This window comes from Calypte anna, chromosome 2 (assembly GCF_003957555.1).
Source record: "Calypte anna isolate BGI_N300 chromosome 2, bCalAnn1_v1.p, whole genome shotgun sequence".
In the NCBI taxonomy this organism is placed as follows: Eukaryota; Metazoa; Chordata; class Aves; order Apodiformes; family Trochilidae; genus Calypte; species Calypte anna.
In genome coordinates this window covers 95,430,401-95,502,489 of record NC_044245.1, presented here as the reverse complement: position 1 = coordinate 95,502,489, position 72,089 = coordinate 95,430,401, and the positions used below count along the sequence as shown (strand labels likewise).

The 72,089-nt window shown below is 36.7% G+C and overlaps 2 protein-coding genes across 2 annotated transcripts in view; both read right to left on the bottom strand.

Annotated features, from left to right (window-relative positions):
- LOC103539089 (protein-glutamine gamma-glutamyltransferase 5) overlaps positions 1–8,361 on the bottom strand; it is a 14,541-nt gene extending 6,180 nt beyond the window's left edge. Inside the window, exons 1-9 of the mRNA XM_030444672.1 lie at positions 8,355–8,361; positions 5,912–6,091; positions 5,387–5,629; positions 3,376–3,494; positions 2,769–2,897; positions 2,376–2,553; positions 1,354–1,486; positions 313–416; positions 1–208 (exon numbers count right to left, since the gene is read on the bottom strand). The exon at positions 1–208 is cut by the window's left edge and continues 35 nt beyond it. Coding sequence (XP_030300532.1) covers positions 1–208; positions 313–416; positions 1,354–1,486; positions 2,376–2,553; positions 2,769–2,897; positions 3,376–3,494; positions 5,387–5,629; positions 5,912–6,091; positions 8,355–8,361 — 1,301 coding nt within the window. The remainder of the gene's footprint in view (positions 209–312; positions 417–1,353; positions 1,487–2,375; positions 2,554–2,768; positions 2,898–3,375; positions 3,495–5,386; positions 5,630–5,911; positions 6,092–8,354) is intronic.
- A 21,812-nt stretch (positions 8,362–30,173) lies between these two features.
- On the bottom strand, positions 30,174–60,472 carry TMX3 (thioredoxin related transmembrane protein 3). The gene is made up of 17 exons (XM_030444671.1): positions 60,429–60,472; positions 59,372–59,562; positions 59,009–59,063; positions 53,528–53,567; positions 52,483–52,606; positions 49,298–49,343; positions 48,564–48,644; positions 47,263–47,362; positions 46,902–46,979; positions 44,701–44,767; positions 42,738–42,836; positions 41,406–41,463; positions 40,580–40,633; positions 39,055–39,111; positions 36,532–36,661; positions 34,293–34,361; positions 30,174–33,189 (listed from the first exon to the last, which is right to left on the bottom strand). Exons 1-17 carry the CDS (start codon positions 60,470–60,472, stop codon positions 32,923–32,925), a joined length of 1,560 nt encoding a protein of 519 aa, XP_030300531.1. The 3' UTR covers positions 30,174–32,922.
- Positions 60,473–72,089: the final 11,617 nt, after the last annotated feature.

The following is a 72,089-nucleotide window of genomic DNA, read 5'->3' as shown; positions in this document are numbered from 1 at the left end:
AATTGCTCACTGCCAACACTCTTGGTGATTAGATGTTGTCCACATGGCCAAGCATCACAGAAAAATTTTGTTTTCTTGGCATTGTTTTGGGAAAGCCAGCCAACATAGTTTGAATTAACTCGAGAAAACATATGATGACCATCATAGTCCAAGTCCAGTTCCCCCTCTCTGATGCTTCGAACCCATGTAGGACCGCTGCAAGCTGAACCTAAGACAGATAACAAAAATGTTACAATATGTAGCAGCATCATTAATAAAGAAACTCAGCAACATATACTGAGGAAAAAAATCATGGTTATAGTAAATATTTACCTCTGCCTGTTTCCAAAGGTGTCGGATCCAGACACTGCCAATCACCACAGCATTGGTTTAGGTCTCTGCGAGCCATCCAAGATTCATTCCAGCAGTGATATCGCCTGTGGTATGCAGGAATATAGGATTAAAGACACCTCTTGGATCAAGTTCAATGCTTCAACTGAAGACCTGTCTTAAAACTGTTAACAATGTTTGCAGACAGTTCTGCTTCATAGCATTCAGACTCGAAGTTCATTCCAGGACTCTGCAGATGTGATTATAAAACATTCTTATAACCTCTTTTGTTTGTTTGTTTGTTTAAATAGTTTCTTTTCCTCCTGGTTCTTTGGAGGAAAAATCATATACTGGTTTATTCTTCTTTTTAATGGCTTATAAAGAATAGACCCTTAAGTCTTCTGTGCTAAATTACGACCCTCATTCCCTTAGTATTTCAGTTTGACCTCGTCTTTCTGATATGTGTAAAGGGCAGAAAATTCATTAAAAGCTCTCACAGATGAGACTTGGATACAAACAAAATTCTGGTTCAGTGGAACTATGAATATACAAGACAAGGGTGAAAACATAAAATTCTGTAGTGATGAGTGATAATGTCGTATTTATATGAACGTGAATGAAAAGGCTTACAAGAATAAAGCAATCCATGATAAGGAACCTCAAGACGACAACATAATAGTCAGCCAGTTGATTATGACTGAAGATAGTAGCCCTAACTCATAACAAGTATTTCCTTGCATTTTATGATCTACTTAATATTTTTACAGCTACAAAGACTGATGCCCTTATTCTCTCAACTGAGAAGGATAAGCAGGTAGCATCAATTCTCATGACAGTGTGTTTTAGTTGTTTGGTTTTTTTCTCTTTGGAAAATGTATTTTGAGCTGATTGCCTCTTTACCTACTAAATTTTGGAAATTCACTGTTAGGAAACTAAACAGCTTTGCCACAGCAGTGAAAGACATACAGTGATCTGCTAGATTTACACTAGTCTTTCTACAATCTAATTTTTGACAGAACCAAAAGAGCTTATTTATTTATTTACCATAGCTTGTCTTTACCACACAGGTTTTTTCCAGTACAGTCAAAAATCTCATTGACACCAAGAGGATTCTCAGTTGAGCATGGAAAACAGAAATTTGTGACAACACGGCTTGGAATTCCCAAACACCTCATCACTGTAAGGAAAAAACATTCATAAGTCATTACAAATGGCAATTAATCAAGCAAATCCTACACTTAGTTTATATATAATTATTCTATACTCTAATTTGCAATTATATAAATGCAATGACCAGGAGACAACATTTGGGATGCAGTGATTCTGTCTTCTAAACTATTTAGGTGTTGAAAAGAAGTCAGAAAAGAGCCTATTGCAGCTTAAAAAAAAAAAAAAAAAACCAACAGAAAATACCCATTGTAACTTCAGAAATAATCACAAAATCACAGAGTGGTAGGGCTGGAAAAGATCTCTGAATATCACCTAGTTCTACTTCCCTGTCAGAGCAGGATCATTTAGAGTAGATTATCACAGAGGAACAAGTCAAGAAAGGTTTTGAATGTCTCTAGAGAAAGAGACTCCACAGCCTCTCTGGGCATCCTGAATGATGATAATGATCCTGATGCTACTTTAATGAAATAGCATAATTTTTTTCCAAACAGGGTATACCACATACAGATTAATATATGGAATATCAATTTAATTTTGTTCAATGTAGAAGCAGGTTCAGTAAAACTTCACCCAAAGGATAAATTTTGGCTCAGAGATGCTGCACTTGCTCGGTGTTTAAATTAAAGATGCAGAATTGATGGCTACATGGTATAAAGATCACAGAAAAGACAGAACTGCTTTTTTTCTTGTTCTTCATATTGTATAGGGAAGCAACAGGTTGGTAGTAAACACTATGTTAGGAGTCATGCCATATCATAACAAAAGAAAAATACTCCATTTATTTTCTAGTAAAGTTCATGTAATATTCTTCCTGTAGTTTTTAGAGATAGAGATTTTTGGTCTGTTTTTTCTCTCTTTTTTGAATAACTAGGTAAGGACAGACTGAAATATCATACCTGTGCACATGACTGAAGCAAGAGACCCACAGTAACCATATCTGACCGGCCTGCATCTGCCATTGTACCACTGCTGAAGAATAGGGACGCTTCCATTCCAGGAAAATGGTTTTGTTCCTTTCAGGTAATCGTTGTTTTCTGGAATCTTCATTATACTGTTAGTTGTATGGCTGCTTATCTAGAAAAAGAAAAGTCTTTTCAAACAGTTGGCCATGTCCTCACGCCCTAAGCATGCCACAAAATCATCAGATACCAGTTTTTCCTGTGAACCTAAACACAGAAAGGATTTCACCTGCTAATCATACTCTTCGATTACTGCACAGTTAGTCCTGCTGTAATACTATGAAGTGTGATCCAATCTGTTCAGAGGTCACACACCTTTAGAGGTCTTACCATGTGATTTACAACCATGCTGACATGCACAGGATCATTGCGCCAACAATGGTCACGATCAGAGCCATGATGGTAACTTGCACCCATGTCTAGGATCTTCAAGCAGATATCCAGAATCCCATCTTCAAACTGAGGAAAGAGAAGTTAACACAGGCATCATAGTATTTAGACACTGATAAAGTTCCTTCTTTGTCAATTGTCTTTTTATTTGCCCGCTCTAGTCCTCTGCAATTTTATGACTTTTTTTTTATTTTTAATCAAGTACAGCTCCTAATCATCTACACAGTCTATCTGTCTGAAGGAAAATAAAAGATAAAAACATGTCATTTGTGCTTATGTTTGACTAATGGTGGAATAATTTTCTCCAGAAGCACAATATACTGTTCCACCCTTTCCAAGAACATTATGCAGTTTCCTTAATTTTTCTACATTAAATTTCTTTCCAGTTATTCAGGCTACTGTGAGATTCTCAGACATTTTGGGTTGTTCATGCATAGTCTGGTCTTGTTCTAAGACTGTCACACTCTGTAACACAGCATGTATTTCTGAAAAATTATGGATAATGTTTTATTTATCTGTATATGGATGAGAAATCTTGAAAAAATACCTGTCCAAAGTGCCATGGTCGAGAGGTAATATGCTTGTGAACTCCTTCATACAGTATCCCATGTTCATTCAGAACATATTCTTCTCTATGGGCCTGATTGTCCATATAGACAGGGTCATCTGGAAAAGATGCAGAGCTATCAGTCAGACAGTATGTACATTTCTAGCACTTCTTTAACTTTTACTTCACTGGACCCTTCTTTCTCTTAGTACCTATTTTTGGTTTATACCTTTAAACATACTCAAGAGTGTGGGCTCTTTAAACAGTCACAGATTATTCATTTCTACTTACATCTAGATATTATTTTATTAAGTCTCTCCCTGCTGCAGCATACATGAAATACAGAACTTGCAATTTATCTTCATTCTAAGCTGTTCTAGGAGTCAAATACTGCACACTTAAAGTTGGGTATCTAATTTTGACCATAACCAAAGTACAGGCAATGTTAATATTTGCCATGTAATGATTTTGGCAAGATAAATTTAGATTGGATGTTAGGAAAATACTCTTTGTCATGAGGGTTGTGGAAAAATGGAACAGGCTGCCCAGGGAGATAGCTGAGGCCTCATCACTGCAGATATTCAAGGTGAAGCTTGATGAAGCTCTGAGCAACCTGATGTAGTTGAGGGTGTCCTTGCTTACTGCATGGGGGTTGTACTAGATGAGCTCTAGAGGTCTGTTCTAACCCAAATTACTCTATCATTCTATGATCCTACAGACTGCAGAATTGCTTGCTAACAGAACCAGATCTGCAAAATTTCCTATGTATTTGTACTACATTATTTCATGTCAATACCCAAGGAGTCACAGAATCACAGAACAACGGCTTTGTCCTTGCTTTCCCCTTTGCACAGGGAAAAAAACCTGTGCAACAGCAATTGCAACTGGGAGAGAGCTGAAAATTTAGGAGAGGAAAAACTCTACGGACAATGAGGCCAGTGAAGAAGGAGGAGGTGCTACAGGCTACAGGCACCAGAGCAGAGATTCTCTGACAGCCAATAATGAAGACCATGCTGAAACAGGCTGTCCCCCTGCAGCCCATGGAGGATACCAGTAGAGCAGATATCCACCTGCAGCCTGTGAAGGACCCTGTGACAGAGCAGGTGATGCACTCAGAGGAGGTTGTGACCCCACCATGAAAAGTCAACACAAGAACAGGTTCCTGCCAGGACCCATGGAAAGGGTAGCCCACAGGGGAGAAAGCTTGCTGGCAAAACCTGTGATCCCATGGGGGATGCACAGTCTTTTTCTGAAGGGCTACGCCCCATGGAGCAGTTGATGAAGAACTGTAGCCTGTGAGAAGGACTCACAATGGAGAAGTTCATGGAGGTCTGTCTCCTATGGGAGGGACCACACACACTGGGTCAGAGGAAGAGTGTGTGGAGTCCACCCTCTGAGGAAGAAGGAGAAGTAGAGCTTTGCCCATGACAGTAACTGATGCGTGATATCTCCCTATCCTTCATTCAAACCAAGAGCCTTTCATTGTATTTTCTCCCCCATGTCCATCTGAGAAGGGATATGAATAGAGTGGATTTGGTGGGTACCTGGTATCCAGCCAGGGTTAACCCAGCACAAGAAGGGACATCTTGAGCTGGTTGCCCCGGACCATGTCTAGATGGCTTTTTAATATCTCCAAGGATGTGCCAGTGCTCAGTCACCCTCAAAGTACGAAAGTGTTTCCTGATGTTCAGAGGAAATCTCCTGTATTTCAGCTTGCACCCATTGCTTCTTGTCTTGTCAAGTCATCATAAAAGTAGGTGAAAAAAGTTACAACACATCCCTGCTACCATTAAGAATTCAAATCAAAACACTGGCTTGAGACAGTCTCAAACTGGCAGAGAAAAACAACCAAATAAACAAACAAAAAAACCCCAAACCCGATACCAAAATCCCTCCTTTCTCATTATTTCTTCAATTCGAGCCGTTACCTACAGGATAAGTAATATGTTCAACATTTTATTCAACATTAGCATTTTTCTTTAAATTATCTGATTATTGTTAGAGTCCTTACCTGCACACCAAGGGTTAAAAAGAACATAAAAATCTCCAAGACACCGCTGATATGTGTGACCACAAGATGTGATTTGCATATTGAGAATGTAACGGCCAATGCAGGCATTGGAGGGTGGAAACACGCTGATACTGATGCATTTTGGCTGATGAATTTTGTACGAAGCACTCCAGCAGGTTTGATCTAGACATCTGCCCATTGGGAAGCTACATTTTGTCTCATTTGATTCACAGGGTCTGAGGCCTTTTCAGGAAAATAAATATAACTTCAATCAGACATTAGACAAAGCACATGTAAAAAGCAAGTCATTTGTTTAGCCATCATTTGCAATGCAAAGCTCTCAAGGGTGGATTTCTTTTTCATTTGTCACTTGAGCAGCAGGGTGAGAAAACTTCACATGCTAGCAGGACTGCCCGAGTTAGGGGAAAATGAATGAGTAGATACCAATTATCACTGAAGACTATGGGAAATGCAACTTAGCAGCAAAGGCCTGGGAAAGACTACACAGAGTTTGGGAGTGACTACCTGTCTCCACACTGAAAACAGCCTGGTCCGCCGAGTCATCCCATTCCCGATTTTGGAAGGAGGCATAAAAGCTGAAGGCTTGCCCTCTCCTTATTATCTGTCTGTCGGTTCCGAAGAAATGGGTATTATGAATTTGGCAGTTGGAAGGACAGTTCAAGTCGACTTCTCCCAGTTCAATGACTGCAGAATGGAGAACAGAACACAAAGGAAAAAAACAAATATTTGAGTCCCCATCAGTGGCCAAGGTCAAGATTTTATAAAAAAGGAGAATTGTTTCCAAAAATTTATTCAAGACTACATATAAAATTCAGCAACACCAAGATTGAGACATACATCCATAAAAATACACTTAAAAGTTCACCATTTTTCTAGTTTGCAGGTGAAAACTTGTGTAAAGTTATGCTACAAGTTTTTTATCTTTTCTATCTTGCCTTTTTGCTTTATAAATACCTGATGATGAAAATTGATTTTATATCGTAATATTCTCTCCACATTACAACACACTATCTAGGGTTACTTTTCAACCACAGACAGGCAGCTAACATTTTGCACATACTTTTGCTATCAGTTTAGAGCTTGTTTTCATACAAGCAATAAAATAGTAAAGCAAATTGAAGAAATAAAACATCTGATTTTAAAATGTAGGTATTTTAAAGCTTAACTGATATAAAAAATGAGTTCTGGAAAAAAAATATTCCTGCAAAATTGTATATACTCTTAAATATGCATGCAAATTTCTCGGTCTGCATTTCCTAAAGTCCTGAAGTCAAGGTTTGCAGACATCATTTGAGGAACTTAGTGGAGAAGGAAATAATCACTAAATTGTGACATTTAAAAAATTGCTGACAATCTATCCTAGGAGCTATGACGAGTTTGATAACAATCTTGACTGCTTATCCCTTAAGCATCCTGCTTGGATATCAGCCATTTCATAGGAGTAATCATGATCCCGGTGCCAGAAGGATGGGTGGCAACACTAATTTTTACTTATTTGCATACAACTTTTTATTTTCAAAAGTGCTTCTCTCTAATTGAAGAAAATGGAAGCCACAGATTCTCAGCAATTTTGGAACTGGGTTTGCTGAACTACAAAGTCTTGCATATTATTTTAATTCTAAAGGGTTAAGATTGGTCCTGCTAAGCCTGCAGAACAACCAAACAATACAACTTCTCAAACTACATTGGCACTAAGATGAATACAAAGTTAGTGTTTATGGGGAAAAAAAAATTCCCATCCAGAAACAAGGGTTTATCCACATAAAAGGAGACTCATAGGTAGCGCCATGGGATCAGCACAGGATCACATCCTGAAGTAAATAAGAACTGAAATTAATTAGGAGGGCGGGTAGGCAAAGAAGCCAAACCCAGCTGTTTCTGATTTGTTTCCTTGAGCCAAAATAATTACCCTTTTCATCAAACCATTTAAACTGGGTAATGAAATGGTCTGGTCATCCAACTCTTCAGCAAAGATCAGCAGATAAATGTAGACCTGGGTGTTACCCATGTTTAATAAAAGCATGCTACCAACAATAACCAAAAAAGAGAACAATGCATTACATCATTATTGTCCATGAATACATCATACCTGCTAACAAGAAATTGAACTAAAAACCCCATATCTTAATAAGAGTCATCAACCAAAAGTGTTCTGTTTAAACAGAAAGGATTAGAAGCACTTATAGCACACATGGTGAATTTCTGTGGTCTAGAACACTGAAAAAACCTGAGAGATCCTCGTCCATCTTCTGGAGGCATTTATAAACCAAGATAAGCACACTGCATCAACTCATTCATCCAGATAAACAGGAACATCAGGCAGTTGAGACATTACATGTTTCCCATGTTTCCCTAAAGTCAGCCCACAGTTTGCTTATCAGACTTAATTATCGTAACTGGATCACAAAGAAGTTAACAACTGCCTTTTTAAGTAAAGACAGCTCAGAGAAAATACTAAAGGCTAATCAATTTCATATCTCCTACAGGTTTTCTCTCTCTGGTAGAAACCTGACCTCCAATACCAGTCACTGGTTTTCTCTATCAATTGACATTTTATCTTCATGCCAGAGAGTATACTCCAGGTATCAGTTTTGAAATGATTGCTTCTAGAAGGAGACCACAGAAAACTGTGTAGCTTATGCTTGAAATAAAAAGTACTCTTTTCCAATCTCTTTCTTATCCTCAGAATTGGTTATTGTTTCACCAATTATTTTCTGTAACTCTCTTTTTCCTTTTATAAAAAGGCAAGAGCTTTTTAAAAGTTGTTTGTTTCTTTGTTTTTTCCTTCTCACTAAGTCCACAAATGAAACCTAAGCCATAGAAGTAATCCCTAGACTTGATTCCACACAGCAATATGAACTAACTTGTTTTGACCTTGCACCTGACTACTTCAACATTTCTGCTTTCAGTAGTCAATTAAGTGATAGTAAAGTTCCAAGACACTTACCTTCCATTTTTCTTGAACATGTACTAGTATCTGAAGCACAATCCTGGGGGAGATACCTCCTCAGCAAGATGCACTGCAAGGTCTGACTGAACTCCTCCACGAACCAACCTAATTTCCTCTCAAGTAAGATTTATATTCAGAACTAAAAGGCTGTCACACATATTGCGTCAACAAAATACCAGTTTACAAAGAGGCCCCACCCATGTGTCTACTGATGCTCATAAATGATTCATTTTAACTTCCAGCATTATTAGGGAGAGTCCTGTGGGTGAAGGGAGGGAGAGATCATGGGACCTCACCTTTCAATGTCCCACAACTTACAGTGTCTCAAAAATATTTTAAGACCTGAATGAATCCTAACACGTTTCAGATAATCCAGAATTTTTAGCCATTTAAAGTTCCCCAAAATCCCAGCACCTTCTGTTCACTTCTGGCTAGACATCTTCAAACACCTTCAGGAAAACAATAACGAACACTAGACTGAAAATGAATTTAGGCTCTCTAGATATGATCACCAGTGAACATTTTTATTACAACAGAACAAGAAATCCCAGGTTTCAGAAAGTCTGCATAGCCCTCCCTCCAGATGGAGGTCAGAGTGAAATGAGCAGCTGTAAATGTTCCTACCTAAACTGTGAAATAAACAAAGAGATGCATTCACCATTTTTGAAGCTGACAGTAAAATTGAATGTAAAAATTACAGAATATCTTTATCCTTTGTGTGTATTTATGTTCTAGCACACAACCTGTTTTGCAGCTTCTTAACTTACTCCACCTCTCCCCAACATTATGAAAACCGTTTGAGATTTTTCCAATAATTTATGTGAACAGAAAATACTTAACTATTTTGACACATAAATGTATTATTTTATTTCAGTTTAAGGAATATTTAATAAAACAATAAAAAATTACAGCAGTGTTTTCTTTGTGCATTCACTGATGAGGACACCAGCCTGCAAACGGAAACATGAGCTGAAATTTTCTCTGCCAAAACCAAACTGAACACTTGTTAGTTGCCTCCTATCGTTCTTATACCTACCTATGCCAAGCTTCACTCTATAAGATATGCTCTGAATCCCTCCAAATTATTCTACTTTGGATTTAAAAAAAAAAAATACGAAAACTAAAAAAAAACCCCAAATCACGTGAAGCCCAAAACCAAAAAATCATTCACTAATAGAAAAAGAGCCACAATGACTGAAGCTCAGTGATTTGCATAACTGTCTGGATTCTAGACAGTGCTTTCAGAAATCATAAAATGAAACAGCTTAACTAACAGTGAAATAACTTAGTAAGCATAACGTAACAATGCAGGTATTGCGAAATAACTTCACGGAAATTAAAGCAAAGAAAAAAATCAGCACATCAACAGCGGGGTTGGAAGAGAGTGGTTAAAACAGTTGTATGACTGATGCATATGTGAAAGTGAATATGAAGTGGTCATATTTGAAATTTGTAAGTATTCAGCTAGTTGCTAGGCAAACACCAAGAAATACATGAATCCTAAATATTTTGTTTCCATCTTGCTTATCTGAAAACTTTCTTATTTTTAATATTTATCATTTGGCTTAAACTTCAACTCATAGAATGAAAAATTAAAATCAACACTGATCCATAAGAAATATTTTAGCAGCCATAAAAATATAGTCAACTGCAAATCTACCTGTAAAATTAGATCGGGAGTGTTTTAGTCCCCTATCAGAGACCTGCTTCCAAATGTATGCCCATAGAAGTGTACAGAAAACCAAATAGAAAAGTACCAAAGTTGGTCACGGTTCCCAAGAATAGATGAAAATCCCCTCAAATACCTCTGGCTCAATCATGTGACTAAAATATTTTGGTAAATGGAAGCCTGTGACAAACAAAACAAATAAGCATCAGTGGCTGCACCTGTAGGTTCAAAGAGACTTAATTAGGAGTTTAAAATACTAAAGGCCTGATTCAGGAGGGGTACACTTTCTGTATGGATGTGAGTCACTGACTTCAGTAAGTATGCTTGCTTAGATCCTTGAAGCTGCTTCGGTGCCTATCTGTCTCTGCAGGATCACTGCCTATCTAGCCAGACCAAAGCAAAGCCTCCCAGATGCCTCCCAGAAGACAAACTTCTGCCTATCAGTGCTAGCAAAGCCTATCAGTGTTTGCCAGCTCACAGCTATCAAACTGGTTGGTCCTCTCACTCAAGCCCAAGCCCTGAGAGCCTCAAGTAAGAATCTTTAACAAGCTAGACAATCACAGCATAGTAGCTCTCTAGGAGCAGTCATTCTACACTTACCCCTTTTGCCTTCCAATCCCTGCATCATATGAGTTGGACTTAGGTAGTACCTGCAAGAGGGCTACCACCCTAAAGGAAGGGGTATGGGAGACTGAGCACAGAGACAGATTAGAGATATGGTTCAAAGAAAGGTTTTGCCTCTCTGGTTATGGCCTGTCTAAACAAATGATACATCCTGTTTGCTGCCTTCCAAGGCAGGTTTCTGCTCTCTGTCCAGGGAATGTTCTCCTGGGTATAAACAGTTCCCTTCCATGCCTGATAGAGAGGTTCACCAAACTAAGGTTGACAGTCCCTTGGGCTCAGATGCTACTGCTTTTGCCCTCCACTTCCATCTTTTCTCCTAACACTTCACTGAATCTGTCCTCTCCACATTAATATGGAATCTTACACACACAAATATACAAAGAAGCTGCTATGCCTGATGCAGGCTTGAAAATTCTGCAAAATAGCACTTCCAGGATTTAAGCCATTTAGGTAATTATGTTTCCTTAAAGACCTCGACCTTGGCCCTTACTGCACAAGCATTTATGTCATAATAATTTAGAGATGACTTTTTAATTTTTGGAACATTGGTACTTAAAATAGCACAGACTACATTTACCTTTTACAGCAGCTTCTTTTTTAAAAAATATTACTTGCATTACAATAGTCTGACATGATGAGCATTGATAAAGTCAAGTGGCTGCCTGCTAAGGCTTTGAAACATTCATTGCTTTCAACTGTCCATTATGCCACTAGGAAAGGGTGAGGTTTGAAGAACATTGCATCTCAATCACAGAGAGAGCACCTGTGAATGGCACTGATGCAGTTCTAAAGCATCACTAATATATTCAGGAACAACAGAGAAGTTGCAGTAATCAAGCATTCAGGGAAACCTTTCAAGAAAAAGGAACACAAAATGACAGCTCAACAGGGAATAAAGAGAAGAACCAGAAAATACCAATTGTGAATTAAGTGTTTTGTTGAAAGTGTCATCTAGTGGAAAGGTAGGGTAACTACAATGCTTAAAAAACATGTTCCATAAGTGGTGTGTGTAAATAGGTAGCCCCAAAATTCATTTTTTGCACTTGGTTGTATAATAGTGTTCCTCTGACTACTGGATCTGGAGTTCACTCTATTAATGAACTTACAATTTTGTAGAAATATCAATGACTGGTGGAGTAAACGTTACCTGTCAAGACATTAACTGGCATAACTGTCTGATCCTAAGAGTTCAGGTACTTTTATGTGTCATGAGGAAAGGGGCAAAGGGGAAAAAATAGGATGCCATAGGTTAGCTCCAAAATAACCACACATTTGTTGTGAATCCACATCTGACATTTAGAAGTTTCATTTTACAAGGTCAAAAGGCGGGCAAACTAACATGAACTCTCACAGAACACACCCAAAAGTTTCTAAAAATTCATAAATCATCTTGCAATGAGGGTTCCTTTCATTAAAGAACCTGAAAGCACTGGCAGTTACTCAGTTGAGTGTGAGCAAGTATTACAACACCCTGTTTACAGATTAATTAAAACGAAGAAATGCTTCAAATGAAATCTTAAACAAGAAGAAGTACACGGCAGTCTTGTCTTTCTAGAAGCTGGAGGAAATTAGTAGCATTAAATAATTGTAGGTGGTTTCTGACACAACAAAACCACCAGTCCTCATACAAAGAAACTACAAGCTCCTTCAAAGCATTTCCCACCCAAGATGGTGCATAGGACTCGTTTTATGTCCTGGTACTTGCTTTCTTGTCTCTTAGCCTTTTACTGAGTTTACACTAACTCTGTACATTAACTCATTTAACTCAAAGACACTTCTTTGGTCTGCTTAATACGATGTTTTTTTCCCCCAATATCCACAGTGTCAATGAGAAAGACACACACCTATAATGTTGCAGCACATGCAGAATGCAGTAAGGTCAAACAATTATCGGATGTGCACCTCGTAAGAGCAAGCAACAACATCTTATGTGCTTAAGGCATATTGTCATCATACTTAGAACATAACCCAGGCAAAATGCTAACCTGAGTCATACTGTAGGCCCTATTTCTATACTTCACCCTTACTCTATAGTACTTCCATAATATTTTTTTTTAATTGGCTCTTTTTTATGTTCCTTAATAACAGTAGCAATGGTGACTGGGTTAACTTAATAGAATAAAACTTTAAACGTTGCATAAATTGCAATTAGTAAGTCGGAATGAAAATAAAAATATATTTATCAACAAAAAAACCCAAAACAAAACCCAACAACCCCTCTTCACAAACTGAAGCTTGACTTCATAGCTAATTAATTGGTCAGGTAACTACCCTGAATAATATAAGTTCACTTTCAAATGGACTTGTTCACAACTGTATTTAAAAATGGAAGTGAAATAATCTAGCAGTACTGTAAATTCAAACCTCAGCTCAATGAGCAGTGACTTTCCCATGCAGAGAAACCCATAAACCACCGGCCTGTGATTATAACCCACCAGTCTAACTGCCCAACCAACAGAGCAGATGCCATGGATCTTTTCCCTGGACTAGCAATGCTAATTGGAAAAGATTCCACCCGAGCAGCTTGAGTTGAAAGGACAAAACAAGCAGGGACACTTACTTGGTTCAATCACGGGAGGTTTGAGGCTTTCTGAAAGAATCCAAGTTGGTTCCTCTTCTGTTTCTTAATTTAATGCTTCACCTTTTCATGAAACCTGCTTAAAATATTAAAAAAAAAAAATCCAGTTTCTCCTCTAATGCATTTTTGTAGATGTTCATGTAAAATTTCTTTATATAAGAAATTTTATCAGTATCTTGAGGCACAGGTTTAAAAGACAGAACCCCATCCCAACAAAAAAATCGGAGAACTATTTAGTATTAAAAACAGAGAAAAGGAAATATTTTGATTCTAACTAAGTGATATAACTTTTTTTCAAGATTTCTAAAATTTTCTATGAAGTGCTTAGTGTGAGGTTAAAAATATGTAGTTCTTTTATTTTAAGCAGTTAGCAGAAGAATAAAAAGAATTCAACATAGGATTCTTAAAATTCTTAAGTGTTTTAGATTTCTATAGAGGATTTCTTACACATATACACAATATATTGATAGATACAGATAGTACAGATATATTGATATATCATACAGATAGTACTGTTTATGGAGAGTAGACCTTGCATAAGAGATGCAAAACCTCCCATTTTCACTGTTTTAAATATATATATATATAAAAACTATTTCTTCAATGAGAAATAGCATTGTAACTCACTTGCAGGCTCCAATGTCAGAAAGATTTTTGCACTGGGAAAGAACCAAAACACTTTTCAATTTGCAATTTTATTTTTTTTTTTCTTTTAGATTTTAAAAACTGACAGCTGGTGATTGATATGCTCATTCCAGAATGATTAGGCAGCAGGCTTGGGAAGCAAAACTAACATATTTGCTGGAATATCAGGCAATGACATTATTTTGAAGACATTTGCCTCAGCTTTCAGAGCCTTCCTGATGGCAGAGAACTCACAATGTATTTTAGTGAAACATGGAGCTGTTTTCAGCAGTATAAGACAGATTTAAAGGTCTCAAAGAGAGACAGGGAGCTGGAAGCACTTGTTTTAGATGAAGGTAGAGTCATAGAAAGACAGAATGGTTTGGTTTAGAAGGAACCCTAAAGATCACCTAGCTCCAAACACCACTGCAGGGGCAGGGACACCTCCCACTACATCAAGTTGCTAAAAACCTTGCCCATCCTGGCCTCCAACACTCCCAGGAAGGGGATATCCACAAATTCCCTGGGCAGCCTGTTACAACATCTCACCATGCTCACAGCAAAAAATTTCTTTCCTGTGTCTAACCTAAATGTACCCTCTTCCAGTTTAAAGTAATTTCCCCTCATCCCTACATTGCATTACTAACAGTTCCTCCCCTGCTTTTCTGTCAGCCCCCTTCAGATACCAGGCAGAAGTGCAAATCAAAACAATATTGGATCCAATTCCAATCCTATTGGAAGTATATTCATGGATTGGTTTTAGATGTTGTACTAAGCTCCATTCCACTTGTGACTGCATATCTGACTCAAACTCTGTTCCTTCAACATATTTTTACCTCTAGTTCGCTATTGTGTCATAAGGGACAGGCAACTCAACTCAAACACTAATGGCAATGTATGAAAGGAGATCAAAACATAAACCAGGACTAGCATGAAGAAAAGTGATGTATCTCAACGTGAAGCAGTAACTATTTCCAGCTTCTACACTGGCCTGGTGCATGAGAAAATCTCAGAATGATGCAGCAAACACTTCCCATTACAAACTATACAGACACAGTTATAAATGCCAACAACTTTCTATGAAGGACCTTGTTTCCCTTTACTAGAAGTTCCTGAGTCAGTAGACTTTCTTTACGTCAGTAGAGGTTCCTGCCTTGCTTTGAGATATCTGCCTTTTGGTATGATCCTTGATGTGTCACTTAGTATTTTAATATATAGTAGGCAGGATCAGATTTTTAACAAGACCATTTAATGGCATTTTAGCTTTTCTACAATAGTTTCCTATACACACTTAACTTCATATTTATTTAGTTTTACTAATCAAAACATACATTAATATATTAATATATTCTATAAAAGATACAGAGGTGCTACCATCTTAAAAATTAAGAGATATAATAACACAAGCAATTAACTTAGCTGAACTTAGATTCAATGTAAAGCTTCTGTTCAGCAAGCATTAGACTAGGAAAGCCTTAGTACACCATGCAAATGATTTGGCAAAATATTGTGTAGTTGTTCTTTATTCAGCATCAATTTACACTATCAAAAGATATTAGAAAGAAGAAACCTCTTTTGGTGGGCTTTTGTTTTGTTTTTAGCAGGATGCAGTATATGGTGTCATTATGCTCAACGGACTGAATTTTAAAGTAAGTTAATGATCTAAGTTAAGCTTAAGGTGCTAGTCTCTCTAGTCATGCTTTAACCAGATGAAAATTGGCATGGATGACTTGTGCTTGCAATTCTTAATGAAATTTCATCACATGTTACAGAAAACAAAATGGTGTAGGACTGAAACATCGTTTCATGCATGCATCGTTTTCTACTAAATTAACCAGTAACTCAGATACGATTAGCTAAGTACTGTTCCCCATTGTCCTTAGGCAACTTCTTCACATAACACATCTGAGCAAAATCTCATTATGCTGAATTTTTCATGTACAGAATTATTTTCAGTAGAAATTCCAGGGTACATTTCTGCTTTCAGTTACTTTTGTAGCCGTTGAATACATTCCTAAGTGCAAATCTCAGTTGACAGACAGAAATGAAATCCAGCTCACACCTTTCCCTTTGGGACTTCACTATCAGAAGAGTGAAAAATACTTAATTAAGCCAGTTAAAAAAACAAAACAAAAAAACTGAATCTAAAAAAAAACAACTGTGGAGTAACAACCTAATTGCATCATAAAAATAAGCACAGAGACATCTACACACCCAGGTATCACATATTTCAAGCAGCACCTTCCAGTTTTTCTAGTCAGCTTTTAAACAGGACTGTGCTTCAAGGACATAATAAAATGCTTTGGGCTAGTTTACTACATAGCACGGATTCTCTGCACACTGAAATTACAGTAGCCATAACCTTGGTTTGCTGCTTTTTAAACCAATTCAGCTTTCTTTGGTAATGTCTTTGTCTAATCCTAGTTTCAGTTGTGTTTTACAATCTTTTTTTTTTTATTTTTTAATAGCAGGTTTCTCAGTTTCTGTGCAAAGAAACTGAATATTCATAAGATCTATGGGAAATAATTTTTCTATGGTTGAAAGCCAGTGGGAAAATCAAGTAATTCTTTGCTGGTTTCAAACACCAGACATTAAAGTGCCATCCCAACATCCTATACAATAATCTGAACAAGTTTTTTTTTTCATAAGCACACAACCAGCTGAGCAGTAATTACAGTGAAATGTGCTGTCATCTTTCCAAAGAATAGTAATTAGGTATATAAGCCTGCATTTCTTGTAAGCTTATGGAAACATTTTTTTTTCCAGCTAATGACCATCCAAGTAGCAAACCATTAAAAGGAAAATGGCAAAGGGTGTGGACAGTAGCTGTCATCAGCCTTGTGCACAAGCTCCAAATTTGTCATCTACTTTTGGAAGAGAAAGCATAATGATGAAAAACTTTAAAATCTTTGTGCTTCTTTGGAGAAGAAAACACTTATAGGTAGTTCATCTTGCTATTTATGATTGGCAATACTTATAGGCAAATCTCCCATGATTTTAATCATGTGGGAAAAGATCTTTATATTAGACTCACCTCATGTATGTGGGACAGAGAGTCCAAGACTATCTCATACAAAAAATAGCTCTGTATCTATGATTATAATAATTTAAAACACCTAAGAGAAAAGTCATGTAAGTACCTCTCTGACTGAAGCCTTAGAATCACTATCTGCTTTTCTCTTTCTATTAAGACCAGTTTTAATATTCACTAGCATGAATGAGAAAGACCTCCTGGGCTGTATCAATGCTCCATTGCTCTGGGAACCGAAATTGTTTCTGTTACATACATGGGCAACAAACACCAACAATTTGGAGCTCTTTTTCTCTAATGTCTTAATGTAAAAAAAAAATATTTAAACAGAGTAATTTTCACCAATTCTTGCTATTATTTTTATTATTTTTTCAGTTAACACTACAAGGATAACTGGTATCTTCCTTGCAGTTTGCTGAGTGATATGTGCCAATCTGTTACATGACCAGTGCACCAGTAACAATAACATTTTCTTGGGATTTAGAACTACTTTTCAGACATTAATGAGAAACTACTTCAAACCAAACTGAGTAGGTGTTACTTTAACTCTTATCTCATAATTAGGATGTGATCTAATCCAAAAGCCCTTACAGCAAAATCTTTCTCCTCTCTCCCATTTAGTTGAAAAAATAAGTGTTAATTAAATAAGCACCTTTTTTAAATTTTTTTTTTCAATCTCAAGTTGCACAGCAGATTTCTGTGAACTTTCATCTCAGTGAGCACATTCAAATGAAACATTTTTTTCATCTAATGCTAAATTTTAAATTGTTCAGAAAAAATGTGGAGAGAGCAAAGCAGGAGTAAAAAGTTCTCCCTTTTTTACTAAATACTTTGACAATTTTTTTTCTTTTTTTTTTTTTTTTTAGAACAGGCAAATGTCATCAAATCTATTCAAAATTATTCCTCTTTCCAATATTTGCCTTTCTTCCTGCAAGCAATAATACACTTTGGATTTTGAATATGTTAACCAACATACTGCATACAAACCACAGGCATGTTCAGACACAAAGCAACACTTTGTCTTTCATCAACCTCACCGTGATGAAGCAGGTTTGTACATATTCCAGAAGCATGTTATTGCTTACTTTGAAAAAATTCCAAAGGTGTGATGGCTGCTGCTCATGCTCAGGATATAAAAAGCTTTACAACTGATAACACTCCACAGCAACATAATTTAAACAAAAAAACCCAGTCAAATCCTATAAAAGATAGGGCACCAGACTAGAAGAATAATGTGGTAGGACATTATGCAAGATTTACAAACACCTTAGTTACAACTTACATAAAGCACTGCAAGCCAGCTAATAACACAGCTCATGGTTCAATCCCAGCACAATAACCAGAGATTATATATATATATTTTTTTTTTTTATGTTTGATGTTTGACATATAAGTCTGTAATTACAGGGATATTCCCATTTAGCTGTGCGTAAGTAATAGAACACACTTTATGAAAGCCACATGCACAGAAACAACAGGCCTAGCAGCACCTCAAAGAGCGTGGCTATCTAAGATTTGTCATTTACCATGGTCAACAAATGACTCTTGCAGAACAGGTTACACATTTATACTGAAATTCCTCTGCCTTCATTATGACATCAAAGAGCTTCCAATCTAGGAAAACATCAGAGCAGAACTGGATCTTAAAATTGTTTTGTCATTATGACAGTATTTTTCTTTAACCTTTTTTTATTTTTATGGACAAATATGTATCATATATTGAATACTATATATTATACCAGGATAGATACATAATTTACCAGACCTTTCTAATGCTGAGTATATGCTTAACTTCTTCATCTCCCCTTTCGTCCCTTCTTGTGTAAAGAAAAAAAAAAAAAAGTCATAATAGATTTTCCACAATGAAAACCAGTGATTTATTACATCTTTTAATAAGAAAATCCAACACATCCTTTATATTCTAAATGTATAATGGAACAAAAGATATTCTTTTCATTATTTACCCCACTCGCTATAAATTCATATTTAAGATTTGGGGAAAAAATGATGACGTTATGAACCAGAATTATTTGTTTTGGAGTAATTTAGAAACTTCTGAAAATGAGATAATTTTTTCCTATGATTCAGTGTTTCTTGATACAGCTTATACATAAATCCTTTTTTATACCATGAAAAATCTGTATTTAAAACCATATTCTGCTATAGTACAGACCTTTGAGAAATAGCTGTTGTGACAATACTTTGGTATAATATAAAATTTACAAACTTTTGGCTATATATGGCTTGTTTAAGACTTGAATTTCTGAATCAGCTAACACTCTTTCAAGCTCATTTTAAAAGTATCTTTACCAGATATACTATGTAACCGCTAAGCCCTGACAACTACTTTCCTAGCTTTGAGATTTCCTTCCCACATTTAAGACAGACTTAAACAGATTAAGCAGGCAATTTATTTATTTTTTTTTAATAAAAGCTCTTCCATTAAACAGGAAACACCCACATGGCTTAAACTCCTATAAAAAATGTAATGCTAATTGGTCTCTAAGTCAGAATCTAACTTCTTAATTTTTTATTAAGAATGACCCCAAAACAATGGACTTAAAAGGTATAAACACAACTGGAGTAAAATGCCTTCTTTAAAAAAAAATCGTGATACAATAAAAATAATTCACTATAATCAGAATTGAAAAAATGTAGCCAAGTAAGGTTTATATGGAGCATTGCTGAATCTTTTGGTGACTTTTTTGTCCTCCAATAATTATTTAATTTCATATTGATTTCAAGAGAAATAAGTGAAGAGCAATCGTAATGCAGCACATGCATGGTCTTTTTTTTTCCTGTTAGTGAAACCAGTAGAGAAATAAGCATTAAAAATGGAAATAGTTTTGTGGGGAAAAGTCCTACTGTAAAGGCTTTTAGCATCTTTCCAGTAGTTCCTACAGGAAAATCATATAAAACTAATGATCAGACTGAGAATGAATCTAGTATCTAATGTACTTTAAGGATGATACAGCTATAAAATATGTTGCATGAACACCATTCAAGCACCTAAGCAGCAGAGAGTCTTAACTTCCTTTACATTAGCTTTTTATTTTTTTAGTGAAGGCTGTTGGCTTGAAGACTTCACATACTGAGTTCTAAGAAAAGGAATTTCGAAGTAGTGTTGAATAAATAGATAAAAAGTAACTCATACTCCATTGTGTTGAAGTGTACATATCTAAAAAAAAAGGCAGCTCTAAAAGTTGTGTTGTAGTAGCAAATATGTTGTAGCAAATCCCCCAAATTCTTATGTGACAATTTCATATTGGATTATATTAGAAATGCATTTAAACACTATAGAATATCTTCACACTAGAAATGCACACATTCACAAACTACACTTGAGGAGAATAGTATGAAGAGAAAGATACTGCAACTTACAGGCATCTATCTGTAATCAACTTCATTTTGCTGCTTCTTATCTAAAGACAGGCAATTGAAGAGTATTCTAGCACAGAGGAAAACAGCATACACAAGAATAGGCCACAGGAGTAAAAAAATGCATTGAGTTACAGCAGGTAAGTGCTTCAGAGAAAAATAGGGTTGGTTTGGGGTTTCTTTTTCCTGTTTGAAAATAGCATCACACCCACTTGGAACAGCAGAGTCAGTTTCAAGCAAATTCAGCATTTTAGATGGATTCATTCTTTAGCTGTCTAGAGTAAGATATGTTTTTGGATCACTCAAAAACCAGCTCAAGTTGATAATCAAAGCAGTTTATCAAACCTTCATTATAAAGCCAAATAAATGGTTTGTAGCAGATAACTTAGTTCTACAGCTAATATTACAACTTTAACACAAACATCTACCAGTTAAACACAAAATGTACCAAAACTATTTTAGTGCTGAACCAAACCCATGATCCATTGCACCAGTGTAGTCTCTCTTGTTCAGTAGTTTTTTTATTAACAATGATTTTGAATGTATATGTTAGAATTTCATCTTCTGTTGACCAATTACCTCCAAATATAAATCACTGAAATTCACTTCTGAGTCATTTGCAACTGCTGTTTTACAAAGCTCTTTCTGAGTGGTGGGGTTCACGAGGGGAAAATGTTAGAACATTTGCAATGACAAATTAAAGGGAGAGGCTTGAAAACACTGCTTTTCAAAGAATCTTTTAAAAAATGCTATGGGGTTTTTTTCATTGAATTATTTTTAAATGTATAATCATACTTCAGAGACTGCCAGTGGCCTAGGAGGACTGGATTTGGCTCTTAATTATTAAGATCCCACATTAAAACACAGAATTAGATTGAGAGGCTTGGCATTTCCTAATATTACCATATTAACAGAGACACCGATGACTGATTAAGACTTGAAATCCCAATTGAATTCCATGGTTTATGCTCACAAGAAAATGTCCAGAACTGGACAGCTGAAAATTTTGTTGTTGTTGTTGTTGTTGAAAAATGCATCATGTTAACAACAGAGATTTTTATTATTATTATTATTTATGCAACAGATAACTCATGGTATTTTAAACATATTTTTAAGACAGACAATCTACACTTTCTGTATTAAAGTCTCCAGTAATTGAGTCACATGCTGTTAAAAATTGAATTATACAAATGATTGACTGTTATAACATTTTCCCCTTTTTTATTCATCAGTGAGATTTTTTCCTCAGTCTCAGAAGACTCAAAGACTAGACAATTAAACCATCTTTTAATATTGCCCTTGAGTGAATACATGAAACAGAAAAGATATAAATATTAAATAAGCATATTATAATTGTTACCTGTGTGATCTAGTCACACCTATGTGATGTAGGTATTAAATTTTATTTAACTAATGATAAATTTATTTTGAAGTTTCATACTGTCTCTCACTGAGATTCCCAGATTTAGAGACAGTTTGATTCTTTCTATACTTACAACTGTTCACATGTAAAGACATTTCATAGAGACTGTGTTGATCCATGGGGCATATAAAATTATGAGTTTACATTACTATTAAACAGAATGTTACTCTAGAACAGCATAAAGACACTGAACAACTTGTAAGTCAATGGAATTCAAAAGCATTCAGACAAAAGCTACCTTAAAATTTTCTTACAATTATGTTTCAGAGAGCTGACAGGAAGAGGTCATTTTGCTTTGAACAGTCTGTAGAACAAGTTCTGCTGAAATGTTACCTCTGTCTTTCATCTGTAGAGACCATGGTTCAAATATGCCAATGAACCATTTTACTAGACCCCAACTATGGTCCTGCAGGAACAGACCGACACATTTTTTTTCTGGGAGAAATGAGCTGTTGCATTGCCTAAACAGCATCATATGTAAATCAAACCTTTCAGCTCATTGCAGCAGGTACAGATACCAGAAATTACACTAACTGGCAGTCTTAATGCTTAACCTTTAGTAATCACAAGCGAATTAACTTTTAATTTGTAATGTTTAGGGGTTGCATTGTATAGGAGAGAGAGTTCGCTGAATCATCGTTTTCCCTGTTACATTTCCGTAGGCCACAGAGAAATTTAGCACTTGCACAACTGGAAGTTTGCTAACATAATGGCCTTGACAAACAAGCAATCAAAAAAAAAAAACCCAAACCAAAAACCAAAAAACAAACCAATGCTAAAAACACACAAAACTCCACAACCTTGCAAAAAAAAAAAAAAGGTACTTTTCAAATACAGCAGTAGAAAGCTTTGAAGAATCTATAGAGATCTTGTAGTTCTGCTCAAGCATAAAAAAGCTGGACTAACTCAGAATTGTTCTTGCAAATATTACAGAAGGACTGGCCATGTCTAAATAAAGCAAAATATGATATTTTAATTAGAAGAATTACCCAGACAGTTCCTCAGTTGCACAGGTGTCAGTAGTTTGTTTCTGTCTTGATGCTTATCTGTATCATGTTCACTGAAAGAAAGCTTTAAATTCTTCATTAACTGCAGTGAAAATTCGAAAGACTAAGATTTACGTCTCCCATTTTCTAAAGACAAGAGTAAAATGTGTCAACTCCCAAGAGGAAGTCTCAAAGACAATGTTGTATTTACTCCATATAAATCTGTTGCATCTCAAATGCATAAGATGCATGTAACAAGCTTTCCTTGTATTTCAATAATAAAATATCCCATTAATTTCAACTCATCCAATCAAAAATAATGAATCTATGGAAAATACCAGAATATTAAGCATGATGGGTCACTTAGGAAGCAACATCATTGTGAAACAATCTAACAGGTTATGCAGTAGCCTGTACAAAGATTTTTACCTATAGATTTTTTCATCATAATCTGGTATTTTCTGTGTGCTTCTGACTGCTGATATAAAGGAAGGGAAAGAAAGGGGACTCAAAAAAGCTTGGGAGCGGGCAGAAGAAAAGGATAAGGCCAAACAGTTAGATAGTAGAATACAAAATGAAAAGACACGATGAAAATTCAAGGGGGAAAAGAGGGAAACCAACACAGAATAAATTAACAGCTATTACAGGTAAGCAACCAACCAAATCAGTCTTTTCAGCCACTGCTGCTTAGAAGTGCCTTTCGGTTTCTGCCAAGTTACTAGGAACACAATTTCCACAGCATTGGGTACTCTGTTCTGTGTTTCTCCAAGGTTACAACTACAACATTCTCATCTAACTTGGGAAAAATGCTTCCAAAACAAAGCATTGCAGGCATTTGAGATTTTTATTTGGTCTTTTCTTGTAGCAGTTCTTAAACATACCCACCTCACCAAGCACTTAAATTCTGATACAGAAAATTCTACCAAAAATAGCAATTGCTAAGTGCCATTAGTCTAAAATTCATTTAGTCACCATTCTCTATACATGAAAAAAATAATAATCTCCTAAAATGCAAGTCTGAAAATGCTGTTCCTTTATACAATGCAATGCCTTTTTCTGTTAGGCATTTGCATAGTCATGTACAAATGAAAAGAATTGCTGAGTCTGGACTCACAGTTGAAGCATTTCGTACTTTTAAGCATAGATGCAGCATGGTATAGCAGAATTTATTTCCAAAACGTATAACCTAGTGAGTCAGCCTATGACTATGGAAGTGATTGGCCACAGTGAAACTGAGAGGTGCATCCTTTCCATTCTTACCTAATTATATCCTATGCAAGATGAATTGTGCCTAACATGACAAGACAGGATTATTGCTTTGCAGTATTTACTGTCTTCTAGCAAGGAGAGGTTAAGTTAGATACATTACAAATAATATTATTGCATTACTGTAAGAGGGATCATAAGATAGCAACCCACAGTTTCTTTACTGTAAGGACTCAGGCAAATCCTCTTTGTTTTATGATTGAAGCAAAGAACATAAAACACCTAACTCAGCACAGCCAGTTTATAGTGAGATACCCTTTAAAAAGTTCCCCCCTCTGCTGCTGTCTCCCAGCTCTCATTGTAGTTTCACACCCTGGCATGCTGCTCTGTGCAAAGGGTTGCATTCCCCTGGATCAGTTCATTCATCCCCTTGCATTTCTGCTTTTCCAACAGCTTGTATGGCCATAATTTGAAGGGCAGTGTACAAAGGTATGAGGATAGAAACTCCTGAAGCCAGCACTGTCATTAAAGTTGCAGCATAATGAAACTATGGCCTAAGTAACTTGCCTAAAACTGCACTCCAAGTCAAAGGAAGATGGCCAAAATCTGATGTTAATGCTTCCGTGGCATGCTTGCACTTTAATTTAAACATGACAGGGCAAGTTCATTGCCCAAGGACCAAAAGGCACAGGCCAACCTACATCTGTGATCATGAACATACTGTCACCAAAACAGAGTGGCCTTGTCCTAACATCAAATGAGCTTGTACAGACTGAGCAGAGAAAACACCCCACAGGCTTTTGTGTCTGCTCACCTCCATACCTCATGTATTCTTCCTCACCTTATGATACATCATCACAGTGATGCAACAATGACTTCTTGAAGTGTTTAAAGAGTCCTTAAAATGTCCTGTGCCTTCAGACAGTCATTAAAAGCTATCCACAGCAGCACACGTCCTGCGTGTCAAAGCTGAGGCTCCTTGAAGTCCTCACTACTGCCACTTTTGAGGCTCATGTTCATTGTGGCCAAGCTCCAACTCTTTTTGAAAACCACTGGGGCAAAGCCACACAGGTACAAGAGAAGCTAACAGAATGACTCATTACCAGAGACTGCTCTGTGCCATCAAGCTCCTGCTTCTGGGAAAAGACATGGAAAAAAGAAACCGGCACTAGCTCATGCCAAGACTCTGCACTGAGGCATTTTGTCCTCTGCAGGGAGTGAAGGAAAAGACCTGCCAGGAATATGGAAACTTCTCACTTTTTCTTACCAATACGGTGCATCTCTTACAGAAATTGGCATGAAAGAGTGGCATATTATCTAAATGTATTACAGACTTCACTGTTTCCATTGCACCTTATCATGAGGAATAGTCTCACTTTAAGATCATCGTACCTTTAGCCCTGACTGCGAACTTCATTCCTCTATGAGCCTTGCTACACATTTCTAGCCAAGATCACACCTGAGAGCTGCAACAGTTAAGGATGTCAGTATGAAAAATTCTTTCCACCTCATAACCATTATTTATGAAACTAAAAGAAGGCTTGCAACTTATTTCTCAGGCTTAAGCCATAATTAATAATTCTCCATTAGCTAACATACAGCGTCTGCATTTGATTAATTTCCCATACATAGCTTGTGCTTTTGCAAAGCTAACTAAGCACCTCAAGGACTTATTTCTAGCATGCCTTAGCATTTAGATTTCTGACAGCTGAAGATGATGCAGAGTTAAGACTCACTGAAATTACTCCGTGCTTCTGCATTATGCTTGAATTCCAGGTGCTCTCTGGAAACTAAAAACCAACACAGATTCACATGACCACACTGACAGCTTTCCTCTTAAAAAAAGGCCACTTAAATTATAACAATATGATGATGAATGCAAAACTACAAACATACTGTGTTCAAATGCAGATTCATATTTGCATTTAAATCCTGTTCTAAAAATCAAGTATTACTCTCACTTATATTTTAAATCATGACAATGTCACACATGAATCTCCCAGCTACTTAAAAACACAGAACAAAACTTTTTACCTTTGTCCTGGTTTGGGCCAGGATAAAGGTGATTTTCTGTCTTGTAGTTTTGCTTTTAGCTAGGTCTCTCATAAGTAGCTGCACTTGCTGAAATTAACAGCAAGTTTCTCAGACAGTGTCTGCTTCTAGGACTGATAACACTTGATGTTTATAGTTACTGCTAGAGACTGGTGTACAGAGCCAAGAACACTGCTCAGCTCTGAGGAAAACTTTTACCCTCCAGAAGGAATAAAGAGGTCCCACCTGCAGCCCTGCTTTGGGGAGGAATGGACAAGATAGATGCCAGAATTGACCAAACAGAGTATTCCATCCCATATACGTCACACTCAGTATAAATTTGAGGGATCACGAGGGATTTCCGAATTTCCTGATTTCCTGCTTCCCTTCCTTCCCCCGGCATCCTGGGAGGATTCCATCCGTTCATCTGCCTGTGGTCCTGATCCATGCCAGCCCATATCTGTGTGTTCCTGCCTCTGGTTCCCGACTGCTGCCGACTCCAGGAGTCCAGCCTGGACTTTCCCAGGGCTGCCCTGCAGCCTCGGTGGTGACGTGAGAGTTACTGCGGGAAAAGGGGGGAGGAATGTGGTATCCATTTTCCTGCATATTTGTATATATTTAGTAATTTTTCCTATTTATCATTACTGCTTCATTAAAGTTGTGTAGTTTAGTTTCCAACCCATAAGTCTCTCTCCCTTATTCTCTCTCCTTTCTTTATCAAGGAGGAGAGAGACATTAATAGAGAGTGTCTGTTATTCGGTTTAATTGCCGGACCAGAGTTAAACCGTGACAACCTTTTAGAAAATACTGCTTCTTCTTCAACCCACCTTGAAAGTCTTTTCATACTTTCTAATGCACAGTAGGATCAGATAAATCTAAAAAAGTTAACAATACAATAAATTGCATCCTCTCCTGCAACCCATGGTATCTGGGATGTGACTGAAACGTTCTGGGATTTCATAAATGAGTCACAAAGAATAAATATGGGTTCTTTCTGCATTTCTTTTTTTTTAATTTCTTTTAACTTTTAAGATGGCGAAGAAAAAGGGGTAGATATGCAACAGTGTTGCCATCTCAAGGTTTAACTCAATTCTCATGTGTTTGCATTTGCATAAAGCATAACTTTGCATGAAGATGCAGCATAATTTATAATTATTTTCTCCACTGAGACTCCAAAAGATAAGTCTGCTGAAGGCAATTAATCTCTTTCTCCAGCTGCATAGCAACTAATGCATTACCAAGAACTTCTCTGGACCAACAAGTATTGCTCCCATTTTCTGCATATCAGGAAATACCCTCAGATATAATTTTCAGTGACTGAAAACAGTATGCTTTGTTCCACCTCATTTAAAAGGAGATCTCTTACTTCAAGAAGGAATTCTGTGCCTAGAAAATTTCTATAAAGACCAACCATCCACAAGCCTCCCCCTTATTGAGATGCAGTCTACCATTGGACCACCATTTTCTACTGTTCCTCCTATTCTACCAAATAATTTGTTTAGGGGCAGGTAAATTATTCTGATTCTAGATTTAAATGTTTGTTAGCAAAAGGAATCTACAAAAAAGTCTTACAAAACCACTCTGATATTTTGACAGCTTCTCAGTGGTAATTTTTTTTTTTTTTTAACCCGAAGATAACACTTTGAACCCACATTGAGTGGGTTAAGGGATCCTATACAATGAGCAACTCAATTGTCTCAATGTGTAAAGTAGTAACAAAAAGATGCATTTTACAAAAGCAAAGAGGAAATAAGTAAGGTTATCCAGTGGCCATCCAAAACACCAGTCTGCATTTGAATTTTTACTGTACAGTGGTACTCTCAGGATACTAATGTTATCTTAGAGAAGCATACTAAGAAAAAAATAAAGATTAACTAAGAAGTTAAGTCAGTTCTAAGTCAAAATGACTCAATCATAAAAACAAAAATATATACTTTAGGAGGGAATTAGAAACTTAAGATACTGAAATACCAGTGTCCTTTTTTTTTTTTCTTTACTACAGACTCTTAAAGTCTGTCTTATGAACAGTAAAATCAAATAGACTATTTTCATTATAATATGTTTAATGTTGTCCAAATGCCTCTTTTTAAGGTGCTGAAAGACTTGGGGCATCAACCACCTTTCCAGGAAGCTTGTTCCAGTGTTTGACCACCCTCTTGATAAAGAAATGCTTAACTGCTGTCCAGTTTAAGCCTCCCCTAGTGAAGGTTTTAACAATTCTCATGCAATGTCATTGGATACAATGGAGAAATACATTGCATACATTGGACTGACTCAACATTTACTATTAAGGAAACAGAAAAGCACAGTGACTTTTGCAACTTTTGCAAAAATCTACTGAAGATGAAAATACAAATCCAACATTAGTATTAGATCTCTAAGATTCTCTAAGAATTAAGACTACAAGCTGCCAGCTTTACAAATATTTAAATGTAATCTAAGTTATAATTTCTTTAAAGTAGAATTGTAGCAACCTAAGAGTTGGGTTTTTTTTCTTTTTGTTCCAAACAATTATGAACTTTAACGTACATATTGTGAGTGACCTGGAGTACATGTTTCTGCTGAGAAACATCAAAAACACCCATAACTTGTTTGGGTAGTAATGCTACTTGCTGTATGTCAAAGGCTGTCACATGTATGGAGATACAAGGTTTCTTTTGAAAGAACTTGAACTCCCACTAGCTGTGCATGTATGTCAGATGGAGCTCATCCAGATCAAAACATAAGATGCAGATACAAATACACATGGACCTGCTCCATTCCTTTCCAAGACAGCCTAAAACCACACACTGCTTTGGTCAGGACACCTGAAGATAGCTATGTGAACCTAAAAACAAGGGCTGCAGAATACTGCAATGATGCAATGCAACTGACAGAACATGGGAGAAAAGCAACACCTTTTTCAGTACAAGATGTTAGATTATACGTGGATTCAGTGATGTTTCCTCTCTTCTCCCCTCTAAATTTATGGGGAAAACTCAGCTACAAAGCAATACTCTTCCTCTCAGTAGTTATCACTTTGAAGGTTTCCTTGCTTCCCTTCAAAGGTCCTTCTAGATCTTTCACATTCTATTGTTAAAAGTCACAACACTCCATTAAAATGTTTTGTGTAAAATACTTGTAGTCTATTTAACCTTGTTAAACAACTGCAAACATTTCAGTACTCCTTGGTGTCTAAGCAGAAGGAAGTTTGCAACATGAGAGTTCACATCAGCTGCTAAATGGTCCTTCACTTAAGTAAAGTGATATACAGGGCAGTAGCAGTAAACCTTTTAACTGGTTAAAACTTCAGAAACCAGAGGAAGAGAATTGTTTGGTGAACGCTACACTGCCTAGGCAGACTACAAAAACCTTGCAAGGCAATTCAACAAAGTTCAACCCAACATTGTCAGAATTGTCTTTTTTGCTTAGAGAAACATGCAACAGCTTCATATGATTAAACCTGTTAGCAGTGTCCTGAGGGATGAGAAAAAAAATCAGCAGAAAACTGCTCTGCTCATTGAAAGATTTGAGAGACAGAACCACTCTGCCACAGCATAATATAATCTGAAAAATCTGTAGTCTCACAAGATTTTTAACAGTTTAAGGGAAGTACATTCCGGTTTTGCATCCTTTTCACCAACTTGAGCTTTCGGCTGTCACCGCAACAACTCTCCACCCCTCCAATTACAGCCACTTCTTCAAACATGCTGACAAAAAAGGATCAGGTAAATTAGTTCCAGAACAGAGAAAGTTAAACCTACTGCCTTAGCACTTCATGAAAATTAAACACTTCTGTGCCACCTTCAACACAGCAGCTCTACCAGAGTGCAATCGCTCCATCCTTTGAGCAGCGAGCACCACAGTGTGGGCAGGATTGGGTAAAACAGCCCAGGTAAACAAGGATGCTGTAAGAGACTGTCCAAGCATCAAGGCTACCCAAAATTAAGCTCTTCTGGAAGAAAATCTATACCAGAACAGTCTGCCTCAGGTTCCCTCTGCATGTGTGAACTTGTTTTTTAAATCTCTTTATCAGAAATGCATGTTTTACAGTGCTAGGATTCTCACTAAAAATGTCAAGTAAATACTGAAGAGAAGTTATCAGAAAAGATGATTTTTTTTTTCTCCAAAGCTACGAGGTGTATTTCTGTATTGTGTTACTCGGGGGCCAAAGTACACTTACAATGAGTATCCCAGGAAACACAGCTTCCTACATAATGTGTAGGAATGTACACAATGTGCACAATCTATGATTAACACAGTGTAAATTAAGCAAAGGAAACAACCTCTTTTAAATATTTTTATTACAGAAAAACAAAAAGCTTACACTTGACTTAAAAAAAGAAGCATTATTTTGTGAATTTAAAGTTATTACAGGGAAGTTGCTTTAAGAAACCTTTAAAGATTGAAGAAAAAAAAAAAAAAAGCCAGATTCCCCACTCAGACAGCATTCTAGATTACTTGTATGACCACAGTAACACTCTTAATTTCACATCACTTCTGATATCCAGTATATGATTTGTATGCTTTTCTCCTCCCTGTGTCTTCCTAAATATAGCTGGGAGAAGGACTTGTTGGAAATGGCAGTACACTTCAATTTTAACTTTGAGTTGTTCAAGAAATTTCTGATACTCCAGGAGTGGCTGACACACACACTTTCCTTCAAATTTTATGTTAAATGTTATAGTTTTACAGACCCCAGAGTGACTTCCTTCTTAAATTGTATTTATCATTTTTAGGTCCAGATCTCAGAAGATTTCTCAGAAAAGTATTTGGCTGCTAATAATTATGAACACAAAGAAAAATAACCATAAAAATTAAGGCTCATAGTTGAAACAGTTCTCAGCAGAGCAGCCGAGTTCAGAATTATTTTTCTTTTATTACACACCATAGAAGGAACATGTCCCAGAAACCATTTCAAGTTTTTTGCCAAGCCAAATGCTGCAGGTTTCCAACCTGAACCAAAATTAAATATGTAACTGATCTGTAGGTGAAATCTCTTAAGAAAAGAGATAAAGCAAGAAAACATCTTACTGCCTTAATAGTCCTATATTTTGAATATCAGCACCTAGTTGTGCTCAAATTCCAAAGAAATTTTCAGGCTTGTCATGAAGTGACTATTCTGGAAAAAAAAACCAAAACAAAAAACCCAACCCCCCAAAAAAAACAACTTAAGTGCTCTATACCATGTTAAAAAAATTCTAAACACATTTTTAAGCATCTCACTCTCCAATAATATATTCTAAGACTACACCTCAAATATTCTCCCAAAAAAAGTTAAGTCAAAAAGAAAGAAAACTCAAGTAACTACATACAACTAGCTATAATGACAGAATGGAAAAGGCAACTTATAGAAGAAAAAAGGAGAAAACAAAAAGAGAAAGAAACCAAATCAGACATCTACTACTCATTCTTCTATAAACCCACTTATTTTACTTTCCTCTGGAAAGGAAAAAGTTGGACTCAAAATCAGACATGGAATTCTTCTAAAAAAGATCCTAATCTCACTAGCTATCATTTATATTGTTTGATAACAGAACTCTTTGAAGTCAGGCATCTATTTACTGTACTCTACACTGGAAGATGAAGCCAGTTACCAAGCTATTTAAAAAAGAAAAGTTTATTTCCTACAAGGAAAAAAAATTCATCGCATTTTCCCTAGTTATGATTTATGTCATCATCACATTTACTCAAACACAGAACTTGTCTATTTAAGCTTACCCATGTTTTTACTTAAAATTTCCTTAATTTAGTGCTATAGCATAGTAATTTCTTATGTGATCAAGCTGCCTTATAAAGATGACATTATGACCTGTATTATACACTTATAAAGGTTTAAAAAAAACAAACAAAAAAAACCAACCAACCAACCAAACAAAAGTTATCAGGATAAAAAATGAGCATGAGTAATAGGAGGAAGAGCAATATATGTCTTATTTCTGTGGTAGTCTCCATGACATCAGTGTCAAGGGCTGCTTTACAGCTTATCCTTGGAGATTTTAACTCTGGACAGAAATTAGTCCTCTTTGCAGTCACAGCATTGTATTAAAAGTGATTTTTATGACTAAACAGGTAACAAAAATTAATTACAGTGACCAATCTCTATGAACGTTAATATGCTCCATTAACTGCCTCCTTCAGAGTAGGTAGCAGTCTCGAACAAAAGTATCAATACCAAATAACAATCTGAATTATGCACTAAAACACCATTCAAAAAGCATTAAAGACTTAGTTAAAATAGCCAGAGGGTGTTTATATTAATGTCTTCCTTTATCACGTTGTACTGTGTATTCAGAAAACTGAAAAGATCATTTGCACTATAAATCTGTGTAAGCTCTCACCTAAAGCAATTTAATAGGCAAACGTTCTAAAAGTTTTCTGTTGTAGTTTTCCAGTATTTGTAGCTGCTGAAGTGCTAATATAGAATTAATTTAGCATATAGCTCCCACATACTATATCAAGTAAACATTCTTGACTGCCAAAAATTGTTATTTCATGATAAAACAGTCCTCTAATTCCTAAAATTTTCCGTTTCACTTGAGAAAACAAAAAGTTTGGGGCTTTATTTCCAGAATAATGTGCAATGGGTAGAACATGTAATAACACATGTAATAACTTGGAAAACTAAGTTGTTTTTAGTTATCAGGCACTGAAAAACTTCACAGATTTCTTAATCTTTCTTAGTTTTCAGCCTTAATTTTATATGAAAGAGTGTTTAGCTGTCCTTTATTAGTCAAGTAAGGTCAAGTAGCATTAATTATCTCACTCTTCTGGAAATGAACAATTCAGAACAACATGGTGTAGAATTGTACCTGCAAATTCCTTCAGTTTAAATTGCTCTTCATTAATTTTCTAAGACAATAAGGAGAATGTCCTTTTCTTTTTTCTGTCAAATTTCTGAGAAAATTTTCATACATGCAAATCAAAATTACAATAATGTAGACAAAAAGGTCCTCTCGTGAATATCATCAATAAATGACTGCCTTCAATAAATAAGTCTATTTGAAAATTCTAGAGAATTCTTTTTCTAAACAAGCTAGTCTTTTTTCTTTTCCATTATGTCTTTCTGTTTCAGCTCTCCATCTGAAAGTTCTGTATATTTTCCATTCTTTTCCTCCTCTTGTTCTTCCTCACTGCCTTCATCTGTGAGCTCCCGATCATAGGTTTCCTTTTTAGCTGCCTCATGTTCCTCTACCCCTCCATCTGTATCAGCTGTGCAGATTCCGTAACACATAATGCTGATGACCCCCAGGGGCAACCCAAAGAGAAAGCATCCCAGAAGTGGTGAACTCTTGAACACAGACTGTTGAAACACAAATTCAAAGTGAAGAACACTTTCAGTGAATGTAAAAAAAAAAAAAAATAAATTACTGCATTACTTCCCTTATTACTCTGTGCATTTACTCAGAGACATCCAAAATGGCAGAATCAGCTTTTAAGGTTTTGTTGTTGGTGGTGGTTAATTGTTTTGGTTTGTTTGTTTTATTATTTTTGTTTGTTTTTTAATAAATGAGAAGTCCTCATTTTAAAAATTCATACTGGAAGTCCATAAAAAAGTCAGAACTTACAATGTTGCATTTAGATAACATTAACATGTGAAATGGAGATATTATCCACCCTTTAAAGCTTGAGAAACAACTGTTCCAACAACATTAAAATAACACATTGAAGCAAGCAATTTCTTCTCTTATTTGTATCTCATCCTCAAAAATTAGTTTGAGTAATAAGGGATCTGCAGAAACATTGTGTTATTACACAGCTTCCTGCTGAAGGGCAGTTTAATGGCACAGGAGGAAGGTCCTTTGGTTTCGGAAATGATGGCTCAGTGTTACGCATTCACAGAAGGTTTGATGCCACTCATACAGAAACACGTGAGCTTCAATTTTAATTCAGAGCACAGGGTTTTTTGCTTCTGTAGGGCAACTGAAAAATAGGATTTGTGTACATCTTCCCAGCAAAATTCTGTTATGCATAATTAGCCTATAGGTTGATAAAAATACTTGCTTTAAAACTACACCAAATGTTTAATCCCCTTATGCCCTAACCAATTTGACTGAATTAACAGTCTAACAACATTTGCCAGAATATGAAAGTGTGACCAGTGTCAGTGAAAGGATGTGATGCCAAAGGTCCAAGGAAAAGAGTTGAATTCTCCCTCTTCTATACATTAAAACACATGTCAAACTAACACAGAAAAGGAGTGAAAAATAAAGAAACTAACATGTTTAGCACACTGAAAAAATACCACTAAGAACTGTGATCAAGAACTTAATTTGGCTTAAACTTAATTTATATATGCCTCTACTGTATAAAAATATATATATATTAAAAAAACAAAAATATTTCTAAGCTCTGTATTTGCATCAGGTTGACAAGGACACCATCTAATGTAAAAATAAAGCTTACCATTATTGTAGATTTGGCATCATAGATTATTCTCTTGATTCGTTGCAGAAGTCCATCACCACCCTGTGCCTGAAATTTCAAATGGAACCATGTCAAAACTGCTGACACTTTTCAGTTATGATTCCAAAAGTTCATTCTTCAGACCTTAAATCCCTTTAGAAGGAAATGAAAAGTAATTATTCTTGCATCTCATGATGCCCAGACACTCCAACTTCTCAAGCTTTACAATTGGCTTATGGAAAGTTCTCTCATAACTGTTTGAAAGAGTCATTGCAAAATTTACCCCTGGACTGGTAATCCACTCTCTTACCACAGAGGAACACCATCAGAAACTATCAATTGTCCTGATGTAACAATCATTAAACTGCAGAGATGTTCTGAACTTTCCTGCAGCTGATGGATTTATGGACTATCACAGAAACAGTTTGAAAAACCTAAGTAACAAGAAGATATGAAGGTGTAATAAAGAAAATTTTTGTCAAGCATAGATATTCCACACTTATATTGCCACCTAATTTGGCAGTCTTCAAATAAACAGGAAAATCTGAATATAATTTTCTGCTGACTAGAAACAGTTTTCACCTGCATTGAGTTGCCACAGAAACAAATTGGAAGAAAATCTACATTTTGAAAGTCAACTGATTAGCATCTGACCCTGACCAAACCCCCTCAAATTATACAAAAAGTCCACAAAGACGAAACAGAGACTATCTGTCCTTACATAAAATAACAAGAAAATTGAAGTGAATAACCCAACTCATCTCAGGCATGGGGACAAGGTGTGTGAAACTTGTACTTCTCAGAACTTGCACTGTGGTTCAGAAAGTCCTCATTCTATTAACCTGCTTATAAGCACACTGAAGATTGCCACTCCTCAAGAGCTGCACCGTTTCTTGGGCCTGAATGCAGCAAAAGTAGTCAAATTTTATCTATAGACACCATCTAGATTAAATGGAGTCACATCCTGTGCTGTCTTGTGTTTCACTCTTACACACATATTGAGATGTGAATTTAGACACATCTTCAATCATAGTAGCTGAAATACTACTAGGGATAAAGACCTAAGGAATATTACAGCAGAAAAAACAAGCTATCAGAAACTAATTTCTTCAAAGTTAAAAAAACATACAGAAACCAATTTAATTTGTTTTTTCAACCAAAGGATATATTTGGAGTCAAACAGATGATGATAATGTAACTCAATGAAATTACCAAAGCATTAAAAAAGTGAAAATTGAAGAACAAAGAACAACCACATGAGTTACAGGAATACCTCTCACCTTGCCACTGGAAGCATGGCCCGTAAAGTAATGAACAGCAAGCAAATCCACCTGCATCATGTTGCTACATCACTTTCTCAGACTAAATAAGCTAAAGTACCCCATATGACTGAAATGACTGACAATATTATTTGTCATTACCACCCAATGACCTAGAACTTGCTTTAATAATGTAAAGTGTGAATAAGCTAACAGTGGGCATTCAGTACATAGTGAACTGGAGCTTAATCCAATGCAGGCTTCTCCCAGGAGGCAGCCAATTTATTTGTTAGCACTTCCCCCCTTCATGGTAGAGCTTTCTTGCCCCATAAGTGCAAACAAGCTCTGATCCATTATTTCTTTCTTCACGCACAGAACACAGCCTTCTGTCCAACTTAAAATATAGTGAGGGAGTAACCAAACCTGACTTTGTTTTGATAACATTATAAAAGTGTCCAAGCCATCAATTCTAGATAGATTCATTTGGTGTTCTTAAAAAAGGCAGCTCATTTTTAGAGCAGAGAGGGTGGGGTAAGCTTGTGTCTGTAATATGCAAAGCAAGTATACCACTGTTTTTTGAATCTAAACCTACAATTCATCAAACTACTGGATTTAATGATTTACCACCCAAAAGATAGGATAGAGTTGAATTATGCTCTAAGAAGAATGTAAAGAAATGCATTTGAAGCAAACTAGAGATGGAAAAAAAGCTCTCCACGTATCAGTATCAACAGTAAAGGAGTATCAAGAAGGCAGGTAACATCATGCTATAAACAAAAAAAAAAGCTTGCTTTCTACACAAACATCTGCAGTTGGAACAGTGAGCAACAGCACACCTCAAGAATTCAAAATCACCCAAAAGGGAAAGGCAGACAGAAGACAAAACATATGGCATAGCAATACAACCATTTTTTTCCCCTACTTTAGCATTTAAGGAAATGAACATGAACCAACATATTCCAAGTCACAATGCAACTTACTTCAGCTGTACCATCCAAGATATTGTTAATAAACTGAACCATGTCTTCTGTGTTCTCAATGTGTCGATCTGGTAGAAAATACTGCTGATTGGAGGTATTCAGTACAACAATAGTAGGAACAGTCAAGTCACTGGAAACATAAAACAGACATTTACAGAGCTACTGTGTAAAACATAGCAATTCAAATAATTTCTAATCTATTAAAAGGATATCTATTAATCTCCATTTGTTGTGTGTTCCTTAATAAGAGTTCCTTGAAGGCAAGGGGAAAGGAATCACCTGAACAGTACCAGCATGTTTCTTATTAATGTTGTTTTCTTTCTCATCTGTGCCACTGACACTATTGAAGCTAATTCCATTTTGCACACCCATAGTGACTACAAGTTGGGTACCTTATGACTTGCCAATTAGTAAGAGACCACAGATAGTAGCCTTGTATTTTAAATGTGAAACATTATTAATGTGACACATTAAGTGTTTTCATGCACAAAGGTAAAACTATAATCCAAAAATTCAATCCCATGTAGCAATGCTCCAAGTGATCAGCACCACCCACCAACTTCTACCAGTCAAGTCAAAAGAATAAGCCATACCAACTAAAGTTTTTTTGGCATTTTTAGACATGGCAGATGAGCTACAGAGTTTTTAAACAATTATTACTCAACAGTTGACATTCACATGCATAAGTATTATGGAGAAAGCATGGAGAAAGCATAAAAAAATAGAGGAAGGTTATAAATTATTTCTGGAGATAAACCAGTATAATCTGTTGTTCAAAGTATCCCTAAATTCAAAATTAGATCAGGTTTAGGAAAATGTAATACTGCACAAGTATGTTGTTATTAAGAAAGATTTAAAATTTTCTCACACATTTTAGGTGGCTTGGTTCGTTTTGTTGTTTTGGTTTTTTTTTTTAATTTAAATGCAATTCCAAACCTAGAATTGAACAAGTTTAACACTTACACATGAAAATTTTCTAAATTCATAGAAAGCTGAGCACTTTGACACTTACGGTGCTGACCATGATCCCAGTACTTAAGTTGTAAGTATGGTGGCACCTGAGAAGATGCGTTCGTATGTACATAGAGTATAGTAAAACAAGTACTGCAACATATTTCTCACTATTCAGAATTTTTCTTATTTTAACTTGCTGCCATCTAGTGGAAAACTGATTCACTTGCAACACTGTTTTATTCAAGTAGCCACTGGCAGAGCAGCTACTATTATCAGTGAACACATTTTTGCAGCTTTCTTTTCCTGCTTTCCACTTATGCTAGAAACGTATACAATCTCTTCATAAAATAATTAAAAGTTTGCAGGCACTTCAACAGCAACTTCCCACATGCTACAAATTAGAAAATGAGGCATTTTGCAGATTAAGTTACACAATCCAGCTGGCCACTAATAGCAGACCAATGCTGGTTTTAGTGGCACTTTTGTCTTGTCTTCATTTCCTTCCTCCCAGGGACCTCATTTCCCTCCGCTGCTTCTCTGCACATCAGTTCTGGTACTCAGCAGATTACATAGGAAGATATTTAAGGGTTTTGCTGGATCAGCAAAATAAATCCCTTTCTCACACAGCCAAAAAACCACACAATCTTCTGCCAGATAAACAGTCTGAAACAGATCAGCAGTCAGACTTAAGAGTCGGCACAGGTGATGCAATACTGAAGTAGAGAAAGCTCTCACTTTTGACAGCTATAAAGCAGATCAATTACATCACTTAACTTCCATTGAGACAGCTGTTCTTAAATTAATTGTATTCCAGTGTTAATCATTTCACATAAATACAGACCTTGTGCCTTCCAAATCCCCATGAAGCTCCCAGAACCTTTATGGGTACAAACACATCCTTGGATCCCCAAGAAAGAGGTTTGGAAAAATTACAGAGCTGGCATACTGACCCTTGTTTCTCTTGAAAGGCCAGAGGAGAAGAAGGAGCTAAATGTTAGCTCTCTAACTAAGCATTTTTTAAGATCATAATAAAGGCAGATGTGAATAACCTTGTTTAATTTTAATTTTCAGAATGTATCATTTACATATCACATGCAGAGAGCACCTTCAATTCATATCATGTTCTTCTCTGCAGAAGATACTTCTATGGATCAGTCCTAAAAAGGTGCATCAAGCATGAAATTATCCTCTCCAGAAATACAGTATCACAGAAAAAAGCATAACCATTATGTACATTTCCTATTACAAACTGCCACAACATTTAATTTGTCTAGTGCCCAGTAATCTTAATGGAGGAAATTACCCCGTAGTTCTAATAGAGTAATTAATTAAACAAAGTACACCTAATAGATGAGCTTTGTCAATCAGCATTACCAGTAAGCCAAACTTCTAACATTAAATTATGCAGTTTAATTTAACAAACAACTGATACTTTATTATATGCCAAATCCTGAGGACAGAGATTTTTTTTTAACCCATAAAAGGCAGGGATTCTTCAGAAGAATGTTTTCAATTAAATACACTTAGCAACAAATAGAAGAAACAATAATCAAATAAGAATTTACTTACTCCATTAGTAAACTATTAATGTAGTCATTTCCATCCATATGGCCAAACTGGAAATCCCTATAAGAGTAGTAGTGAAAAACAGAATAATTAAAAAGGAAACAGAATAATGGGTTTCAGCAGAAGTTCTTCCTTCATTATTTTTCCTATGACAGAAGATGAGAGAACACATTCAACAGCGTAATTCAAAAAATTACGATCGACAGGACAGTCAACATCCCAAAATGCATACAGTTCATGAAATTATCTTAATTATCTTAATCATCTGTACATGAGTATAAAAGAAGGCGCTGTAGCTTTCTTAATGTAGAAAAAAGAATTATTGCTGTATTATGTGTTATGGTTTGAGAAGGCATAGGCTAATTTTATGGTATCAATATGAGGACCTATGAAGAGGGTGGTGCTTAGGACCCCGAGATATCCAGAGGGAAGAAAAGAGATGGGCCAGTGTTCCCTCTCATTTTCTGCCAGACCCTATAAAGGTCATTAGGGCATAAAAGTTCAGTCCCTTCCTGCTCCCTTCTTCTTTCCTGCTTTCTTGCACTTGGGACATCATGGAGAGATGCTTGTACACTTTCTTTTAGGTCTTTATGAGCTCTATGGAACCTGATTCCCTTGGTTGCTGGGAAGAGCCCTGGAGTCTCTCCTCAAGCTGGCTCTGCCCCAACAGATTCTCAGACATTTTTATCAGTGACCACTGGAATTCAGTTGTATCTATTCATGTAAATGTCAATACTGTTCCATATGTTGCTATCTCTTCCTTGTTCTACATACGTGTACTAGTTTTAGCTTCCAGCCTCAAAGTCTCTTTTCCTTGTTAGTCGTTTATTTACCCCTGGGAGCAATAGGAATAGAGAACAACTCTATTCTCTGTGTTTTGGTTCACCCTGACCACTAAACCAAGACAAAAGGCTAATGCATAAGTTCCCTGGGGGTGCTGGTTGAGGAGAAGCTCAACATGAGCCAGCAATGTGCACTTGCAACCCAGACAGCCAACTCTTATCCTTGGCTGCATCAAAAGACTTTTGGCAGAAGGCTGAGGGAGGTGATTCTCTCCCTCTACTCTGCTCTCATGAGACCCCACCTGGAGTTCTGTGTCCAGTTTTGGAGCCCCCAACACAAGGATACAGAGCTGTTGGAGCATGTCCAGAGGAGGGCCATAAAGATGACCAGAGGGCTGGAGCACCTCTCCTATGCAGACAGGCTGAGAGCTGGGGTTGTTCAGCCTGGAGAAGAGAAGGCTCCAGAGAGACTTTTTAATAGCCCTCTGAGACCTGAAGGGGCCCTACAGGAAATTTGGTGAGGGATTTTTTTTTACAAGACCATGTAGTGATAAGACAAGGGTTAGCTGTTTTAAACTGGAACAGAGTAGATTTGGACTAGACATTAGGAAGAAACACTTCACTAGAAGTGCTCACGGCCATGCAGGGGGGTTAGAACTAGATGTTCTTTAAAGTCCTCTCCCACCCAACCCAAACCATTCTGTGATTAAGTTAATTTAAGATACTGCAGTACCATGTGTACCTACCTGTGAAAGTGATCCCGATAATCTCTAGCAACTTCCTGAATAATAGACTTTAATCTGGAGGGGGAAAAAGTGACATTCATAACCCAGGATATACTACTCTGTCAAAATACAAGCAATAAACACTGAGGATTTCTCCAGTAAGCAGCAAATTGCATCTCATCAGCAATAAAGATCCCCTGTTCCACTACTAAAAAACCACCTCATTCATCTCATTTGGTTTTTAGGGGTTGAAATATTATCGAGCACATAGGTTGCAAATATGACAAAAGCACAGATATACAGTGAGGCTGCTTCCCTTCACCTATTGCTTTCTAAGCATGCAGCACTGTGACTGAAGAAAATCCAAAGAGGTCTTGGAAAATAACATGCAAAGTAACTGAACAACAGTTTTTTGTTTAATCATATATGTGCAATGAGAAGGGACAGGGGAAGGTTGTGTTCCTCACAGTCTCTTCAGGAAACTACAATCCAACTGAGAAAGCCCCTTCTTAATACAAGTTCCACAGACAACCAATATATATAAGCATCCCTAAATTAATTTTTAATGCATCTAATTAAAAATCATTGGTTTAAACTTGTAAAGTTCATCTTGAGGTCATCTGAACTCGTCTGTTTAAAAAGTGACACAACAGCAAAAAAAGATATGTGCTCACTGTTTGCTCTTGAAGAAGCCATAAATTTAGTAAACTAGGTAGGCTGATGTCATAAATGAAAGATCATCCACTAGTTAAAATCATGCATTTAAGCTAGCATTTCTGAATATTCAAGAAACTTCTGTTCTCTATGCCACACCAGCATATAGTGTCACCAATACTGAATTCTGTACCTGGTATGTTCCACTGAAGAGTTTTTATCATCAATGACTGCAATAGCCAAAAGTTTTCCTAAAATAAGGAATAAAATGCTTGAAACCATTTAAAAAGAAATACATGTTATCAGATGGAAAATGCTTCAACCCAGATGATCAAATACTCACCAAGGACAAGAATCTGTTTTAAGTATAAACCAATCACATAGCCAAATAGCCTCTTCTAGCTAACCAAGCTCTGGTTTTCTTAAAGCTACTGAAAATAAATTAAGATGTGACTTAATGTCACACCACTAGTGTTCTATTAAAAGCCTATCTATAGAAAGAAGTTAAAAAGGGAAGCACACACATAAAAATTTATTCCCTACTCAAGCTTCATATCTGCATATACATAAATTTGATGCTGTGAAAAACTTAATTATAAATGTCAATTACAAGATGATTCTAAGTGACTGAATCACTGTTCTACGGATTCAGTACACACTATTTTTAACACTAATGAAAATCTAGAATTTAATCCTTATGAAAAAAAATATGGATAATGTTCTGGCAGAATCCAGAATTTATTACCTCAGAAAAATAACTTAGTTCACAGAACTCTGTTAGAGGAGCTTGAAGACCAAACTTCAGAATATACTGATCTTTTTGGAAATTAATTTGTGAAGTTTTTTCTGATTTAAAAAAAAAACAACAACGAAAACAGACTCTGAAGGTGAACCAGATTAACCAGATCATTTTTAGAAAGCTGGCCAAAGTTTCTCCAGATCAAGCACATTATGAAAGTGGATTTGTTAAACAGCACCAGAAGTCAGCTGGCTGCCAAGTTTTCATTTGGCTTACAATTTTAGTAGAGAAAAGCTAAACTATTGCAGAATACATCTGCTTTGGTACATGCTTCCATCCTGTCCTTACCACATCTACTTTAAAGATTTCTGAATCCATCAGGTGCAAGACATATTTCAACCCATCCATATTTGGTACTTCGGAATCTAGTCATAAAATTCCCTATAGGTATTCCAAATGTTTGCATATATATTATGCAAAACCCAAGCTGCTCTTAAATTTAAAATACTACTATTTTTGGTGAATACTACAAGATTAAAACCACTAATTTTTATGTTGTGAGGAAAGGGCTAGTGTAGGCTTTGGATGAAGACTCTTGTCAACAGAACAGGTCTAACAATATCAAAACAGATAATAAAAAAAGACTGGCACTATCAACTCCCACTCTGTGATGAATTAATTTTTGAGCTTTAAAAAACACATTATCACTCTTCAGCTTTTCTTAGTTTTAAGTACATGAGATGCCAGAAAGTACAGTGTGTCCTGGTTTGGGTAGCAGCATCTTACCTGTATCTCCAAGTTCATACAGTGTAAAGCCATCTACATTGAGATAACCTTGAAATCTTTCTTTATTTATCCAGGATGACAAATCGCCATCTTCATACTCTTAAAAAAAAAGTAATAAAAAAAAAAAGAATGCTGAAAGTTAAACACACATCATCCTATAAAAAGCAAGTTGTTGGTTATTTTGTTAACAGGCCAGGTTAACAGGTGTTGTAAGAATGTAGCAAGCAATTCTAAGCACAAACCTTCCCATAGATTTGAACCCCATTCCCCTACTATTGGGAAGAAAAAACAAAGAACAAAACATCAGACAGGGACAGAGCATTGAAAAGGATTTTGCTAAACCTTTTTCTTATAGTGAGCTCTTCAAATTTCTGAACAATCATAACAGCACATATAACACCCAGTCTCTTATAATGTTTTTTGTAAACTGTTTCATTCACAATGTTTCTAGTACATTAGAGAAGAGTAAAATTTTTATAAAGTAAATTAGAAGCCTAGATCATCACAAGTTTTGTATTTGTTTTGAAAGGTGTAGAACAGCAAGTGGGTAACACAGCAGAAGTCAATTCAGAAGTGTTTCTCTTTAACAAGTTTTCTTTCTCAAAGTCCATTAAAAATATAAAAAAGCTGAAATGTGAGCCAAGGTGATGACTGGTAAGGCAGCAGACTACAGCCATTATGCAGCCATTAAGGTACAGCCATTATACAAAATGACAAAGAATATCCTTGATGGCCCATTTGGAGTATTTTGCTGTGGTAATAATGACCCTCAGAAATTAGAATAGAATTATCCTCTGAACATTGTTTGCAACTTAAAGTAAAAATTTCAATGAAAGAGAATCAAAATACATGTTTCTGCACATGCTGTACCTACACACCAACACATGATATGCATATATAGGTACATCTATGTCTGTGCATCTAACTATAAAGCATGGGCTTTACAGTATAGCTTGAGTATACTCTAGCAGTTAACACATGGATATCCATAGATATGAATATATACTTTTTATATCAATTGCAGGTATACTGCTGTCAGTGAAGTTATGGAACACTACTAGTTTCAGATGGCTGTTCCACAGTTACATGCTCAACAAGACAGTCAAATTAGTTTATCCAGCCTAAAATTTTGTATCAACTGCTCCAGTGACAACAGTCCATGCCTCCATAACCTCTTTCTGTGAGGGATGCTTTCAGCAAGTGCTAAAAACAGACTGGACAGACAAGGTTCTATGTATGTGTAGTATGCTCCATCAGCTATATAGGGAGAGGTGATGCTGTCTGATCTACTGTGGAAATCACATATGCTCAAAGTTTTCATTTAAGGCTCTCCAAATTTTAATATTGGGAATAAAGGCAGAATCAGTCTCCTCATCCTTCACAGTTTTTAAAGGAACACTCACTTTAATAAGAAAGCACAGAGCCAGCACCGACAAGGCACAAAAAGCTCAAACTGGAGCCTTTTCCACACTCTCTGAGCAGAGTACACATTTGAAATAAACAAAGTTAACTTTAAGAGAGAGATGTCTGACTATCAGGAAGAACACACGGAGAAAATCTGATTATCTGGAACTGTAAATCCATTTTAGGTGTGATTCCTCTTCAGCAAGAGTTCTCTTCTATTTTGCATATCATGAATTTGGACAGTGAGTAAAGGCATAACTTTTCTAGGTGCATTAATACCAGAAAAGGAGTAATATTAGAAGTTTTGTCCTACTGGTAACAGAAAGCAAATTTTATCACTTCTACTTCAGTATTAATTAAACCAGTTTCTTCTCAAATGCATTTTGCTCCAGAAGAACTAACATTTTTTTGCTTCTCCTTCGTAAAGGAGCAGTTATTTGTCATGAAGCTGGGAAATTTCCCAGCACTCCAATACAACTTTCAAAAAATCCCAACTATTCCAGTTTCTCCATATACACTTTAAAGATCTTGCCTCAAGGTTATCTCCACCTCCACTTACCATCATAAACAAAGTAAGTTCCATCTTTGAAGACCATTACAGCAGGCAATTCCGGCAATGTCACATACTGAAAGAGAGGTGGTTTTCAATTAATCTATGGAAGATTAAAATATTTTTAAACAAACAAAAAAAATCCGTAAGTGTGAAAATATAACCCATGGGGAAAATCTCAAAGTACATTTCAATGTTTTCTGCCTACATATACTAAAATAAATTTATCAGCTTCTGCATACTAAAAAATAGCACAACATCATGATATTCTTGAGAGGTAGATCTCTCAAAGTGTAAATGAAGCAGGATTTTTACTCATATCTCCAGTAGCACAGGGAATATTTTATTGGTTGGACATGAACTTTAGACAGGAGATCATATGTTGAGGGTTTTATTAGTCATTCTTTCCTACCAATTTCTGCTGCTATGAGCATACATATCATACTGTTACTTCTACTAAGGGGAAAATCAATAATATCATAAAGTAGAAACCCTGAAAACACATTTCACTAAATGTGGGCTGTTTCCTGTGATTCAGGCTGATGGGAGTATAAAGATAAAAGCTTTGGCAGACAAAACTGCAAAGAGCCCAAATTTAGGCAAACAGAAAAATTAATGCATGTATCACCATCCTAAACATGATATTTAGGAGGGTCAGCGACTTACTCAAAAATACAAAAGGTGAAGAAACCTTTCCTTTGAAAATTGTAAGAATATTATTTAGCTCATATTTCAGTTTAAGTGCCACAGCATAATTACTGCATCTTGTCCTTACTGCTTGCTATGATTCTAAGCTAAAATTCTTATAGCATTCGTGGTTAAGAAAGAAAGGACAGGATCATTAGCTTAGTTTTGATGATGATGTTGGCTTAATTGTCTAATGTACTGATATGTTTGTAGCATTTCATATGAATAAGCAAGGAGAAGGTAGTTCTAGATGACAATTTATTCTCTTATTTGCCCAAAACAACTTGCCTTTATAGTTCAGCATCTAAAGGGTAAATCAGTTCACATTAGACTTACAGACTGCAACTGATGCCTGAAGCTTGGAATGAATTTACTTAAGGTGGCAAAACTAAGCCTAACAGTAACTACTGTCATGAAAAACCTCATTGCAATTAGTAACCAGTGATTTCATAACATTTTTGCTTATCTCTATAGAATACTGCATACCATCACTATCTCATTTCTAATGAATCAGCATCTCCAGAAATACTTAAAAATGGTGTAGATGAGACACTTCAGGATATGCTGTAGTGGGTGATACAGATATGGTTATATATATTTTTTTATTAGGGTTGAGAATGTTGACAGTTGGACATGGTGATCTTAGAGGTCTTTTCCACCTGTGATTATTCTGTGATTCTATCACATCTGTGGGAAATTACATCCAGTGGGAAAAATAGCTCACTGCTCACATCACTGTGATGACAGAATCTTAAGAGTTTCAACATTTTAAACTCTTTCTACTACACCAGTGATCTTGTGGCTAAAGCACCAATAGCAATATTTAAATTGAGGTGGCCTTTGATACAAGGTTTCTGGAAATCTAACAGTACAGTATTTATAATGAGGTCAGATCTACCTATGATGTTGGAAAAGTGCCCCAAAACAATAATGTTGGTTCTCACTCTGCTAATCATAAACTTATTTCAGAGTTGTGTCTTACCAGGCTCAGAGTAGACTTACACCCCACTTGCAGATAACAATATATGAAAAATCATCTTGATTTTGTTTCAACACACAGGCAACAATGATTCAAATAATTTTTTCCACCCTAACTAATTTCCCTGTTACAGAATCATCCTAAAAGGCACATGAGAATTCTGCAACCAGTAGACTGGACTGGTTGGTTTCAGGGCAGACTGTTTTGATCAGCTGTATAGCATAAGGTACAAGTAACTTGCCAATACAAAACAAGTTTCAGTCTGTCATTGCCAGGTTATGTGGTCCACATTGAGTTCTGCATCTCTTTTAAATTTGCATGACAGAACAAGTAATTTGGCCAATACAAAGCAATGACAGACAAACCTCATTTGTATTTTTTCTTCATGTAGACTCAAATATTAATTGATTTTGTGTAATTAGTTTGAAATATATCAAAGTCAAAGACGTTGTAAGAAACCACCTCTGTGCCAGCAAAAAAGCAAAACTCCATATCAGAGAACTGTAACATTTCCGTGGAAAAAGTAGGAAGTGAAAGAGCTTACCTCAGGCAGCACATCTTCTGAGGCAGAAAAAAAGTATGTATAAACTATTAGTTCTGAAGCAACTTCAATGTATTTTTCCTGCAAAAATACAAACAATGTTTTTTTAAAAATTCCTGAGCTTTTAGTGTGCTTCAAATGAAAATTTTGAGATATATTTATCCTCAAGGAGTAGTTAGAAAATATGGTTATGATATTGGATTGTCATAAATCTATGTCACTTCATAAAATAATGTCACTTCAATAAATGTAAAAATAAGATGGGAATTTATTAAAGGCATGCAATTCAGTCTTTTAGGAGGTATTTTTAAATTATATCTGTGAATTCCCACAAGAAATAACTTTACTTAATCAAGCTCCAAACCTTTAAAGGAGATTCACCACCAACATAGACAAAAAGTACACGATGCCTCTTTTGCACATGCTCGAACATATGCTGGCTAAGAAGTGGTCTGATAAGTGGTCTGTGAGGAAGGAAAAAAGAGAAAAATTTCAGCTTCTGCAAGCTGCAAAATCCAAAGAAATAATTTCCAGGAAAATCCCTGGCAGATTTTTGGGTTTTCTGCTTGTTTTTTCAAACAGTTTGCCAATGCAAATCCATTTAATTTTTCTATATTTACTTCAGTTTCAACTAAAAATAATAAAAAAAAACCCAACTAAAAAAACCAACCAAACTAAAGAAAACAAAAAACTTAGATATACCTCAAATAGTACACTTAAATTTGCCATTCATATCTTAGTTAAAAGTGCTGCTATGATGTAAACCCTGTCATAGGCAGGGGGGACACATCCCACTAAACCAAGCTGTTCAAAGCCCCAATCCTTCTGACCTTAACACCTATGGAGAGGGCACCCACAACTTCCCTGGGCAGTCTGCTCCTATGTCGCATCACTGCTAAAAGCAAAAAATGTCTTCCTCATGTCCAATCTGAATCTATCCTCTTTCAGTTTAAAGCCATTACCTCTTATCCTGTCAGTAGAGGCCCTTATAAAAAGTCTCTCTCATTCTTTCATATAATCCCTCTAGATATAGCAAAAGGCCACAGTAAGATCTCCTCAGTCATAATAAGGTCTCAATCATTTGATAGACAAAATTTTGACTGTAAGCACAGCAGTTAGAAAACACAGTCCTAGAAACAGATAATCTTACAGAAATTATGTAAACTATTAGAGATCACTGATATTCGTAAATTACACAATTCTGAATAATAATTAGTATTACATACGTATATAAATGCCTCTTAATTATCCTTAAGAATGAAGGAAAGAAATACAATTCTTTTTTCTCTCCAAAGATTTCTGTCTATAACATTTTTTTGGCTTTTCAGTTGCATAAGCATATTTTAAACCATTATTTCTAAGATAAATTTTGAGTACTAAACAGATTCTATCTTTGTGATTACTTTCATCTATCAGTCAACATTAAGGTCAGTGTTCCTGTTTCTAGCTTCCACAAGTTGCACTTGTTAAAAGTTTCACCTACTTGGAAAAGCCCTTAGTACTCACTACCAGTCTTGCATGCAACCACACATCTAGCACGTTCAATGTTTAACTTCATGTTAATGATTTGTTCTTTTTTGAAACAGATGTAATTCCTGGCCCATCTCAAAATTCTTCAGAAGTTTTTAAGTCACCAGAACCAGTCTCACAGAAGAGGATGCTTACCCTGCCACTCTATTAGCAAATTCAATTATATCATCTTTAGTTCTCGGTCCTCGATAGCTGTATGCCAAGTCACCTTTTAAGCTAGATAAATAGGAAAGAAAAGAAAGAACAGAACTGAAATCAATTACACTCTATCTGCACATGTAGAACTACTCAATCTTCACATGTTTATTACAGTTACCTTTTAGCAAGTGATAAGCGAGATTTTTTTTCAAATAATCAGATAAAAGAACTGGTCAAAAAAATATAAAACTCCATAATGAATACAACACAACTATAGAGTAAAATCTTGTTTACACAATATATGATTTATCATCTTTAAAAAATAAAATCACAGAATTACCATGGCTGGAAAAGGCCTTTAAGATTATGGAATCCACCCATTAACCTAACACTGACAAGTCCTCAATGACACCATATCCCTAAATATTATGTCTACACAATATATACCTCCACCACTGCCCTGGGGCACCCTATTCCAATGCCTGAAAATCCCTTCAGAGAAGAAATTCTTCCTAGCATCCAATCCAAACCTCCCCTGGCACAACTTGAGCCCATTAGCTCTTGTCACTTGTAACTTCATTAAACAGATCAATATACCCCTCTTTACAACCTCCTTTGAGGTACTTGTAGAGAGCTATAAGGTCTTCCTTTTTTTTTTTTTTTGTTTGGGATTTTTAAGCAGAGAGCATTTTTTAGATCTGTTAGAAGCTCAATGGTAAGCATCAACTTACAGCTTAATTGTTGGATAGCCTCGCACTCCAAATTCAGATGCAATACCTGAAAGAAGAAAGAAATTTATTAACACTAAAGTGAACCCAGACTTTCTTTCTCTCCCACCTAAATCTTTAAACACAGTTTACTATTCAAGCCACATATATAAATGAAAAACCTACCACTTAGTTCAATATGAATTATTTTATTTGCTTTCAGGAAGCTGATTTATGAAGTTACATCATTAAATTTTGGACCTCCTTTAAATGAAGGGCTTGAGGGTCCCAGCACAGGCTCCCAGTTCATATGCCAGGAGTTAAGTGTCAAGAGAATCCTCTAAATACATACATTTGGTCAGCTTTTAATACGTACCTACAATACGCTGAAAACATCAGAGGCAAAAATTAAGTATTGTGGGTGTCAAGTTATAAATACTAATGCTTAGAAGAAATGAACAATTAAGTGCTCATATGTAATGGGTAACAACAGAAGCACAGTATCACACTGTAGCAGTTAAAAAAAGTTTTATTCTGTAGCAGTATATTTTCACAGTCATCAACTTCACCAAAAATAGACACTTTCCAAGCAGTTACTTTAACCTGCTACTAACTAAAGTGGTAACAATTGCAGAACATTTTCCTCCATCCCACATTTCTTTAAAACCTTGTGTCTTGCTCCCATCAATTAGAGGTGTACAATTTGCAAGCACCCTTCCAGTTGTGAATTTAGCAACAGCCACCTTCAACTACACTTTTCAGTCAATTCACTGTTTTCTAAAAGCTGAATTAAGTACACTTCAAGAAAGGCTAAAATAAGCCTAAAATTCTGCCAATAACTACATAATTCCCTACAGAAAAAAACAAAACCTGCATTCAAAATGCACCAAGATTCAATACTTTCAACATAAACATTCTCAACCTACCAACCATATGCCAGAGCAGTAAATGTGGGAGGACTTGTGTTCAAGGGCTCTACACAGCAGTTGCAAAATTCTGACCCTAAGACTTTTTGCCTGTATCAAAATCCTAATTGAATAAAACTAGCAGCTTACCTACTGATCTCTTACTCAAAGGAGACTGATCTAAGAAATATGCATACTAGGATGAATTTGATTCTGATAATTTTCTCTCAAAGCTAACAGAGAACTAGAATATATTAAAATGTGTATTACAACATTCAAACACAAGAGCCATTGACAGGAAGTTAATTTCTCCCTGTACAGCTCATGAGCACAGTCAGGAGAACTACAAAAGCAGGTATTTTTTTAAACTTTTTTTGTTTTTTTTTAAAAGCTTTTTTTAAAACTTTTTTTGTTTGTTTTTTTTTTAAACATCCCACCAATGGAGATTAAGATCCTCTCAGCATCATGGAAGTGACTTACTTATTTACATCATAAGCTCTATTTGTTGGTATGAAGAATACAATATAGGCACACAGCAGCAACTATGCTCACTCCAAGAGTGATATATTTCTGCTTCAGACACATTCAGTTGACTTTTGAGCCTAACACCCATGAAAATTCAACTGATACCACACAGGGTGACCATTCTGTTGGCATTACTGCTGTACCCTCATTCCACACAGCTACCACAGGCAACACGTGTTGGATACTTCACATGTTCAGTCTCAACTCTCTGATGACAAGCTAACCAAAACTCAGATTTTTCACACTACTTCACATTGCTAATTGGAACACAAAACTATGCATAGCCAACCACTCGTGTTCCTTCCCAGTCACATGTGTGTGCCCAGCTGCATTTCCTTCTCATATTCTCAAGACTGAATTACTTTGATTTCAGAGACTTTTTAGATTGGAAAAACATTAAGCAGCATTAACTGAGCTTTTCACATCCAGGTGTTGTAAAATCACCACTTTTGAAATAAAAGGATGAAACTACTTCAAAAGATTTATTGGACTGTTTTCTTAATAAAACTGGCCACAAATCCAAGAATAAAAATATTTTCAGGGCACAATAAAACCTTGCAGTTTTTAAATTGTATTTTTTAGTAATTTTTGAATATGCAAAATATTTGAGAAAAAAACTGAAATGCTAATTCTGTTCTAGGTATCAAATACATAGAACCAGGATGACAGATTCAAACATTTTAGTGAAAAAGATTATACAATTTAGAATTCTGATATACATGCCTAGAATATTAGAGATCTACCAAATCTATTTCAAATTTTGAAGTTACCTGGTTGAATGATCTTGAAACTGTTAATTCTCCCAACTTAGTTTTCTTTAGCAAGTCTCTTTCTTCAGCAAGTAAGATGAAACATAGGGTCAACGTTTTGTGGTTTTACAGGAAAAGCTACATATAATAAATTGCTGTTTGAGACAAGATCATTTTGATCTCAAAACACCAAACTCTGTTGCACATATGCACAGAAAAACTGGAGTATCACTGAAGAAGCAGTCTGCATAATATTTTATGCAAACAGTACAATCCTGAATAGTCCGTTTTAAAGTGTAATAACTAAAAACATCACATGTATTAATACAGATTTCACGTGGGCCCCACGACTCTCCATGTCTTCACTTTTAAGTATTCTCCTATGTAAATATAGATTTAAGTAAAATGACAATAAATAAGCATGCTAAAGCTACAAAAATACTATGAAGCACACAACAGTCCTCTCAGGTCCACACAAAATACTTTTTTGAATATCTAAAGTTTTGTGCTTCTCTGAAAAGGTGAGTACATATGAAAGGCATCATCAAAAATGAAAGTGTTAAAATAGCTAAATATGGTTCTTCAAAAAGACATTTTCAGAGAAACACAGGGATAATATATTCAACATGGATGTAATAACTTCAGTTAACAGGCTTTTGGTGTAACATCTTAAGGACTGATTTCCTGAGAAGAGTAACAGCAAGAACACAAGCACTTGTCCAAGAGTCATACAAAGAACCTAAAACTGAATGATATCAGGAGATGCACCAAATAAAGATACTTGTAATATGGTACTCTAAGAAGCATACCAAAAGCAGATCTTAGAAAAATTTTTACCTTCCATTTGTCAGGAAGAATTCCCTACACAAGCAAAAACAAGAGAAAACACATACTACAGCATGTTGTCACCTTTAGTTCTCCACTAACTGTGCATACATCTACTGTGATACAGAGTGACAATGAAAAAAACTTAGGAAGAGTTTCAAAATTGAGTCTGCCATGAAGTGACACCCAACCAAACCAGACTTACTAGAAAAAGAAGTTGCATCCATCTTCCCAACTTTTACTGGTGAGCCCATATTTTTCATTTCTATACCCACTTCGTTCCACACAGGCTCCAGTTTCTTGCAGTGGCCACACCAAGGTGCATAAAACTGAGAAGCAAATACATTTGATTTAAAAAGTTAATGAAGAGAAATAATTAGGAGAAGTTGATTCTATGATTAACACTCAAATATGTTAGTAAAGCTTATTTTGCAGTAGAGGTATTCTTTAAATCTTAATAAGAAGTCAATTACAAAGCTGAGATGACAAACAGCTTTCCTAATTTGGTGCTACTTTTAATAGGAAAGCACAAATTTTGAAATAAATTTCACAGTGAAGAATTTCTTCATAATGTCTAATCTATACATTGCCCATATATATATATATATATACATGCACAAGCTGCACTCTGGATTTCAGTTCTTCGTAAACTTATTTTATACAAGCAGACTATAAAATTGCTGCCTATGTCTTCATTGCGACACTTCTGTTAAATTAACAGGGAATCAATCTTTTGGTATAGCATGATCAAGCTAAAACTTGGAAAAGTTGGATTCTGTTTTCCTATACATTACTGATCAATTCTGAAACAGGACGTAGAGTGTTCCCCACTCAAAAATCACAAACCTGAACTACACGATTTAGGAATTATAGATCATATTTGGATGATCTAAAAAGAATTCCCCCCCAAATTCCATCTTTTTAAAAATCCCTTTCCTGTGAAATAATCACTGAATCATTCGAAATATCTTGGAAAATTAAAAGAAGCCCCTCGTGTAGTTGATGTTTAGTCCAGACTGTAAAATACAGGATGAAGCCTGTCTGCACTCAGTAGTCAATCTAATTCCTGGTGAACAATACAAAGAGATTGCTTATCTGTCAAGCCAGAAGAATTACTGTCATGTAATTTTTCTGCACCACGTACAAACTAGTTTCCAAATGATGAAGCAGCCTTACTACAGAGTGTATCACTATACGTTTTGTGTTTTGATTTCCACTAGCAGGTCTTCCCATTTTTCTCATATACTCACATCTACAAGCCAAATGTCATCTTTACGATTTTCTTTAAACCTAGGAGGGAAAAAACCAGAATGAATGTGATATATCTAAAAATAAGTGAAATTCATATGTGAACAGGCAAAGTCTATAATTAAGTTGGTATAAAACTACAGATACAAAAATTCTGATTTCTTTCTTTCTTTGATGGTGTGGAGAAAGGGGAAATAGTTATTTTTTGAGTATTAAGATTGCCCCTGCCTATGCTACAAATCCACAGTTGTACCCATTAGGTTTCTATAACCATTTGCCAAGACAAAAAAACAAAACCAACCAACAAACAAACAAACAAAAAAAAAAACCCAAGCAAACAAACAAAAACCAAACAAACACAAAAACTCAAACAGAAAACCAGTAAGAAATGAGAAAACACACCACAACATACAAATTATATTTGTATCAAATATTTAAGAGGAAGAAGCATTTTGTAGCTGTTCAAGTTATATTAAATACTACTGTTGACTGCTTAGAAAATGTTGCATTTTTATAGATCAACTAATACAAACTCTCAGACTATTAGTTTATACTGATAATCTTAGCTTTACTGAATGTAGACTAATCTTTCATGTACAAATGCAAAGCAATCTTAGTTCAATATCCTTCAACGTTCTACTACAGGAGGATCAGTTTGTTTTTATCGAAGATGTACCAAAGAAACCAACTTGTTGGGACAAAAATGTTAAATTTAATTATAAAACTCAGAGATACACATATAGTACTGAATACTCCTAATGCTAGAGAAATTACATCTTGATGAACTGACTAGCATTATTAATAGTAAATCTGTCACTAAATGCTAACACCTCTAAAAGAAAAATAGAATGTGATAAATCAAAGTTCCTTGGAACCTCTTGAAATGGTGTTTACACATTTCACTGAACTGTTGTTACTGCAAGATCACAGAAATTATCACACTACTTAACTATTTATATGTTGAGAACTAAATATGCTCAAATTTTAATGTAAGCTTTATTTTTTTAAAGGTAGGCTTCGTAAAAGCAGAACTGAAAGTACTGAGATGTGCTATAAAACACAGTATACAACATTCTTATCATAAAACTCTTATTGCAAAAGTTGAAATATATAAAATTACACAGTGAGTCTGTGATCTACAATCTAAATTAAGATCCAGTTAATAAAAGTTATAGCCCAGCTCATCAATTCCCAATATAGAATCATAGAATCATAGAATCATAGAATTAGCCAGGTTGGAAGGGACCTCAGAGATCATCTAGTCCAACCCTTGACCCACCGGAGCAGTTGCTAGACCATGGCACTGAGTGCCACATCCAGTCTTTTTTTAAATGTCTCCAGGGACGGTGAATCTACCACCTCACCGGGCAGTCCATTCCATAGCCTAATCACCCTCTCCGTGAAGAAATTCTTTCTAATATCTAACCTAAACCTCCCCTGGCACAACTTAAGCATGCCTAAAAATGGCTCTTAGGCTGTAAGCAGAATCAACAAACATTTATTATATTTCATTTAAAGCTGAATAGAATTGCAATAGTCCATAACTATATTGAAGAAATTCTACTGCTGCTTATTTAAAAGAAATAATTCTGAATTACAAATATAATCTAATTACAGCACTGAGTGCTTGAAATTTGAGTGGCAGCATTTCCCTGGCCAACTCCGGCTTTTTTTATTGCTGGTGTACCAAGGTTGCAACCCTTGTACAGCAGAAGAGGTATTTGCAACAACTGTCATAAAACTGTTACAGTGGAGCAGCAGTTTGGAGTCACAAAATTGCTCATTTGAACAACTCAGTAAAAATTTACTTTGCTACTCTGTAGTGCTACACAGCTAATAAAATAGCTAATTAGAGTCAAGCATCTCTTGAGAACTCTAACAAAGCTCCAGTTAAGTTCCAATTACATTGTCAAATAATTGGTCATGATGCAAGAGGCAGAAAACAGCTACTGAATCATCAGATCCTGGGCCAGGCTTCAATCTAGATTTGTAAATCAAAATTCGTGAATTCACTTTTGATTTGTAAAAGAAGAATTTACAATGAAATGTTCTCCTTTCCCCACCACAGTAGACAGTTACAGGACATTGCAAAGAGAAGTAAAGCACTGAGGAAGGTAGGGAGAAATCTTACAAAACCAGGAGACAGCAATGAAAAGAAGGAAAAAAAGCAAATGTCAGAAGGCAAAACATTCCAACTTAATTTAATAACTCTGGCCTAACATATTATAAAAAATAGTCAGTGGCTACAATAATAAATTTCAAATTGTACCTCTCATTTACAAGTACCTCTTTAACCAGCTTCCACAGAAATTAAAATTTGAAGTGTGACAAAAACAAGCTGCCTAAATTAATTCTGGTTTGGGCAACTGTCCCGGTTTGGGCCAGAATAAAGGTAATTTTCTGTCTTGTACTTTTGCTTTCAGCTATGTAAGTAGCTGCACTTGCTGAAATTAATAGCAAGTTTCTCAGTCTGTGTCAGCTTCTGGGACTGGTAACACTCGACGTTTATTGTTGCAGCCACAGACTGGTGTGCAGAGCCAAGGACACTGCTCAGTTCTGAGGAACATTTTGCCCTCCAGAAAGAGAAAAGGAGTAAAGAGGTCACACCTGCAGCCCTCCCTTCGTGAAAAGCATACAAGATAAATGACCAAAATTGGCCAAAGAGGTCAATGTGATACTCAGTATAAATTTGAGGGAACACGCGGGTCAAACCCTTTCCTTCCTTCCTTTCCTTCCCTTCCTCCTCTTCTTTGCATGTCCTTGTTTGCTTCAGCATCCTGGGAGGATTCCGTCTGTCTGCCCATGGTCCTGATCCATGACAGCCTGAATCCGTGTGTTCCTGCCTCCTGCCGACTCCAGAAGTCCATCCTGGACTTTCTCAGAGCTGCCCTGCAGACTCAGTGGTGACTTAAGTGTTATTGGGGGGGAGGGGGAGGAACGTGGTATCAATTTTCCTGTATATTTGTATATATTTAGTAATTCTTCCTTTTTATCATTACTGTTTCATTAAAGCTGTGTAGTTTAGTTTCCAACCCATAAGTCTCTCTCCCTTATTCTCTCTCCTTTGTTTACCAGGGAAGGGAGGGGGATTAATAATAGCATCTGTTATTTGGTTTAATTGCTGGGCCAGCATTAAACTGTGACATCAACAGAAATTATTAAGTTATTAAACAATACTAAGGGAATTCATACTTTTCAAGAAAAACTGCAATCTCTGTACAAATGGGTACCTAAGCATTTTTGGAAGGTGCTGTTTTCTAGACGTAAAACTCCAGTGTCTCTTTTTTTACACTGTTGGAAAGATAACATAGGTGCTGCGTGTACTTGAATCAAAATTATTTGTCTCAAATACATACAACTTCTCAACATTTGGCACTACATGATCAAATGTTGCCTCAACCTCTGCTTAATCCATGTACCCCAGCTAATGATTAACTGTCAAAAGAAACAAGCATAAAGCAAAACTGAAGACTAAGGCCAGAATTTCCAGGGCCTTAAACTAATGTAGCTTCTGTTTCTTTTCCTCCCTGTATGTTTTCACCCCCTTTACACAGTTCCTGATGCTCCTCTTCATGGGCTGTGCCACCAGCACACTCCCACAGACAGAAAAATACTTTGTTTCTCAGTCAGGTTACTTGCCTGCTTTGTTATCACAGTGGAAAAAGTCAGCAAATATTGCATGAGTTCTGATCTGACACAGCTGGCAGTTTGATGAGCATAAACTGATAGGAATCATAGCTGCTATATTGCACCCCTTCCACAGTTCACGTGGGTGACATTGGTGCAACTTGCACCTCTGTTAGTTCTTCTCTGCTATTTGATTTCTCTATATGCTGTAAGCTTGAGAAAGGGACCTGCACCTCATCCTAATAGGCATTGTTTGCAACAACCAAAATTCAAGCAAAATCCAAAAGTTCCAACCAACAGCAAAACCTCTATTAGTATTTAGTTTTCTATAACTTGAAGCTTTCACTGGTCATTGCTCTTGAATTTTTAAAAATTGTTTTCTGACCTTTTTCACTACTTGCCAACTAGCTTAAAAGAAAAAAAACTTCCACAAACTTGTTCTGAACAACCCACCATTTAATTCTTACTCCTAGTTGTGAATACAAGCAGCTGTATTGGTTTTCAGTTGAAAAATCCCAAGTTTGTAAAGCAGGATTTTGTTTATCAGCTATTTCTAAAAACTCATGTGACTACTGAATTATGCTTTTTCACTCCAAAAAGCAATTACATTTTAATTTACACTTGTAATAACTTGAAATATGATATGGGAACATGATGTGGGAGCATACACACATGCTATTTTATTCACTTCAGTCCTTTAAAACACGAGGCACATTTCAATAACAAGCTCTGAAAGTCATGTCCAAGAAGTTCATGTGCTTCAGTAGTCTTTTCACACCACTTTAAACACCAGTCAGAGATATGGCTGTCTCTGTCTTCAGAACTTCCATATGTTCCATACGTATCCATACGTTCCTTCCATACGTTCCCATTCCCTCCCCCATAATTCCCCAGCACCTCATTTGATCCTATGGTTATCTGTTCTAGCTGAATAGGCAACATGGTAAAAAAGTGAATGCTTTTCTGACTGTTCAGCTCTAAGATGCAATTTATCATGAATTGAACCCTCATGAAAAGGTCTCCTTTGACTGCCTTAAATTTTTCATAAAGCTGCCCTCTAATGACACCTTCTCCTCCCCTACCAGCTAGTATTTTCTACACATTCCATTTCAATTCTAATAATCATGCTGCTTTGTAGCACTCTAGATCAACCTGCTGATCTAACAAAAAAAAAGAAAACAAAACAATTTGGGAAGTCATTTTTTAGTAGGAACAGCAAGTGCATTAGCCATCAGACTGTGAACAATGACACTACCCAGCCAAGTTAAGGGCAGAACTACCCATTTCAACACCTCTGCAGTCTCAGGGCTAAATCTGTTGCAAAAGAACATTTTTGCACTGGATATAATTGGCACCTCAGCAGCCATGAACTACTCCTGCAGGCCAGGCCTCCTTCTCTCTTCCATTTCTGGCCAAGCACCAGTGTGCTTGTACTCATCCTCCCAATTTCCTGTGGATGCCACACAGTGAACTCTAATGAAGAATTTGGTTATACGCAAGCAGCTTTTATTTGGGGCAGGCATGGAGCCACCAATATATTACTCTTAAAGACAGATTAAGGAATCCTACGAACATATTTTTACTACAGCAGCTTTAATAGTAGTTCTTAAAAGAAAAAAACTACAAAATGAAAAGTGATAATCAGCTTCATTAATTCCATCTGCTTAACGCAGGCCACAATCTTTCTGCCATTCCTGCTAAAGAAAAAGGCACTTTTCCAGCCTTGCTTTCTTGGCAACCACACTCTGCATAAAGCTGTCAGTCTGAGGTCCCACAACCCTCCCAACCCCAAAAGAAATAAAAAAAAAATAAAAAATTAGCATTTAAGTAATAAGGCAAGACACCCCAGTACTTACGACTCATCTAGATCCACCACAAAACCCGCACCTGATGCCACCACATGTGCAATCACTGCGAGGGAAGGAAAAACACACCATAAGCGAGCTCCAAACCAAACCAGGGCTTCTCAACCACGCCAGATGACCGGCTCACCTCCCCCAGACCCTCTCCCCTTTCTCCTACCCTCTCACACCTCCGATGCTTCCCTGCAGCCCCCGCCTCCCCTCCCCGCAGCCCCACACCTCCCGCCCGGCGCCGCAGCGCTGCCCTCTGCTCCCCTTGCCACTTCTTCCGCCTCCGCAGCCCACCGCTCTTCCCCCCCAACGCCTGCCAGGCCACAGGCCCGAGTCCGGAGCTGCTGGCGGTCGCCCGGCTCTTACCTGCTGCCCCAAGGATCCACCGCAGCCGTCCGCCCGCCGCTGCCATCTTGACAGCAGCCCCGGCACGGCCGGAAGGGGAAGCGGCGAGCGGCGGCTGCGACCTTTCCCCACTGCGCAGTCGCGGGTGCCCGGGGCGGTGGGGCTGGGGGGGCCGCGGGGGCTGTGTCCGGGCTGCGGCGGGAGTGGAGGTTCTGGGTGAGGGAAGTTATGGCAGGCACGGCCCCAGCTGGGGTCAGGGTGCTCCTGCGGCCACTGCTGAGTCTTCGCGCCAGCGAAAGAAGCCCTTGAAGGCTGGGAGAGGGCGGCTGTGACACCCCGACACGGTGATGGGGCGCATCGTGGGTGGACGCTGTCATATCCCCAGGGGTTTCCAGGACTCGCAGTAAAATCTGTGCTCTAATTCCTAGGAAAGGGAGTCTCAGCGGATAACTGTGTGCCACTTGTGTGCTGTCTTCCATTGGTAGAGTTCATGCCGTCCCACTTAGAGATGCTGCTGTGTCACCAACCCTCCTTCATCACAGCGACAAAAAACACGGACCTGCTACATTCTGTTTTATGTCCATACCAATCTCTTCAACTTACCTCGTTCTTTCAGGTCTTTTAACAGCCTTTCCTACCTTCAAGCAGTTTATCTGCCTTTTAGTGCTTGTCCTGGAAGCAATCCAGCTGAGGAGCCCTTTTAAAACATTAATTTAGAGCAGGTCTGTTGTTACTCAGCATGGAGAAGAGAGGCCCCCGGGGGAATCTTAGAAAGGTATATAAATACCTGAAGGGAGGGTGCAAAGGAGCAAGGGCTAGGTGCTTTCCAGTGGTGTTTGCCATAGGACAGAAGGCTCTGGGCACACACTGAAACAGGAGGTTCCCTCTGAACATCAGGAAACACTTCTCCACTGTGAAGGTTGCCAAGTGCGGCCCACAAGTCTCCCACCTTGGAGATAGGAAAAATCTCCCTGCATATCATCCTGAACAGCCAGCTGCAGGTGAACCTGCAAGGGAGGTTGAAGCACATGACCTCTGGAGGTCCCTTACAACCTCAACTCTTCTGTGATTCCATTACCTTTTCCTCTTCCGTTTGGACTCTGTCAGTGTAATTTCTGACATATGCCTTTTTCCCTTACACTGGAGTTACTTTCCTCAGCTATGCATACAAATGTTTGAGGTTTTTGTTAGAGAAGGATAAATTATTCCAATGACAGTTCAGTTCCTCTAACTTCAGTGTTCAGTCTCTTCTTCTAATGGTAGAGCCTACAAGCAGCAATGATTACTGCTGCCTTGCTTTGGGGCTGTTCTGTGTGTATGTGCTCGAGCATGTACGTGTGTTCTTCTCTAGCATCAACATGAAAAGGCATGTTTGATTTGTCAAATGATGCCCCAAGCTCTTCAGCCCTTTGGAAAAGCCAGCTACCATAGCACAGGTTTATTGCCTTAGAAATAAGTGAAGACCTGAGACTGTATGCCACAGCACCTGACATTGAAATTCGAGACTGTTTACTGGCCTATGGTGGACAGATACCTTTTTTCCTACCTGTGTTTGACTGAAAGATTATGAAGCATTATTACTAAGAATTTAACTTCCCGCCCATGCTCGTCACCAGGAGAACTAATAAATTGCTAACATCTGCATTGGATCATTATGAGTGTTATTCACTGCATATAGAATTTCTGTTTCATGGCATTTCACTTCCAGCTAGCTAAGTGCTGTCTGTGTGCCTGACCAAATGAGAGCTGGCAGCTGTTTTGATCCTAATCTAGCCACTGTCTAGACTGAGACAAAGAAAACAATTTACACGATCAATCCTTTAGTGGGAAATTCATGCAGGAGAAAATGGGAATAGCCATGTAACTGTTAAATTAGTATAATCCTGTTCTCTTACTCAGGCAATTTGTGGTTGCCTTCAAATAAATTTTCAAGTGGAAGGAACACTATATTTTTTTATGGATTTGAATAAAACTATTTGCATATCCTTTAAGCCTTTTTTGTTGGCTTTGAAGTTTATTCTCCATGTAAATAATGGGATACCATTTTTACTAACTTTTGCATTTTGTGAGCCAGTCTTCTGCAAGCCTGTATTCTGTTCTTGAACTGCGTTATTTTGAAATTGAAGGAGACGCTATATGTTTACTTCTCTTTAGCTAAATTTATGTACACCCATATATATGACACTATGTGATACTTACACTATTTGTAGCCCAGCTTTACTGCCTAATATGGAATGTGCATATATATGCTGGTTCTTGCACTGAAGCCTAGTGACAAAGTATTGTGGGAAAAGCATGTGACATGCCAAAAAAAATAGTATAATGACAGATGAGATTTAAAGAAATCTCAAGGGGCTTTTTTATGTGGTATTATTTCTACCATGAGCAATTCTTTTGAATAAAAAATATGGGATTAATAGATTGCTATTAATTGATTACGAAACCCTGTGGAGATTAGTGTAAAAATAATGGGAAAAGAAGAGGGATTGCTTTTTTAAATGAACTAAGGAGGAAGTATGAACAGAAAGAAAAAAAGAAAAAAAAAGACATGGAAGGCTAAAAAGCAAAAAGCACAGAAGATACTGTTGAAATCCTGAAAAGACCGCAGGAAAAATTGGGAATTATGGGGAGATTGGCAGACTGGCAATCAGTGAAACCCTGGAAATTGAACAGGCAAGTTCCCATACAGGGCTTCAAAGCCTCCTTCCAACCCATATTATGTAGAAAATTTTAATGGTCCTGCTGCCCCAGGTAGCTCTGGTTCTTAATATGATAGACAAGGAGATTAAAAAAACCAAGATTCTTCTAATTTTGCTAGCAGTATTATCTCTTGATGAGGCTACTGTTTGGGAGTATATTTTGCTAATTGTTTTATATAAATTTAATGTATATTTTTACTTCATTATATGTCATTTACTATATATATTCGCTATTATAGAGCATGAAGAATGTAAACATCAAGATGAAGTTTAAAAAATTATATTTCTGAATACTTACACAAAGTTTTTCTACAAAGTGTTTTCCAGTTATTCGTGTTTTCCTTGCTGTTACATAAAATCTGAAAATATGTGGGAAAATATATATTTTAATTTTAGCAGAAGTAGTCCTAGAATAAATTTAGTAATTTCAAAATTAAAAGACACTTCTTTTTGAAAGTATATAAAAATATTTTTCTTTTCCCTTTAATAAGGTACAGGTGTTCTATACTTTGAGAACATTCACCTCCTTGGTATTTACCTTTTATCAAACTGTTAAGGTTTGATAAACAGCTCTTGCTGTTATAACTCTTGCAGTTAAGAACCACTTTCAAAGACACGTTCAGCAAAACAAAAATGTAAATAAATGCTTCTCAAGTAGCTTTTCACATGAACCAGACAGCCTGTGGTAATGAATAGAAAGGGAGGATATGTACTTCAGTTTGACGGGTTAAGTGCACATTTGTGAACAGATGATTTCTGTGTTCTCACATTTTTACAAAATGTGCCTATGCATTCTTATAACTACATGCCAGCTAGGAGACCAGGAACTGTACCATTCAGTATTGAATGTTGTAATAGAAAATATTCAAAGTTTTTCAGTTAGTTTATATTTAGTGCTGCTTATATTTAGTGATCTTAAGATGAGCACTGTTCATTTCTCTTCCATTACAGGAATAAGCTCTACTGATATCTATTATCTTCCTATAGTTACTGCGTCTGTGATGGAAGGTTTATAGGACTTCAGCTCTGTTGGTACCTTCCTAGTGGTAAAGCCTTATAAGTCTGTTTTTAAAAATGAACTAAGCCAATAATACAGTTGTTATTATACAGTTAAATTCAAAGTATCAGTAAACCTGTAGTGAAAAAATTTTGTTTCTAATTAGAGGAACAGATATTTGCACATGTTCTGGTACACTTTGGGGATTTTTTTACATGCTTTGTGTGAAAGTGCTTGCAGTTTTAGCAAGGCACAGCATGAAGGAGAATCTGAATTAAAAACGTAATTGTGACAGCATTAATACTGTCGGGATTGGCAGCAGCATTTGACTGATCTTGTATTAGCATTTCACCTTACCATATAACTTCAGTTTTTAGAAGAACTTGAACTGGTCCTTTGTGAGGGAGAGAGGGGTGCTGTCTATTGTAAGTTGTTTTTTTTTTTAAAACTTTACATTTTACATTCCTTTTGTTACAGAGACACCTGCTGGTTTTTGGGTGTACTTACAAAAATAACATTTTCAATTTTTTTGCATGGTCTTACTTTAAAGTTTGCCTTATAATTTATAATGTATGACTTACATTTAGAGCTCCCTAACTTACGGTACTACTTGAAAATTAAGTTGAGAATATTTTTATATTACCCATTATGTACTTTATATTGATTCTCGTGGTTGATCATGGGTATTTTTCATGAATCTTCCCTGTCAGAGCTATATGGAGGAGGGTTTGGACATATTATAGGCTAGCTGAAGTAATATTATATTTATTTCAGAATTTAATGTTTGAATCATCAGTATTTGGCTTTCATGTTTTGAGCCTTCAGTTTTGTTTCTGATTTGTTTAAGAGATTGAAGTGATGACCAACAAGTTGTATCAGAACCAGTTTAGTGTCCAGATCTGTGTGTAAATACATGAAGGAAGAGCTTTGCACACTAGAAACACTGATAGGAACAGTATTATGCTAGAATAGAATATTTTTAATAATACTCTATGTGTATAGCATTTTTTAAATAATAGGCATTGCAAGTTATTACACAAGGCAATAGGTAATTACACGGGATACTAAAATTAGATTTCTTCTAACACCATGCCCAGACTGTCAGGCAGAGGGAGTCAATCGGATCCAGGAGCAACACTTGTGGTGCTACAGGAGCTTCTTCCAGTTTCCATCCTTGTCATCATCCTGCCACAGCAGCTCCTGACACCCACCTATCTATATCATCTATATCTATCTATCTATCTATCTATATCTCTATCTATATATCTATATCTATCAATATATCTATCAATATATCTCTATCTCTATATCTATCTATATCTATATATCTGTATATCTGTATCTATATCTATCAATATATCAGTATATCTCTATCTATATCTATATCTATCTATTTATATCTGTATTTTGCTCAGGATGGGAGTGAGTAGGAGTCAAACTGAATTTTTGTAGCGAACATTGTTCATTTCAAGGCACAAAGTAACACGGGACGATTCTTATCCAGATTTAGAATGTGGTTTTACAGCTCTTAAGTTAGTGAAATGAGATCATCATCGAAGTTATTTTTATTGGAAATTATCTTTGTGGGTTGGTTTGGTGTTTAGTTTGGCTTTTTTGGTGTGTTTGTTATTTTGTTTTTTTCATTTGGCAGTTATCAGAGCTCTGCCTGTGCTTACAATTGCACTTCAGCTGAGAAGTAGATTTCACATCTAAATTTCTGGTATGCTTAGTGCAGTAATTTTCTGGATTTTGCAACACTGCTTTGTTATAGTTTGAAACTCCAAGAGAATAATTAACAGGAAAGAAATGTATGAAACCTTCAGGAACTATCATATGCAAGATTTGTATTTAGTTCTATTATACTTTATTTTTTACTCTTCTTCGGGCTGCCAGAAAACTAACCCATCATTCATAGCATTTTTGGGAGATCCAGAGGAAATGAAAATAATTTTTCAGCAGTATTGTCTCCTCAACTCAGCCACATCAGTTTCTAGCAAAAATATATATAAAAAAAAATGTCTTAAATTAATGTTAATTAACATAACTGGTGATGTAATTTGAGTCAAAACATATTGGTAAGGTGTGGTCGGGTAAATATGGAATTACTGTTGGTGTGTGGCAGATGCTGCCTGGCAAACAGGAACCTTGTTGTTTAGGTCAGGAGCAGGGAAAAGGTTGAAATGACACAAAGACAAAGCTGTTCTTGAATTCTTAACGACTTGATTCAGAGGAATTAAAGATTACTTGTACATCTTGATGGTTTTTAGACCTAGTCTGGAATGCTGAATACCTACATTTGCAAGTTTTGGTTTTATTTAACAGAGAAAGATAGTTACAGCCAAGGAAATAATGCTTATGGAATTTACACTGACTTCTTTGGCAGGAAGTTCTTTAACTTGATGAACTCTACAGAATCCAGGATATGAGAGCAACATTCCAGTACTGTCACTCAATAGGGGAATGGCCCCCAGTGTGTTACAGGGTGAATGACTTACATGTCCCATATGCTCTGAATCCACCCCAAATGTAAAGTTATGCTAGACTACACTTTCCTACTAGGTTTTATCAGTTTAAGAAAAAAAAAAAAAAAAAAAAAAAAGAAAAAAAAAAGTTCACTTGTTTCTTAGCACTAGTAATCAGAGTTATCTTTTCCATTTTTTCAGACTGTTCACTCACGTCAGTATTTTACATACTGTAATTACTAAAACAATGGTTCCTTGCTGATAAACAGTGTTTCATATTGTCAATGAGACAATGAGCAACACTCGCATAACATAATTATGGTTGTTCTGTAGTTTCCTTATTCTTTCTTTGGTAACTCCATGGTTAAAATTTTCTATGGTTAACACAGAACAGTATTTTGCAATATGAGGTTAAGGTGCCATATCAGATTAAATGTGAGTAAAATAACTTCTTAATACTGTAATTTTAATTGCTGTAGATGTTGTTAACCATGCAAGAATCCCATTTAGTTTGTGCAAGTTACATGTTTTGAAGTCACATGTTTGACCAACAATACCCTTCTTGAATTTGTATAGGGTTAATTTGTTACTTCTGGTATTCACAAGTTCATGTATCACCAGATACCTGTTTTCTTTTTCCTCCTTCTGTACCTCTGACAGGAGGAGTTTATATACATACTGTAACATGGGCTGTAATGTGCTTGCATTGTGAAAAGAAAAATAAAGACAAATAAATTTTGTTTAATAAGAGCAAAGTTATATTGTTTTAGATGGAAATTTGTATGAAATGACTCTGACATTTTTGCTTCTTCAAGGGCAGTATGAGGGGGATTAATTCTCAGGGGTTTTTTTCTTCCATGAAATAGTTTCTAAATTGTGGGTAATAGCAAACATCTGCAGAGCTCTATTTGTAGAGTCCACAGGATGCAAGCAGAATGTGGGGTGCTAATGTAATAGCCATGATAAAAACCAGATACTGTGGTAAAGAAAACTAACCTTTTTGGCTGGTAACTATTACAATTTCTGTATTGTATCACTCTGTATACTTTCCACATAAGAAAAATTGTTTGCTTTTGGAAAGAGTTGCTGCAGTATCTTATGAAAAACTTAAACCAGGTTATATCCATTTGTGTAGGGGATACAGTGGAACCCACAAAGATCACTCTTGGTATTTTAAGCATCCAAGTGAATGTAAAGTACCATGAATTTTCTTTTATAGCCAGTCATTTTCTGTCAATAGGCATCCAGTCTGTGATGACCTTTCCTCTGTCCTCACTTTGTTTGTTATCTCCCCTTGTCCCAAAGCTAGAAGTTTAGAACTAAGGTTAATGTTTTCCCATGGTTAAAAAGTTAGATTTATTTTTCTTAGAAGTTATCTTAAAATATTAACATATTATCCATCCTTTTTGGGTTTTGAGACACAACTACACATGCAAAAATTCAGCATTTGCTAGACAACAGCTTCAATAGCAACTATAGAGATCTTTTGGATTCAAACTTCATATAATTGACAGAAAAATAACTAAAAAAGAATTTTCTAAATGCTGTCTCGAAATACCAAATTTTCAAAATTACATACTTATATTGTAATGAACATACCTGGACAAGGTACAGATTTAGATGGACTATGTAATATACATGGCTAAAATATTACTTGTTTACATCACTGGTAGTGCACAAAACCAACACACAGCTGGATGCCAGGCTGAGGCCCCTAAGAAAAACTTTCTCAGCCTATTATTTACAGCCTGTGTAGAAAACCACTTTGTTGCCAGATGTTTTGTTGAAGTTAGTTCTGTGATATCCCCTCTGGAATGATGGCCAACATCTTTGTAAGGAACAGCTTAGCTTATGCTTTAGCTTTCCAGCATCCCACTGACTTTGACAGAACTCTATGTACTCCTTTTGGGCTTTGAAGCTGCAAAAAAAAAAAAAAAAGTACTTTTGTTTGGCTTGAACCAGTCTGTCAACATCTCAGGACTGCAAATTACAGCATGCTTACTGCAGCTTGCTTGGGTTGGCAGAAACTAGTTGTACACGTCAGCATCCTGTGATTATTAGCAGCAGCAGAAAGTGGAAGAACTAATATAGTAGGGAACTGAATGGGATATCTGGTAAAAATATTTCTGAGGCTTGCAGTTATTCTGTTCTGATTCTTCCACCCATGTAAGAAATTATTCTGCTTTTATTGATCTGAAAACATTATGTTCTGGTAGGCAGTGATATAATCTTGTTTGAATTTAAAAATACATAACTCCTGTCATTTTAATTTATACTTTTCCAAATTTATTTGCTTGTTTTGGCACTCTTTTTCTCTTCCATCTAAGAATTGGGTTTGTGCACATTTACTTAAAGATTCTAATCTCACAGAGTCTAGGAGTCTGAATTCCATGTCATCTATGTCATTTACTTCCTGTATGACAAATTCTATGCATTTACTTCATCTGCAAAGACACATTAAAATATTATTGTCTAAACCATTGTATCTAATGTTTATAAAGCACATTCTAATCACTTCCATTCAGAAATCTCATGAGAGGAAATTTATATTGTTCAGAACATTAGCTCTGCAGAATATGAACATATAAACTATAAATATGATTAAAAATCTCACCCTGTCATGATTAATTTGGCTTTGTGGTAAGTAAGTCAATATTACGTATGATCCATAGGTCATAGAATCATTGAGTGGTATGGGTTGGAAGGAAACTTAAAGATCATCTAGTTCCCACACACCTGCATGGGCAGGGACACCTCCCACCAGACCAGGCTGCCCAAAGCCTCATCCAACCTGGCCTTGAACACCTCCAGGAAGGGGGCAGCCACAACTACCCTGGGCAACCTCTGCCAGTGTCTCACCACCCTGACACTGAAGAATTTCTTCCTAATGTCTCACCTAAATCTGCCCTCTTCCAGTTAAAAGCCATTACCCCTTTTCCCATCACTACATAGCCTTGTAAAATGTCTCTCCCCAGTTTTCCTGATATCTCCTACACTGTACCCAAACAAATGTGCAAAATAAGGATTAAGTTCTTACACAGTGAAAAGGCAACGTAGGAGAAGTTGACACATTGCATGAGATAAAGTTTTTGTAATTTCTTTCATTCCTTTGCCCCAGATATTATATTTTCCCTGATATCGTTGCTTATAAAGTGTACTTCAGTAAATTTTTATTGTATTTGTAATAATATTTGTAATAGTACTGCAATATGGCTGAAATCAAAATACCCATGAACATGAAAGAACATGTGAGAGGAAGTGTCCCAGGGAAAGTCTGGAGTAGGATTTAAAGGACAGAATTTAATGACCTGCCATGACTTTCTGAAATGTCACAGTAACTATCTGTTAGGGTCTTAGTTTCAAGAAAGGAAAATTATAACCTAATGTAAATTTATAAGATTTAGATATTCTGAGCTTTCCATGTCTTCAGACATCTGCTGAATTTTTTTAGCAGGATTTCAACAGGATGGTTTGTGTCACTTGATTCTGATTTAATGTACTTTTATTATCTGCTTACAATGAAAACGTGTGCCAATAACTGAAAATTAATTTCTTTGTGGATTCTTCCGTAGTCTTGTTAGATTAATACACAGCTTCTAGAAACTAGTTATGTAGAGCTATAATGCCTTAACCTGTTTTATTTTAATGGAAGACCCACAGCAAATCCAAATAACTAGGTAGGAATTTTCAGCAAAATGTTTTTCACTGAAAATGCATATCAGCAACAAGACTGTTCATGCGAAGGTGTTGTCTTCCATTAATATTTCATGGGTGCAAATAAATTCTAAAACTGGGATGACTTTGAAAGCCAATGTGCTCTCATTTTATCCTTTCTAAATTTCTCCTCTGTGTTTTAGTCTCTGTATCAAGATACAGCTGAGGAGTGCAAGGGGGTTGTTTGTTGGACAACACATGTGATGACAGGCTAGGATTATCAAGCCTCTTGGTTAGATATTAATGTCCACACCATCCCTTTGAGAGAGGCTGAGTCCTCACAGGCCAGACACACTGATGGTCTGCTGGGGAAGGCCCAAACCCCTCCAAAGGTCTGACCTGCCCTGCTCTTGCTGCTGAGTTATTATCTCCCAGTTCCCTGGAGCTGGCAGGAGGGAAAGCTCTGAAAGTTTTAGATCCGTAGTTTCCGCTTTGTGTCCCAGAGTTGCTTCAACAGTTGCATTTCCATCTGTTTTCACTTTCCTTATCTTGCCTAATTTTAACTTGCCCGCTTTCTCACACCTAAACGAGAGTTTTCTCAGAGAACTGGAGCCAAGGTCAGGTGGAGGGGCCCTGCAAATTTGGCCTGTGGATGCTGAATGGCTGAATCCCACAGCAGAGGGTCACTCAGCAAGTAATGAGAGAAGTTACTGAAAGAAAAGTACTGGTAGAGAAGCCAAGAAGGCAGTGAAACAAAAACATCAAAGTCAGATGTGGGAAAAATGGGCAAAATAGCACAGCATAAACGGTTTAAGATACTGGATTTATTGTATGAGTATGATCTATTAAAACTTCAGCTTTGAATTTCATGTCCCTGCAGGCAGGTATGAAGTCATGGACAAGTGTCAAGGCATGATGATGAAAAATAACTATTAAAGGTATCAAAGATAATTGTATTTTAAAAAATACATATATGTCATTAAGTTGACTGCTGTGATATATTTTTGGCTGATTTTGGTTTGTTTTCAAATATATGATATTGACTCAGTTGGGAAAAAAAACATGATTACATGCCATGTGTCATGGCCCTGAGGCACTGCCTGTCCCTGTCTGTTGGGGCTTTGGGGCTCTCCTCACCATGCCCACAGCCCAGCACCCCATTGTGGTCTCTGTCCCAGTGATGCTCCAGAAAGGCCAATTTCCAGCTCCCCACCCCCTGGCCTGCCCAGACATGGGTCCCCAGAGCCAGACTCACATCCTATTCTCATCCTCATCCTCATCCCCATCCCCAGGCAGATGCCCCATACCCCAGGTTGGGGTTGCCTCAGTGTCCCCAGGTGGCTGCTCCTGTCTTGGGCAGGGTCCTGGCTCCATGGCCTTGCTCTGACAGACCCATGGTGATCCCTTGCCACCCTCCCAGCCCCTCTGGTGTCCTGACAGCTTGCACAAAACTCTATTCAGAGCATATTAGCACTAAAAGGTCCCAACCACAATACTATTCATCAAGGTACAGGATGTCCAAAAGAAATTTGTCTCATTATGATTATATTAGTAGCAATTCAAAGAGCAGGTGAAGATGAGAGTAATGGTACTTTTTTTTTTTTTTTTTTCCCTGAGATCTGTGGACAAAGAACTGATACCTATTTCATATACATGCATGATATGCCTCAGCCAAATTCTGCTGAAACAGTTTCAGTAACTATTATGCTTTATAACACACAGGTTGAATTATTATTGAAATACTTTTGTATTGTCCTAGTCTGATGTAAATGTTATTTTATTTTTACGCTTATTTTGAACAGTACAAATGCTTTAAATGATCATACATTACCACTGAGTTTGCATACTATATTCTGACTCACAGTGCATAAGGTCCATAATGTTCCACAGAACAGCAAAACAGAATCATAGAATCAAGGAATCGTTTTTGTTGGAAAACACCTGAAAGAACATCAAGTCCAGTCATTAACCCAGCACAGACAAGTCCAGCACTAAACTATTGACCCTAAGCACCTCACCTATACATCTTTTAAATGACTTCAGGAATATGGTGATCCAGCCACTTCCCTGGGCGTCCTGTTCCAGTGCCTGACAACCTTTTCAGTAAAGAATTTTTTCCTTTTAGCCAATCTAAAACTCCCACAGCACAACTTGAGGCCATTTCCTCTTTTGTTGCTTGGGAAAAGAGACCAACACTCACCTTGCTACAGCGTTCTTTCAGGTAGCTATGGAGAGAAATATGGTCTCCCCTCAGCCTGCTTTTCTCCAGACTTCTTATAAGAATTGGTCTCCAGCCTCTTCAACAGCTTTGTTTCCCTTCTCTGGGGAGGAAACTCATTTCAGCAGCTCGATGTCTTGTAGTAAGGAGCTCAGAAATGAGCACAGTATTCACGTTACAGCCTCACCAGTGCTGAGTACAGGAGGACAATCACTTCCCTAATCCTACTGGCCACAGTATTTCAAATACAAGCCAGGATGCTGTTGGCCTTCTTGGACACCTGGGCTGATTGATGCTCATATTCAGCTGGCTATCAATGAATAAACAAAATGAATAAACCCAATGAAACCTTCTGCCAGGTAGCTTTCTAGCCCCTCTTCCCCAAACCTGTAGCATCGAATGGGGTTGTGACTAAAGTCAAGGGAACAAAGTTTGTCCATGTGTATACTCCTAAAATTGACTTTGATCCATTGATCCAGCCTGTCTGGATCCCTCTGCAGAGCCTCCTACCCTCAGGCAGATCAACACTCACATAAAACTTGGTACTGAAGTTGCATTTGATCCAGATCATTGATAATGGTATTAAAGAGAAATGGCCTCGGGGCCTCACTCCTGGGAAAACCACTTGTTGCCAGCAGCCAGGTGGGTTTAAGGCCATTCACCACAGCTAATTGGGCCCAGCCAGTCAGGTTTTTTACACACCAAAGCA

Coding starts and splice junctions, on each gene's coding strand:
- TMX3 (XM_030444671.1), bottom strand. CDS start 60,472: ATGTCAGAAATTACACTGACAGAGTCCAAACGGAAGAGGAAAAG. Junction 53,568..59,008: donor GTGGTGGATCTAGATGAGTC/GTAAGTACTGGG, acceptor TTTCCCTCCTAG/GTTTAAAGAAAATCGTAAAG. Junction 33,190..34,292: donor ATGCCAAATCTACAATAATG/GTAAGCTTTATT, acceptor GTGTTTCAACAG/TCTGTGTTCAAGAGTTCACC.